This window comes from Arachis hypogaea, chromosome 1 (assembly GCF_003086295.3).
Source record: "Arachis hypogaea cultivar Tifrunner chromosome 1, arahy.Tifrunner.gnm2.J5K5, whole genome shotgun sequence".
Taxonomy (NCBI): Eukaryota; Viridiplantae; Streptophyta; class Magnoliopsida; order Fabales; family Fabaceae; genus Arachis; species Arachis hypogaea.
The window spans coordinates 89,387,632-89,459,720 of NC_092036.1; the positions used below are offsets into that span (position 1 = coordinate 89,387,632).

The 72,089-nt window shown below is 38.4% G+C and overlaps 2 protein-coding genes and 1 non-coding gene across 12 annotated transcripts; 1 reads left to right on the forward strand and 2 right to left on the reverse strand.

Moving 5' to 3' along the window:
- Positions 1-28,595: 28,595 nt before the first annotated feature.
- LOC112695819 (alpha-mannosidase I MNS5) lies at positions 28,596-34,088 on the reverse strand. 10 transcript variants are annotated; one of them, XR_003150529.3, is made up of 16 exons: positions 33,660-34,088; positions 33,311-33,353; positions 33,157-33,222; positions 33,017-33,078; positions 32,788-32,887; positions 32,404-32,586; positions 31,595-31,643; positions 31,331-31,510; positions 30,995-31,115; positions 30,773-30,854; positions 30,598-30,683; positions 30,373-30,473; positions 29,887-30,028; positions 29,622-29,772; positions 28,863-29,198; positions 28,596-28,772 (listed from the first exon to the last, which is right to left on the reverse strand). XR_003150529.3 is itself a non-coding variant. In XM_025748343.3 (16 exons), exons 3-16 carry the CDS (start codon positions 33,326-33,328, stop codon positions 28,983-28,985), a joined length of 1,557 nt encoding a protein of 518 aa, XP_025604128.1. In that variant the 5' UTR covers positions 33,329-33,353; positions 33,528-33,570; positions 33,660-33,791; the 3' UTR covers positions 28,596-28,982. The 10 variants fall into 10 exon arrangements, 6 of the variants coding, with proteins under 6 accessions (XP_025604128.1, XP_025604095.1, XP_025604136.1 ...); XR_003150530.3 differs by having other exon boundaries at positions 28,596-28,767; positions 33,660-33,955; XR_011863909.1 differs by having other exon boundaries at positions 33,157-33,230; positions 33,660-33,819.
- Positions 34,089-35,777: 1,689 nt separating this feature from the next.
- Positions 35,778-36,425, forward strand: LOC112745195 (uncharacterized). Its single transcript, XM_025794857.1, has one exon. It carries the CDS (start codon positions 35,778-35,780, stop codon positions 36,423-36,425), a length of 648 nt encoding a protein of 215 aa, XP_025650642.1.
- A 21,882-nt stretch (positions 36,426-58,307) lies between these two features.
- On the reverse strand, positions 58,308-58,415 carry LOC112716146 (small nucleolar RNA R71). The gene has a single exon (XR_003160190.1). It is a non-coding gene; the product is annotated as a small nucleolar RNA R71 (small nucleolar RNA).
- Between the last annotated feature and the right edge of the window lie 13,674 nt (positions 58,416-72,089).

The following is a 72,089-nucleotide window of genomic DNA, read 5'->3' on the forward strand; positions in this document are numbered from 1 at the left end:
GCTAGCCGTTGCACTCTTTAATGCTCTAACCGTTAGTATTGAGGAGAGAATATTTCCTTTTTTGTTCATCAATATCAAGTGTGCAACAACTGTCCATTAAGATCAGAGGGAAAAATTTTTCTTATTCAATTTACATTATCACTACAAGAAAAAAGCTGAAAACCATTAGAGCTATCGTCCGATTTAACGGCGTCTATTACCAGCGAATTAAGCGTTGGATTTTGCGTCGTATACAAGGCAATCTAGATTTTTTGAAATATTTACCGCTGGATTTTACATTTTGACGCTAAATTTGGCGGTGATGATTGGTGCGAAATATGGATTTGCAGGCACCAACTTTACCGGTGATTTTACCGTCGAATTTTGCCGACGGCAAATCGTTTTAGTGAAATGCTGCATTTGACCAATTTACCATCGGAGTAATCTGACGGTAAATCTGATGGTAACCTTGGTTTAAAATTCAAACACAAACATTTTCTCCCTCACTTGTCCGAGTTCACTCTCTTCTATCTCTCTCTCTCTCTCCTCCGCGAATCTGTCTCTCCTCGTGTGCTATCTCGTCGGTGGAGGTGCTGCCAGCGCCACCGTCACCTGATGCAGCCGCTGGTGCCACCGCCAATGGAGCTGTCAGTCACCGTTGGGAAGGTTGGGAATGTCGTCGCTGTTCTTGGTGGCCACTGCCGTCAGAGTCACCGTTACTACTGGTACCACCACGCCTCCAACATCCTGCAGCCACCAAGAAAGGTAATTTTGGCATAGTTTTTAAATTTCATTAAGATTTTTATGTGAGTTTAGGATTTTTTGTTAAATAATTTATGAAATTATTGATTAAATTAGTGTAATGAAGTTCGTAATTAAGATTTGGTATAGTTTCTGGGCTGTTTTTCAGATATTTTTGTGACTTTAGGATTTTGTTAGGTATTTTACCAAATTATTGATTAAATTGTGATAATAGAGTTAGTGGTTGGGGTTTGATTTGTGGTTTTTAGTTTTTTAGGGATTTTGTGAGTCTACAATTTTGTTTAAAAATTTTATTATCAAATAATTGATTAAAATTGGGTAATAAAGTTTGTAATTAGGATTTCTTATGTTAATTTAACATAAATAAAAATTTTAATTAAGTCATTAATGTAGGTTAATTAGGATGAGATTAAGAGTGTTTGACATTATTGGTGGATGACTTTGCGTAGTTTGTTGACTTAATTAGTTTTATCTTGTGAGATTAATAATTATTTTTTATTAGGATGGTTGTATTTCTCTGAGATTAATTGGATTTCGCTTCTTTCGTATTCTGTGCATCCATGATTCAGGAAGACTTTCTATCTCTAACTATAATCAATTGTTTATGTTTTATGTTGGACTTAGTTTTTCTAGGATAACATTTTAGGACGGAAGTGGGAGAAGGTCGCGTAGAGGTGCCTTCTTCTCAATTTGATATGTTATTAAATTCATGTTTGTTCTAATATATGCTTGCAGCTATTTCTAATGTAAAAATTGTTATATTTATTTGATGAATGTCTCTGAATTAAGGAAAAGTTCAGCCAAAATTTTGTGTGATTTGTTTTGAAACTTGTTTGGTTTGCAGAAGATTCTAATTATAGGGTATGCTCTGTCGAATTTCGTAAAAAATAATAATTTTGTCTTGTTCGTCGAATTTTAGGGTGTGTGATTCAATAAGATTCCAAGTCATCATCGTCTATGGATGTAAGTAGCCTTGATAGGGATAACGGTAGATAGAGGGAGTTAAAACCTGAATTCTTTGAGGGAGTTGGCATATTTGTCGAGCATGTGTTTAGCACCTGCAGATATAAACCTTTGCCATAACGGTTTTAAGGATGGGTATTGGATGTGGATAAAGCACGGAAAAGTTGATGAACAGAGAATTAACATGTCTACATCCAATTTGAATATGTTCAACTATCAGTCAAAGAGGGTTCGAGCAGAAAGAGATCTAAACATGGAAGACATGACTTGGGAGGGTAACCAAGAGAGATATAATGAGATAGTGTTTGATATAACATGTGTTACAGAATTGAAAAAGGCTGAAAAAGACCCTAATCCGGAGGCAATGATATTTTATCATCTATTAGAATATGCTGCGAGACCATTGTTTGAGGGTTGTGTTCATTCGGAGTTGTTTGCATATGTTAGAATGATGACTATTAAGTCGAAATCAAATCATATGCAAGAGTCTTTTGATAAGTGGGCCACCTTTTATAACAAACTAGTACCTGTTGGGACCTCTGGCATCCCCTAAAACCACTACGAAATGAAGAAGCTAGTTTCAAAATTGGATCTAAATTTGTTGAAAATTGATTGTTGTTTAAATAGGTGTATGCTATATTACAAGAGGGATGCACAACTAACTGAATGCATATTCTATAAATCACCGATGTTCCAAGTGAAGAGAGAATAGATTGGTAAACACCAGTTAAAGAGAATTTTGATGAAACAAATGCACTACTTATCTTTGATCTCTAGGCTGAAACGATTGTATACATCGATGATTTTGGTCCTCACATGATCTGGCATAGTTAGGGATAGCAACAGGTCCCCAAGAGGCAGGGACATACCCCCTACCCCTGCCACCCATAATCCATTCCCGTCTCAGCCCCATCCCCGCGACGGGTAATAGGGACCCTATATCCACTGGGGATTGTTGTCTCCGTGGATTTAAAAAAAAACTAAAAAATAAAAAAACATAAAAATTAAAAAAAGAGAGATCAAAGATAATCTGCAAATTATCGTTAAAGCATATTCTTTATAGTCTTCACAGATTTAAACAGCAACAACTAATATTGTCTCAAGTCAATCATCAAACATATTAATAAAAGAACCAAAATATATCTAAATACTAAACTTATTCATCACATTCTAAAATACCTAAATCTTAAGCCTTTCTTTCATCACATAATGGCAATGATAGTAGATTTTAATTTGTTTGAATATGCATAAAAAATTGAAGGTTAAACAATTTCAAACACTCAATCCTAATTTCTTTTCGCTACTGCATTATTATTAAAAAATAAATTGAGGCACATATATGAGGCACAATCACAAGATACTTATATGGAATTCAAAGAAAATCATAGAAATCACAAGATAATTAATGAAAAATGTTTCAAGGTAAATGAAATCTAAGGCTGACTTACCTAAAGGAAGAGCGGCCATGGGTGAAAAACGATATTGCTAGGCGCTGCGATGGAAACTGGACTGCCTCTGTCGAAGACAAAGATGAAGACCGCTACAGGGAACAATGCCTCTGCCGTAGACAAAGATAGCGATGGCGACGACGAAGAATGCTTCTTCTGAAGACGAAGACGGCAACTGCGAAGAACGCTTCTGCCTCTGCCAAAGAAGATGACGATGCTTCAAGCTCCTCGTGGTAACCTTGAGAGTGAGAGGTGGAAGCCGCGAAAGGGGATGAGGCTCATGACAATGCAGACGGCGGTGAGAGTGGAGGAAGGTGGTGAAGAGAAGGAGAGGAACCGAGAAGGACCAAGAAAGAGAGGCCGAGAGGGAGAGAAACTGAGTTCTGTGAGAAGGAGTTTGTAGTGACGGCTGAGAAAATAGAAGGGTAAGGCTTAGGATTTCTCATAAATAATATATATATATATGGGTATTTTTGTTATTTCTTATATGTGGGTATTACATAGGAGCCAACAGGGCAAGGACCTTGCTCCCAATCCCCGCCCCATTTATTTCACGGGTCCCCGTCTCCGTTCTCCGCAGGAAAAAAACCTCTCCCAAATCCATCCTCCGACGGACAAATCCCTACGAATACCCTCCTCGCCTGGAGAAATTGCCATGCCTAGGCATAGTAACAATAAGAGGGATGATGGAATCATGACGCACCCATCGTAAGAAAAATCCTAGAAGCATTTTGATTGGGTGCATCCTACATTTGCGAGCTAGTCGAGAAATGTTAGACTAACTTTGTGTTCTGACGAGTTCGCATCGAATTTCAATTTCGGTAACGTGTGCTGTTGTTGGCCTGTAGTCATGACACCATATAACTTGAGTCTGGAAATGTGCATGAAGGAACTATACATGTTCCTAACTTGCATCATACCTGGTCCCAGCAATCTGAAGGCCAAAATAGATATCTTCTTGTAGCCGTTGGTGTATGAGTTAAATAAGTTGTGGATTGATGATGAAGAAACGTATGATATTTCGATGAAGACAAACTTCTAACTGCGAGCTGTGTTGATGTGGACCATTAACGATTTTTCTGCATACGACATATTCTCAGGTTGGTCCACTCATGGCAAAATGGCAAACCCCATTTGCATGGAGGATACGAAGGCATTTTGGTTGCCGAATGGCGGTAAGAATTTATGGTTTGATTGCCATCAAAGATTCTTCGACTTTGATCATCCTTTTCTACGCAATAGGGACTCGTTCAATAAGAATACAACTAAACACGAAGAGGCACCCTAAATTTAAATGGTAGACAAGTTTGGAATTGCGTCAATAGAATCCCAACTATCGTTAAAAATGGGGCAGGTTTGAGATCTCCAGGATATAGCAGGGAGAATAACTGGACTAAACAGAGTATATTTTGGGAGTTGTCTTGTTGGAGAGACAACTTGGTTCGACATTGTCTTGATAATATCATGCACCCAGTAATGGATGAATAGCGAACAAAGGATAACGATAAGGCACGGTTAGATTTGATGGGCATTTGCAAGCGGCTAGATCTCCGAAATATGATAGGGAGAATAACTGGACTAAACAGAGTATATTTTGGGAGTTGTCTTATTGAAGAGACAACTTGGTTCGACATTGTCTTGATAATATCATTCACCTAGTAATGGACGAAGAGCGAACAAAGGATAATGATAAGGCATAGTTAGACTTAATGGACATTTGCAAGCGGCTAGATCTGGACTTAAGGAGACTTGATAATGGGTAATGGGCTAAACCAAAGGCGGTGTTCACTCTAACAAAGGTTCATAGGCAAAATATTTGTAGGTGATTTAGGGTATTAACGTATTCTGATGGTTACATCTCTAACTTGAGCAGGTGTGCAATGTGTCACAGGGTAGGCTTACTGGGTTGAAGAGCCATGATTGTCATGATTTCATGGAGTATTTGCTTCTAGTCGTGTTCAGAGAACTTCCCACAAATATCTAGAAATCTCTCACATAAATAACTGAGTTCTTTAGGGACTTATGTGCAACCAAACTTAGCATTAATGATCTCACAGTCATGGACAAGAACATTTCCATAATACTTTGTAAGCTAGAGAGAATATTCCCTCCATCCTTTTTTGACGTTATAGAATACTTAGTAGTCCACCTACAGTTTGAAACACTACTATGTGGGCTAGTCCAATTTCGATGAATATACCCATTTGAGAGGATGATTGGCTCATTTGAAGAACAGGGCTCAGATTAAGGGTAGCATTTGCAAAGCATTCCTAGTTAAGGAAACATTGCTCATTCTATTTTCAGCCTCATTTTGAGACAGAGAACAAGGGTTGCAAGGAACGATGAGAGAGGAGAATCATCTTTGGGTGGAACAACATACCCAATCTTTGCTCTAGAAGGAGCGGCAATGGGTGGGTAGTGACTATTAGTTAGAGCAAAAGGAAAAATTGGTGTTGTACATCTGCATGTGCTGCTTAACTGTGACCAAATTTCACCGTATCTCATTTGAGTTTATTAAGTCATTGTAAATATTTTAATCAGTAACATTCTAACTTCTTAATGTAATCAAAACTTCTTTATCCTATTCTATCATATAGGTTATTCCAAGGGGCAAATCCTGATACTTCATTGAACAACTTTTCACGTTGGTTCAGAGAATACGTCAACATGCAGCTATGTGATACAAAAAATTTGAAACTAGTTACACTTAGTCGGGGCCCAATGAATAAGAGAACTAACTACTCAATGTACACTGTTAATGGATATCGGTTCCATACCTTACAGTGGTCGATTAGAAAGAAAACAGATAACACCAGAGTTTGGGTTCGTGAGAATTCAGGTGAGGGATCACTCTGATTGGTTTGGTGTGTTGCACAACATAATTAAATTAAAGTATTTATGTCACACTATGTACAAGGTGTGCGTGTTTAAATGTGAATGGTATGATTTAAATTCGTGACAAGGAACACGAAAGCACAAGGACTACGATATCACTAAAGTTAATATAACTAGAAAATATAAGCAATATGATCCCTTTATTCTACCTCAAAATGCACGACATATGTACTTTTTGCCTTATCCAGGTTCATGCAAGTCTAGTTGGGTGGTTGTGGTTAAACCTAAGCCAAGAGATCGGATCGAGTTTGATGATAGGACAGAGGGTCAGCAACCTTTCTAGATTAATGACCCAACTCCTTCAAAAACGGTGGTTGATATCGGTGAGCCGATTATCCTTAGCTTGGCATCCACAGATGATGATATCATTGACCTTGGATTACATCACGATGCACTACCACAACAGGACGATGATCTTGAAGAAGACGAGGTTAATATGGACGGAGAAGAGGAAGACGAGTTCGATGATCAGAAAACTACCTTGGAAGACGATGATGGTGAACTAGAGAAAGAAGATGAATTTGAATATAGTTAATGTAAATATGGTTCTAAGATATGTGTATTTTTTTGGTATATCAATTAGGAATTTAGTGGGGTCCATTATATAGCATTTTCAAAGAATAAGGAGTGGTAACGTAACATGATGCTTCACGTCATTGCAGTGCAACCCATTACGCAACCCTAATCCTCTTTTTCCTTGCCGGCCGTGTCTCATTCGTGGAAATTTTCTAGTCACGAGGATGCCGCCATTACCGTTCGACGGTGATTGCGCCTTCCCCCGGATCCTACTTTGTGGCACCACCAATCCTATGGAAGAGAATTACGACTCGAGTGTATGAAGGTGTCATGCAACCCTTTTCTCCTTAACTATCTCCGGTAATCACTCTGTTCTAAAATTTTTCATGTCACCAGGAATCCGCAATCACCGTTTGATTTGTGAAATAACCTCTTCCACGCGAACCTATTTTGTGACCCCGCACTTCCCATGAGAGATAAAGTCATCATACGCATCGTTATCGCACCCCACCATAGGTGTTGTCATTGTCGTGGATGCATATTGAGCCATAACGTTCCACCTACATTGAGTCATAGCCTTCCCCCACCATCGGATTAAGGTGAACAGTCCTCAAAGGTCACTGGTAACATGAACAACCACTTTCATTGACAAACAGTTTTTAAAATCCGTAGGAGTAAGGTGTATGTGTCTCCATTGGAGGCGAGTGGACCGCATTTTCTCGATGGATCAATCAATTTGTGAAGAAGTATCGTACGACACTGCATATGATGTGAGTGATCATCCTAATTCCACCGACGTTAATGTCCTGTCCCTAAGTGAATATGATACGCAATGTGTTGACAAGGTAATTTGTTTGTTAGTAGTATATTTGGTTATGTTTATTTGCAACTTTTTTTTTATTTTTGAGTTATTAACAGTGATAGGCTTTGTTGGAAGGATTGTGATTTCATTCATTTAATTAGAATTGGTGTAGATATTCTTTCTTTCAATTATGCTAGAATGATGCTAGATTTTTTACATTTGATGTTGTTTATTATTCCTTTTGTTCAACATGTTGAATTGACACTACAACATTTTTTAGCTATTGCAACATATATTACAAATAACATTCAAAAAGTGTTGTCAAAACTAATTAAAGACAACACTTAATATTTGTTACATAAAAATAAAGTTATTGCAACTCTTTTTTAATAATAGACCATAAATGTTCCTTTTGATCAATTAAAAGTACAAATAAAAAGTATTGCTTTTGTAAATTAAATAAGCAATATTTGTGATATTTATATATTACACTTTATAAGTGTTACTCTTAAATTTTTAATAAACTTCTCATTATAAATGTTGCCAAAAATAAATTAAAATTTTTTTTAAATTTTAACCTTTCCTCCAAATATTTTAACAAAAAATACTTTTTCCTTCTTTTAACTTAACACAAAATACATCTTTATAATTTATATATTATTTACTGATTTGATTCAAATTTTGAGAGTGCAAAACAAAATTGTAAGCCTATTTTCAATTAGAAACCCTAACTCCAACAATTAGAAACGAAAGGGGGGAGTCCAACGGAGAAGGGAGATCGGGAAGGGAGGAGGGACCGTGCTGCGTCTTGCCGCCGCACCACCATCACGGGAGAGAGAGAGGGATCTGGGGAAAGCAGAGGAGAGCGGAGAAGAAGACCCCGCCGGCGCGCTGGGCCTCTCCGCCGCCGTCGCGTCGTTGTCGAATCGTGGAGAGAGAGAGAGAGCGTTCGCAGAGGGAGCCATGGGAGAGAGTGACGAGCGCAAGCCAGGACTGGGAGGGAGAAGGCACCGTTGTGCATCCTCTTGCCGTCGCTGGAGATCTGGTCGTCGCCGCCGATCGTCCTTGAGCCGCGTCGGAAACAGATCTGCAAACGGAAGGGAGCGCGAACCATAGCAACGGACGGAGAAGAAAGAGTGTGCGCGGAGGAGGTGAAGCCGTCGTTGTCACCGTCGTGTGTGGAGTCGCCGCCGCGCCTGGTCTCCGTTGCTCCTGAACTTTGACCGCCGACGTTCCTGCCGCCGTCAAGCCTCGGTTAGCACCGCCGAAGCTCCTGCCACCACTGTCGTTGAGGAAGCTCACCAGAGTTGTTGGAGGTTGCCGCCGCTCTTTCTGGTTCTGTTTTGAGTTGTTGGAGGTTGCCACCACTCTTCCAGAAATTTAACTCTACTTGAGCCGTCTCTGCTATAATCCTCACAGCTCACTGCAATCATGTCTCAGGTTAGGGTTCTCTTCTCCTCCGTAATCTTAGGAAGCTAATTCTATTCTCAGATTAGGGAAATTGAGGAATGTGTTTAGGATGTATATATGTTCTTTGAAAGGGTCAAGTGTATGTGCTTATTGAATATGCTTTTTCGAGTTGCTAGCATATAATGCTATGCTTTGAGGTTCGAGGCCTAAACATGTTCAGAAACAACTGTATGTATATTTTTTCTTTTCTTTCTATTTTCACTTTCATCATCATGATGTGCGTCTTTTCTGAGTTTCTTGTGCTGAATTTTCAGTGTTTTCCCTAGCTTGTGGTTAGTACAGGCAACCGCAGAAGCTTTCAGAGTTGCTGAAGCTTCTGGTGTAGAATCATATCACAAACACTGATTGTGATATAAACACAAGCATGCACACTGCATTATGTGCTAAACTAGGAAGATGATTGCAGCAGGGATTGGTTATGAATTTATCAGACAATTAGACATGATCACATCACATGAATATTATTTCCAAGAATCTAGCATTTGAATGCCATTTTAATTTTATATCACACTGAGAAGAGATTTTCTCTGTTTTGCAGTTTCTCATATTGATGTCCATTTGCACTAATTGTGCACTTCTAGCATGGCAATTCGATGAGGAGGGAAAATGGAAGATTGAGCCGGGACTCGTGGTGATTTTGATAATGGAGCATGCTCTATTGTTGATAAAGTTTGGTTTCTCTCGTTTGGTTCTTTCGGTAATGGACATTATTTCTTCTCATTATTTTAACATTCTACATTTCATTACTTTCCAATTCAAATTGTTTCATGTGACATGGCACACTATGTTGCTCTATGTCACTGTTTTTCATCACAGGAACCAGCTTGGGTTAGAGCAACCTGTGCGAAAAACAGTTCGCAAGCACGAGACATGTATACTAAGAGGCTCTTGAGGACTATTTCTGGAGGAGAAAAGACAAGAGAGCTGAAGAAGATTGAGTAAGTTTTGATTTATTTTTTTGAATCTTAGAAGTCACTTCAATGCTGCAAGGTGGTGAAAAATTGCACAAGCCAGGCTTGTTATTTTTGTTGTATGTTGTTAGGAAGGGATTTTGTTGTTACTGTGATGATAAGAAAATGCTAGGTAAACCTTTTTTTTAGGCGAATATGACGATGATTCACGTTCGCATTCACTCTTCCTCAATCCAAATCAAAATCCACCAGATGCAAACTTCTTTTCTGCTTCTTCCTCTTCTGCTATTAATCTTCTTCCTTCTTCCACTGCCTTCCCTCCATAACATTCATTCATAAATTTGGATACCAATCATTCTTCTTCTTCTTCCTCCTCCTCACAAAGATTATTATCCATTCAACCACCCCCAACCCCAACCCTACCTTCTTGTTATATAAAATAGCATGTCAGTGGCTTATCAATGTTAGACGTATCATATATCTTGTTATGAAATTATCATTAATTTTTATATGTTATCTGCTCGAGTGTAGATGTGGATTGCAAAGGCAGAATATGATGAATCAGGTCCATCAATCGTTCACAGGAAATGCTTCTAATGTTGCAAAGCTTTCAACAAGTTACAATTCACATTTTCATTACATATAATATTATCAGTTGATTGAGGAGCTCTCCTTTTCCTATATTATTACCATTTTTTCCATGTTTCTATATTTTAAAAGCATAAGCTAAGCAAGATATGAAAGATTCTTCATTGAATTCTTTTTTATCCTCATTACCATTTTGTTGTATAATAAAAACTATGTACTATTACTATTCAATTTGGTTAAACCAACCATTTTTTGCAAGAATATTTTTATAGTAGATATACTGCTATATATCTGACATAATTCATAGTATTAAGTGGATGAAATAGAAGCATAAGAAAAAAGCAAAGAACCATGCTTTAAAAGTGTCTTGTTTTTAATGCTTATTGAACAATTTGAATGAATGTTTATGTGTGTGTTTGTTCTTTGTCTGTGTTCAAAAGGAAGAGGATGAAGCATGAATTAAGAAGGCGCTTGTGACACTGTGAACTTCACAGAAGAAAAGATTGGTTTGACGAGAGAACAACTAATACAATGTTCACTGTTTGTTTCCATCCAGCACCAAGGTTTTTCTTTTCCCCTTTATATTTTGTGATTGTGCGACTGTTTTAAAATTCTGATCTTAGGCATAAAGATAGTTTTTGGTGTTATCAGGATCATGAAAGCATCTTTATTGTCTCAATATGAACAAGACTAAGTTGCAAAGGTAGAATTTGATTCACAGAGAGGCGACGGGTGTGATTCTCAAGTGTCAGATCATTAGTGATTTGATTTTCTAATATAACAGTATAACTTTCTCAATAATAAAAACTAAGCTTCATTGATATATGTGCAGGTTACTCGTGGTAGTAGCTTAGGTAATAAGTGGATACGTTGTCTTTTGCCTTCCCTTCTTATATGTTTGTATTGTTCGACCATATGCTTTGGAACTAAGGCTTTCTACTTATGATCCTTGATATAGTAATATACTAACTAAATTCTTTTTAATCTCGAATTCGTAGATGTTGTGCTAGATATTTGCACTGATTTACTAGCATCGCCAGGGAGACAGAAGGGAGAAAAAGAAAGAAGAAACAATAACTCACAATGCTCAGCTGCATGCTACCATCTCAGTGGCTGCAGTGGCTTTTGCCGTGGCAGCCATCACGGCTGCAATGGTTGCTTCATCTGCACCAAGCAAGGATGAGAGGATGGCCAAGATTGACATGGCTATGGCCTCTGCAGCCACATTGGTGGCCACGCAGTCTGTCGAGGCTGCTGAGGCAACGAGGGCTTAGAGAGGTCACCTAGCTTTTGTGGTTAGCTCAGCTGTAAATATCCGCTCTCATGATGATATCACTACTCTTACCACTGCAACTGCAACAGGTAGCACTCCTTGATGACACTGTCAAGAATCAACAAGAGTACAGTTGCATTGTCAATTAGCTCCTCATAGGACAAAATTTGTCGTGTTCATGTTGGCATGGGTAGTGTGAACTAAGAGATAGTAATGATGACCCTGATCTTAATTATTAATGTTTGCAGCTCTAAGAGGAGCAGCTACCTGATAAATATGTATTTGAAATACTAATTAAACCTTTTAATATCTATTTTAATTAGAATGTTATTATTAGTTATTTTGTCTCTTTTATAAATTTTTTCTGTTGTGCGCAAACTTATTTATTAATTAAAATAATTACACATGTATGAACGAAAAAATTTATTGTTTTTTGTATTTTTATTACAAAAGTAACTTTTATTTTTGCCAAAAAGGCAACCCTTCTATTAGTTACATTTTGAATATTAGACAACACTTGTATGGTTGCATATCCAAAAGAAAAGGCAACACTTGTATAGGTTGCATATCCAAAAGAAAAGGCAACACTTGTATAGGTTGCATATCCAAAAAAAAAGGCAATGCTTTTAAAGGTTGCATATTCAAAATTAATAAGCAACACTTCAAAGGATTGCAAATTCAAACTTATAAGCAACGCGTAAAAGAGTTGCATTTTATGGTAAATAGGCAACACGTTTTAGTAGTGGCCAAAATATGAGAGAAAAGACAACACTGCAAAAGTGTTGTTTCAAACACACCTTTAAAGTGTTGTTGTTTTTCAACCAAAGGCAACATTTGGTAAGTGTTGCTCTCAAAAGCGTTGCTTTTGAAACAAAAAACTGTTGCCTTTGATCGCCTTGATCAAAGGCAACGGCTGCATATGCAACGCCGCCCAAAAACGTTGCTTTAGGTCCAAAAGTGTTGCCATAGATCAAAAGCAACCTTTTGTCAGCCTTTAGGCAACACTTTTTAAATGTTGCCTCAACCTGAAAATGTTGTAGTGTGATGTTTGCAACTTTGATGAATTTTTGTTTTATAGATATCAAAATAGATAGTATTGTATTATATGAGTTTAGTTTTGGTTGTTTGTTATTTAATGTTATCAATGGATAAGTGGTTGTTATAAGAGTTTTTATGAGTGTCGAATGATGGATGGTTATATTTTTTGGTGATATGTCCTCGGTTATAAATTTCAAGGGAAAGAATCTGTAGATGTCATTCAATTAGAGGACGATGCTACGGCAGTGAATCATGAGGTGTGAAATATGTTGTATTTTGGTCACAAAATTAGCGAGATATTGGAAATTAATTAGTTGAGTGTTTTTTGTGTTTAATGATATTTTTCTGAATGGATTTGCAGTTGCCTAATCACACTAAAATTCCAGTAGAGAAAATTTCGTGCGTAGGATTAAGATTTGTTTCGTTTTAGCAGGCATAAGAGTTCTATTCTAATTATGCAAAGAAATTTGGGTTCGTGACTAGGATTAGGAATACAAACTTTGACAAGACCAAGAAGGAATCAAAGATACCCATTAACCAATCGATACACTACAGTTGTGAAGGTTATCGAGAGTCTCGAGTGAAGGCAGCAACTCGGGTAAAGAGAATAACAACAGCCAGATGCAAAGCAAGGATGTACGTGATGCTTGATAGGCAGAAGGATAATTGGATGGTGTCCAAATTAGAATTGAAGCATACCCACCCGTGTTCGGCCAAGCAAGCTGTGCATTACACTGAGTACAGGAAACTGACCATTCATGCGAAGTGTGTAATTCAGAACAATGATGAGGTTGGCATATGACCTAACAATACTTATCTAGTACTTGCGAACGAGGTTGGTGGCTCATCGAATTTGGTTTACTCAGAAAAAGACGTGAGGAACTATATTACGAGCAATCTACGGTTTGCTGACGAAAACACAAATGTGAAGGAAATGATTAGCTATTTCATGCAGATGAAAGATATCAACCCAAATTTTTTTTATGTAGTTGACGTGGATGAATCTAACAAGTTTAAGAATGCGCTTTGGATAGATGCAAGATGCAGGGCATCATATGAATATTGTAGAGACGTGGTATCATTTGATACAATATACAGTAGAAACAAATATGTTTGTGTGTCTACCTCTATTAAAATGGTTAATGTTTTCGCACTATCTTGATTTATTAATTTTGGCTGAATTTATTACAGGCATGAACTTCCGTTTGCATATTTCGTTGGTGTCAACCATCATGGAAAGTCCATTCTACTCGGATGTGCTTTGTTGGAAAATGAGAAAATTTGTAGCTTTGAGTGTGTCCTTAAGCAATGGTTGCAGTGCATGGGAACTCCCCCAAAGGCCATCATCATAGACTAGTGTAAATCCATATTTGGTGCTATTAGAAATATCCTTTTAGATACTTACCACCGATGGTGCATATGGCACATAATGAAGAAGATACCGCATAAGCTCAGAGGATATGCTTGGTACAGAGAAATAGATGCTAGAATGCATGGCACTGTTTGAAATGCCCGGTCTGTGGAATCTTTCAAGAAGGATTGGTGTGCATTCATTGTTGAGTTTAACTTAGAGCAAAACAGATAGCTATCAAGTTCGTTCTGTATTGTTCTCTTTTGTTCTTTTTGTATAGTGGGTTTGTTATGCAGGTTCTATGTTAATTATACTTGAATTCGGTTTCGTTGTCATCGGATGATTTATAACCTATTTGGATATTTTTATAGGATATCTCTGTTTGAAAGGTCGATGTCTACTTGGTTCACGAAGCCTGTAGTTGTGTGTTGTGATCTAGCTAATTGTTCATGATGTTGATTATTGCTTTGTTTTCATTTGGTTTTGTAGACCTTTATGACGATCGTTGAATGTGGATTCCAATCTATTTTCAAGGTGAATTTTGGGCTGGTATGAGAAGTACCTAACGGAGTAAGAGTATGCACACCTTTTTCAGTGGTTACTTGCATTGTAAGTGTGGACTGGTTTAGTTCATGCATGAGTATGACAACGTGCTTGGGAACAAGGAGTAGAAGAAGCTGGAGGACGATGTTGCAGACTCTAAAGAAGTTGTTCCCTATTCATCAAGTTCTACAATTGAAAGACAATTTCAGCGTGAGTACACAACCTCTAAGTTTAGGGAAGTACAATAGGAATTCAGGAAAAAAAGGGATTTTTTAGTCCGTGGTGTGACTTAGAATGGTGATTTGTTTTGTGTGACCATGAACAAGCAATACCTACTATATGGTGAGCCTAGGTCCTGGACGAACAGTATCGAGTTTGACCTAACGACACACAAGATTCAGTGCGTGTATAACATGTTTGAATCAAGAGGTATTCTTTGTTGTACTGTCTTGATGAGTTAAGGGCCAAGATGTTTGATTATCATGCAAACTTGGCGCCCAAAAGTGTTCAAATACACAGAACAGCATGGTGACATGGCGTGACCCCGCCCCTGGTTCATCTGATGTTCAAGGTCCTTCAAAGGTCGCAACGAAGGGTCAGCCGAGATTGAATAGGCTTGGATCTGAATTGGATACTTGCATCAAGAAATCTATGCGAAGAAAGAAGAAGAATCCAGCTTTGGTATGTGCTTACTATTTCGTTAGTTTCAAACCACTTGTTAATATAACTTGATGGATAAAGTTGCAACCAAGGTAGTGATTCGTAAAATCGTAAGACGAAACGTAAACATGACTCGTAAATTTTATATAAGTCTCAAATAAACTAAATCAGTTAAATCTGAAATCACACATAATTCACAAATTATAACCAGTCACAATTCTTCACAACTCAAGTTCATACAATAACACTAAATTAAATCCAAATAACAAATAAAACACTCAAATTGTTAGATGATATTCTTAATTCTAAATATATATCCTAATAATATATTAGATTCAGAATCCTAAGCGGCTAAGGCGCTAAGCCCACAACATAAAAATTATTTTATTAATTTAGAACAAAACAAAATAGAGCAAATTAAAAAAAAAACAGAGCATAACATATGATGTTACATGCTAATGGCTATAATATATGCTAGCAAACCAGATAATAACTAAGCAATGAAAATTGAAAAAAATTAATAGAATTCGTTAAATTAAATACAACAAAGCTAACACAAACACCACAAACACAAACACAACAAAGAAAATGAAGATGAGGAGGATAATAGTAAAGCAGTCAGCGACATCCATCAATCCGAAAAGAAGAGGAGAGCTGTAGCAGCATGACCAAACCACCCATGGTGCTTGAGTGATGGTGAAAGGGCAGCAGCGCATCCAAGCTATACTTACGTTGCTTTAGCAATGGCAAAAGAAGAAGAGAGGGTTGAAAGAGGAGAACGAGAGACATATAAAATTGCCACATCAACCACCACCACTAGTACCCCATACTTTGATTTCGGAATTGAGAAGAGAAAGGATTCAGATGCAGAACGGGAGAGAGAGGGGGGAGGGGAACCTAGGGTTCCAATCCTTTTTAAACACAAAGTAAGGATTGAGCTTGGGCTTGGGTTCAGGTTGGGTGCTTACTGGGCTGTGCAAAACTGAAATTATAGACCAATTTTCTTCATGAGACGTGGGTCGTCAGAAAACTCTCGCTTCCAACGAGTCTGCGATTTTCCTCGGCGTTTCTGGGCAGTTGCAACTCCACTAACACAGATAACAGAAGCGCAACGGAAAGATGGAGCAAAAGCGTAGAATCGTGTGTTTTTACGAGTAAAAACGCGATTTTGTCTACCTTGGTTGCAATAGTTATTTAGTCTTTATTTATGTATTTTTTGTTTTTTTTAGAAAAACGTTGAAGAAATCAATCCAACTATAGTGATAGGTTATGCTGTGAGAGCGAATGAATCACAGGAACATGCCGGGTTTTTGTCTTTGTTAAACTCATTTCAACATAATTAGAAGACTTTGGATTATAGATTCGTATGGACATTTTCCTTTCTTTATTTGTCACCTTTTTTATTTATCCTTGATAAAGGACTCAGGTTTTTTGTTTAATAAATATTGTTAAGCTGAGGATATATCATTACATATTGAATTTTTTGATCCACCAATAGGATCATAGTGTTACAAGTTTATTATGTTTGAATTAGCTTCACAAAATAATCATGAATGTTATGTGCTATTAACGTAGAGGACAAAGGCGAGTAAATTTATTTAATTTAGGCTGCATTTCTTTTTGTTACGGTTACTAACCCAAAAAGGTGTGATTTAGGCCTCATAATGAATCAATCAAGTCTTAATTGAAACCTTCCTTCTATGATAGCATAAAAAATTGACGAAAAACATAAGACACATCCATAATTATACACCTTCGAAGAAGACACAACGAAATTAGATACAACCCTTGGAAGACACATCCACGATTACATGAAAACACGAAAGAAATAGTTGCATAAGACACCTCCAGCTAAAGACACATCCAACAAAGGTGCCTCCAAAGAAGTCCTGGGAGGAAGACACTTCCCTCGGAAGACACATCCTTAATTAAACAAAACTCGAAAGACACATCGGTAAAAGACACTTCCATCATGAAACACATCTGTGAAAAGACACATTTGCCAACGTTACAAGACTAACATAGACACATAATGCATAAGACACATCCATATGAGGATGCCTCCAAAGAAGTCATGGGAGGAACACACTTCCCTCAGAAGACACATCCTTAGTTAAATAAAATTCGAAAGACACATCAGTAAAAGACATTTCTATCATAAGACACACTTGTGAAAAGACACACCTGCCAATATTACACGACTAACATAGACAAATAATGCATAAGACACATCCATATGAAGGCGATTCAATCATAAAATAGTTCCGTTTTTTGTCACCTATGAACAATACAAGATTAACAACACATGAATAACATATGTAGAGAAATTTAGGGTCAACATATTGAAACCTCAACATGATTAGTCACTAGTAATAAAAATACTTCAAACGCATAAGGTGTTAAGCTTGTGCATAAAATTATCACAAATCAAGGTGCAAAAGACAAGATTCACATCCACATTAGATGTATTATCGTTGAAATAACCAACAAAAATGTCACCAAAAGAAACAATCTCTTTGTGTACGACAAGAAAAATAAATAGTCCCAACAGAATATAACACATAATGTGATGATATCCCCGTCCTAGGTAAACAAGGAAGTATATAAAGCCTTTAGAGTTTATCTTCTGATGTTTAGTTCTTTATGTTTGTTCCTGGGTTGGTTGTGGTGCACAGGAGAACGAGCACGGCTGTCAAGGGCATTCAAAGAATCTCCAATGGCTGAATTTTTGTGACATAGGATTATATTAAGCATTATTTCCAACCTATTCAACTTGATGGTGTCCTGCATATGAAAGTCAATGTTAAATGATTACATCTAGGTGCAAACAGTGACGTGTGTTTAAAAAAAATTAATAAGATATAGAATTTTGGAAGCTCATATAATCCCAATCGTTTAAATTCCCGCCTTCGGTTCAGTACTCCATGAATTTTATTGCGTACACACCATAATCAAAACTATGTGAATGGAAACAACAGATTATATTAAGAGAACCAGTATGCATCTCAATGTAACTCAACAATTAATACATTGCAAGATTTTGAGGAGAGACTTACCCATTAGGTTGTATTGGAACCGAAGCATATATGCAAGGCACCCTTTTTGAGTGGGCTTATAAATCGGGATAGCTACATGTGCTATGTCTTCAATGAGCCTCGCCTAAAACACATTCAACACAGTTAAATAGAATACAATAACAAAGATTAAATAGAACTTAAGAGTGATGATATGTTGTGGTACCGCATATGCACCTAATCTTCTCCGTGCTATATCATGTGGTTTAGTGTGTATGCTATCTATTACCAACAACCTTTTTTCGGATACATCGAATGCATACACTCATCATTGACGGGTCATACATACAGGAAAAAATCACTTCAACAACATACAATTGTAACTAGGTATATAACGTGCACTTATGAAGACAAACACATATACATTGTGATAGGAAAAGCTATGATGATAGTAACTTATCATATGGCACACAGACTTACCCATTTTCTCTTTGAAGCTACAACCTTGTCAAAATACCTTGTATCGACGCCAAAGTGTTCACCCAATCTAATATACATGATTCATATAGAGGTATCCTTACCAGAATTCCACAGACAAACGCAATAAAAATCATGCATGAACCTTTTTAATCCTAAGTCATTGAATACACAATACATCTATTGTACCACCTACATAACTAGCTTGTAAAGCATAAAAGTCACAAAAATATCATATCAAAACAAAATGGAGTAAGATGATTTTGTGTTACACTCACAATTATTGAGCCAAGCACGTGGTCTCAGCGTCCACAAGTCCTCCCTTGTTAGCACTAGGTGTGGTCTACCCTCATACGACTCCACTATTTGCTGGCAATCAAGAGAAGTGTCCACACCCCACCTTCTGATTCGTCGCTCATCCCGTTCACTGAATTTCCGTCCCTTAAGTAACGGATGAATGGGTCGGAGGGGGGGAGGGGGGACGGTGTTAATGTTATGAAGAGCTGCATCATCCCATGTGAGAATGAAGGGCGCTGTGAACTGGGTGTACGGTAGGAAGAACCTTTTGGAATAATTGTTTAGATCGAATCGTTGCTAATGGATCTTGAGCCATAACGCCGTTCGATATCTGCCCAAATTTTTTTGCACTTCGGATCTCGTTGAGACAAGATGTACAGATTTCTGTTTCAAAAATAACTCCGTGAGGTGGTCAATCTTTATGAATTTAAAGGAGGAGAATACAAAAGCCTTGCAGACTATTACCGAAAACAAGGTTATTTAGTATTCACTTGCTTGTCAAAAAATTCAGTAGAATATTCTTCATCCCCTGCATACTCAACCAATGCTATTGACGGTGTTTTTGGTTCAGGATCATCCGTCTCGGTGAGGTGTTTTGTTGTTCCTAGCAGGTTGGTTATGGCAGTTTTTCCCTCTGTCCTGTGACGCTGAGGTATTTTTCTATGCTAGGTTTTGATGCACAGTCTGTAACCAATGGGCTGGTCATCATCGTCATTCTCTTCGAATGCTATTAAATGAGCATTTGTGCGAACTGACGCACTACTAACTCCCCCTCTTATGTCGGATCCCTGAAACTACAATATTAAATAAGTGGTACACAAAAATCTCAATATGTTTTCACATCACACAAATGTAATTTGGAAACATGCAACTAACAAATTCTTAAAATGCAATAATTTACTTACTTTTGGGTTCTCTATTTAATTTGTCTCATCGGTCGTGCTGGCCTCCCCTTCTGTCATACGAGGTTGAGTTGTCCTCGTCGAATCATATCTTCAGCACAGTCTTTTTGCAATGGACTTGTCGTCATCGGCATCACCTTCCGATGCAATTTCATGTGTATCAGTGTGCATTGATCCTTCTCTAACACCATCTCTGCGATCAGATCCCTGAAATCACAAGGCCAAACTTTTCAGTCGTAACAAGAACATAACCCTTCTAATCACACTAACAACACAACTTCAATGTATACAACTTCTCTTTAATGAATATTAAACATGGTATTAGCAGCAAAGGGTCAAACATAAACTGTACATTTTTCTCGATCTATGTTTAAATATGTAAACAAAAAATCCATTAAATGTTAATTTTAACTCACTTTTGTGCACCCCACAAGTCTTATTGTGTGGTTCACGTCTTCTCTTTCAGGACTTGCGTCCATTGTGTCCTCTCTTGCGACACCTTCCATGACCCCACCATCATTCCCGCCGGGTTCGTTGCAATCCTATTTGTGCCATTAACTGGTCAGAAGACACATACAGCTAATGACACAGCAAGCCCAAAAAAAAATTGAAATACGGATATAATAGAAGACACACCCATTATCGACAACTTAGAGTAATTAATAATTAAATGCACAACCATACATGTTAGGACTTCAAAAAGTCCACGTGCAGTCAAGTACAATAGAAAACGAGCTTCGAATTATAAATAGCTCCTAAGAACACATGAATAAAAACTAGGAATATAAAAAGGGTTCTGCGTGATACAGAAAACTGTTAGCGCTGTGTCGGTCAATACCTTCGGTTGAACAGTTTCTGCCATAACGCTAAGCTCCTCGGTAGTCCATGTAGAAAGCCACGACACATGTTCTTGACAATTCTCGAGTTCATCATGCTTTAGCTTCTGGAAGTACAACATCTGCAGATATTCGATAAATAACTTAGTTATTGGGATGTAGGGGTTAGTCAGATTACAATACATTTTAAATTCATAACGTTACCAGTAAGGCAAACATGCATCCCTTACAGGACTTGTTCTGTTTACGTTTGTACTTCCTAATTGCTTGTTCTAACGATTTGAAAATATGCAACGACCAACTGTATCTCCACGGATCAGATACATCAAGTACTGTATCAATATACCACGGTGAGATGACGTGTTGCACGGTCAGACATAGAAACATCTTCAGCACGAGTAGGATGAGTCTCCTAAATTCCATCCTGTCATCTTCAGTATAATGGCACACTGGTTGACAAAATGCCTCAACTGTATAGTTTTCAAACGGTGAAATCTTCTTTTTATTTAGACATGGGCAGCATTTCTGCCATCGAATGGTGGAAAGTCGTCAACAACAACGTGGATGGGTATACAATAGTGTAAAATGAGCTGTGGCATAGGTAGAATAAAGGAAAAACCACGGAGACCGAAATCATTTTAACCAACTAAATGTTATGTAACAGATAAAGGTATACTCACCACCGGGCGGGATTCCAAAAGCACACTGGAAAAGCTCGGGCCCAATGTGGATGTTCCCATTATCTAGCTTTAGGGTGCTTGTTTCAGTGTCGTAGGCCTTGGCCAACCTCACCATTATATCTTTTTTCACATGCCACTTCGAGACAAGTTTCAGGAAACCAAAACCAATTGCTTCTATCTCATCAAGCTTTGATTGAGCTTGGTTGGTTTTCAGGTCTTTGAACAAATCCGCAATGTAACATGGTGAGCACCTAGTCTCTAATAATTTCTGTCAATATAGAACGCCATAATTAGAAGCAAATAATTGTTTAGGAACTACAAGAAAAGCACAAATTTGTGAATGACGAATCACTGGCTTTCCCATGTGTTCAAGGTGGTTTTTGTGAAAAGAGTACAAATTAAATCCAAGTATGAACTTTTCTTGTATTACCCAAATTCAACTAAGTCAGAGGTATAAAAAATTGGAAGAAATAAAGTCAATATATATGAACCTCTGTAAGTGCAACGGATAACAAAGAGCACTGAAAATAACCAAATAAATTCAGATTGGGATAATCGAACGTGTAAGACCAACCATGTGACAATACATACGATATTAACTATGGAAAGAAGACACAGCCATTTTAACATAATTAAGAACTCATTTCATACAGTGTCCTGCAAAATTATAAACAAAATAACAAATAAGACATAAAAATTAGGACCAAGTTTCAGCTTTTGTGTTTTCAATATCAACATGGACACACGTTTAACCATAACAAAGAATAGAGTAATTTAACCAAAGACACACATTAAAATAATTAAGGATATTGATTAATGGAATATTTTTTGTACAAACAAAAATTTATAATGCCACCTATTCAAAATGAGTGACATAGTCCAATAACAAGAGAGTTTTCTTAGTGATTGCCACCTATTCAATATAGTTGATATGGCACAATAGAAAGTAACCATATATCATAAGCTCATCTCACAATAACTTAATATCAATTTTTATAATAATAATAATAGTAAAAATAAATAAAGAAAGAAAGATGATACTCCACACATAATATTTTCACATATATAACTGAAACCTACAAATAATTAAGTATCTGAAAGATCACAGCTTTACACATTGTCTTTATTTAATCTTTTGATAGAGAAAATTAAAAATAGTAGAAGAAAAGAAAAGAATATGATAATACATCGTAGGCAAAACCTTTTAGAAACATTTTTTGAAAGCTAAATTTGATCACAAGACAAGTTAAATTGAATTTAACTCTAATTTTGAGCGCATCAATTAATTAACAAGATTTACCATCTATGTTGTAATAATTTATTCTTTAGGTTTCATTAAACGTTACTCTAAGTAGTAATTGAACACACAGGTCATAAATCAATACTTTTTCTAAACCACTTAATTAACCTATATGTATAGTAATATAATCAATCTGAGTATGAAAAAATCTTTTCAGAACATTTCATAAAAGCTAAATTTGACTACAAGACACAACAATTTTAAATTGATTTTACATCTTCACACTGGTCGCTCGTTAGGCCGTAAAGCAATCAATTATTTAAAAATCTCGATATAAATCTCAGTGTAACTTTGAAAAAAATTGAGCACATTAATTATTTCACAGGATTCTATCATCTACGTTGTAACTATTTATTTTTTCAATTAGACTTCGTTAACAAGTACTCTAAGTAGTAATTGAATATACAGATCTTAAACCTATACTTTTCCTAAACCAAAACACAACCCATAAAAAACAAATTAAAATAATCCACCTAATTATTTTTTGCTTACTCAACAATTAACTATGCATATTTAATTTAAAGAACTAGCAACATTGCAAAATATATTTTTGAAGACACATCCAAGGTAATATTCAGTTACTGCGAGCACTTCTAACTTTTAACTCATCATTACAAGACATGGCTCCTAGTCTACAAGAATCAGCACCGGATATTTTCGTTTCCAAAAGCGAATTATATGTTGACTCATTTCAAAATCATCTACAATAAGACAAATTATACGTTGACTAAATATAAAAAGACACAGGATATATTCAATTTTTTTTTCCTAAAAAAACACAAATAGAAGAATCATCGTGTATTTATCTATCTCAGACCAGTAAAAATCCATGTTCATAAGAAATGTTTATAACCACTAACCATGTATGGCAGCGCGACTAGGTGGCGAGGTTGTAAGCAGCGATGGCTCGTTATCCACGAGCAGAAAAGGGGCCGTGCTTGCTACTTATATGTCCGCGCTGGGATGGGTCTTCAACTGCTCCGTGCAATGTGGCAGAGAATGATGAGGAATATAATGGATGTAGGACTGACGGTGACATGCCGCAGAACCGGTGGCGCAGGGGTGGGTCTCCAATAGTGGTGTGGGTTGTTATGTCAATGCGTCTTCATGGGTCTTCGTGGTGCAGTTGTGACTTCGAAGCGCCCTGTTTGGATCGACGACCGGCATTCCAGCGGCGCTGACCTTGGTTGACGGCGGCATTGACCTCGTGCAGGAGGGTTTGAACGGCACCGAAGGGGAAGAGGTTGGGGGAAAGAAGCTGCACGGTAATCTTGTGTAAATTAGGTTTACATTGGTAGATTGAATACATTAGTATTTATCTTAGGTAAATGGGAATGTGGCTTTTTGAAGATATTGGATTTTTTGGTCTAGCCCATTGAAAATTGGCAAGAGTTGGCAGAATCTGTGTTGGTAACGTAGCGGGATTGTATTTTTTTAATCAAACTTTGAGTTGAATGTAATGTAATTAACATTGTTTCAGATATATCAATTACCATCATTCCGTAATTTTACGTTGTATGCTTGATATTTCACTTCATGTTTAAAGCATTGTTTTAATTATACTTGTTATCAGGCTACGATAAAAATGGACGAAATATGACTATTGTTAAAAAAATAACAATAAACTTTCGTCGACATTACCGCCGGAATTTACCGATGGTATTTTTTCTTTTAAAATCTCTAAAAACTTTCTGTCGGCATTTCCGTCAGATTAATCCGACAGTGAAATGGCGCGGATACTTTTATCATGTCGCCAACGTTACCGTAGGATTAATCCAACGGTAACTTCCAACAGATTGTGTTATATATTTCGCTAAATCCGACGGAACTTAGAGTCGGACTCTAAAAATCTGCCGGTAAGTATTTTCCAACAAAGTTTATACCGTCACATTTATTTTGCCGTTAAATCCAACGATAAATGTGTTACCATCGAATTTATTTAGATAATCTGCTGGTAAATTTGACGATATTTGGTAACTTTCTTGTAATGTGTGTAGCTGCTCCTTGTGATTAGAATCTGATTTGGAGAGCTTTTTTTGGTATGTTGATAGTGTAAAATCTTTCTAATCATAGTTTAATATCATCTTTAATGATATTCCCATTAATGTGTTAATATAGCACAATTTCAGTTTCCTTGATTATTCTTGATTGATTCTTACAATGCTCATAATAATAATGGCTAATTACAATAAGAAATAGTTAATTATGTTTGTCATCATAAAGTACCAAATCAAATTTTAACTTAACATATAAAAAAAATAGCATCAAAACTTTTTAAACTTGACAAAGGAAATTTTTTAATTTTGACAAAAAAATTTTAGTCATGACACATAAAATTTCTGAACCAATTAAAAGTTATTAGATACAAAAATAGCAATGAATTCTTTTAATCGTGACTCATAAATTTTTTTTAACCAATTAGAAGTTATTAGAAAAATTCTTAATTTACGGTCCTTTGAAAACTTCTTATGTCATCACCAAAAAATCATGTGTTACTTTTAACTAAATGATGTGTTCTTTTATTATTGAACTTCTGTTTTTATTTTTCTTTTGCTCTTTTTCTTGTTTTTATTCATTTTAAGAGAATGAAATAAAAAGAATTATGAAAATGTGAAATAAGAAGGAGAAGATGAAGAAGATGATGACGATAATAAAGAAGAGAAAGATGAGAGTTTTGAATTAGGCAAAATTTATTAGAAAAATAATACTAAAACTTTTTAAATTTGACACAAGAAATTTCTTAATCATAGCATAGAAAATTTTTTAACCGTGGTACAGAAAAATTTATTAACTATGACGCATGGAATTTTTTAATCAATTAGAAGTCATAAGGGAATTTTTTAACTTATTTTCTTTTGAAGATTTTTTGTGTCATTTATAAAATTTTTTTATGTCATTTATATTTAATATGTATTATTTATTATTAAATTAATTGTGTAATATTAAATTAGATAATGATAATGATGATGGTAGTGATAATGATAATAAAGAAGGAGAAAGAAAAAAAAAGAAATCAAATCAAAAAAGAAAGAAGAAAAAAAAGAAAATGGTAAAAAAAGAGAAAATGGTGGTGGTCACAATGATAATGAAAGATGAAAAAAGAAAAGAAAAAAAAAGTACTAATATATTAAAAATTAAAGCACGCGTTTATAAATTTAATTTGATTGTACTTAGTTAAAAATAATTTACTTGTCTACCATTTTTAAAAATTCTTACTACATGATTGAATAAAAGATAAATGACTTTATTAGTTTATTTATTAGAAGATTTTGTTATATGGATTACCTGCAACACTATCTTGTTTCATTCTATTTTAAAAAATTCAACATCATTTTTTTTACATAAACCACTTAAAAAGTTCAACTAATATATTAATGCATTTACTTAATATATTTCTTATTTCAATATACATTACATTATACAATATTTTCTTCATTGCACATATTGTTATACTAAGTATAAAAGGACTATAACTATAGAAACGAAAGTTGAAACTATAGAGTTTATAAAGAAGAAAAAAACAATTAACTATGATAATGTTTTTTTAACAATTATTTTGTAACTACACTATAATTCTTTTTTTTTTTTTTTTCCAGTAACTTAATTAACTATGTATTCTTTTGTTCCAACTTAGATAATAATGAGAAATAAAAAAAGTCCCATGAATAGCATATACTATTACACTCGTATAAGGAGGAGGGGATTGTATAAATTGGACCCAACATACATGGAAGTTTAAGTTCATCACTCAGATTTTCTTTTCTTAATTTAAATTTTCACAATATAAATTGAGTTGATAGATAAATATATTATAAGAAAAATATTAAATGACTATTGAAATTTATTATTTTTTGTCATAAGTTAGTCATTAATATTTAAAAATATAGGATAAAGTATCTTGGATTATTAAATTAAAAAATAGACTAAAAAAATTAAATTAATGACTAAATAATAATAAATTCTGTTAATTACTTAGTATTTTTTATATTATAAAATTGAAAAATTTAGGAAATCAATTACAGCATAAGTCAACTAATTCAATTCTTTTTAATTTTTTATTTTAAAATTTGAAAAATTAGAATAATAAATTTTTTTTTCTGTTTTTATAACCAACTTATTTTTTAACTAATTGATTAGAATTGGCTTCACTTCAAGTTGATTTTCTAGTGGAATCAGATAAAAATATGTTATAACAATGAGATTACATTAATGTCTGAAATGTGTTGTTAAAAACAAAAAATTCCTTTTCACAAAACACAGGTACACAACTTGGCAACTTGCTCCACCATAGGCAAAGATTCCTTCACCAAAAACCGACATGCCTGATTTAACTTTGGGAAAACGAAATTCTATAGAATAAAAGATAATTTGATAACCAATTTGAGTTGACTAATTAAGTACATGAGTTTAAGGGTAGAAAATTTGAATCCTATTTTGTACGTGTACTAATTTATTAGTGGCAATAAATTTTTAAATAGAACTTAACAGGAACGATCATAGAGAGACGACTAGTGATTTTGGCCTCCAAATTTTTAAAATTATATTTATATATAAGATATGTATTTAAAAAAAATATTATATAATTTAGTATATATATATATATATATATATATATATATATATATAATTTTTTACTATGTAATGAGTTTGTTTTTTTGTGACTTCTATGTAATGAGTTTATGTTTCAATTGTTTAGTTCATTAATATTTTTATTTAACCAATTTAATATCATATACTCAAGTCTTCGTACTTTTTTAAATTAGTTTTATATACTTATCTCGCTCTATATATTAAAAAAATTGTTTGTTTTTTTAATATTAACATATTTAACATTTATATTTTTATATAAAATATTAATAATGAACTACAGTTATATTTTTGTAATTACATCGTGTATCTTAGATGTTCTTTTCGTGTTAAAAACACTCATTTTTCTTCTAAATTTACGTTGTTAGAAAAAAATTTACCTTTTTCATCATAACTTATTTCAACTATCATTTTATTTTAATATTTGTATCTTGTATTTTATAAGGGTGTTGTTCCTTTTAAATAATTGATAGTTTATTATTTATTTTCAAATTTTTTAAAATTTGTAAAAAAAACTAATTTTAATTAATAAAATATGTGATTAACTTCTTTACTACACATACTATAAATTACTAGAATTTTGTAATTTTAAAATGTACTATTAATGTTGTTGTGTCTCTTTTGTGTAACTGTCATATCAAAAATAAAATTACAGAAAAGAATTTATAAGATTTTTCTTTATATATTTATAAATCTTTTAAAAAACTAAATAACTACATATTATGCCTAAATTTCTTTTATGTAATGAAAAAATACAATAAAAAATAATAACTAAAAAAATCATTTAAAATTTGGTTCTACCATATTAAAACTTTTGAATTAGTTCGTGGAACTTGGTTTGCTACATCAAAAAATATCGCAAGAAACCATAAAAAAAAAGACAGCTTGATCATTGATAAATTTTAAATGAGTTAAAGAAATTAAGGTAAGACTTATATTCAAGTTGCATTTGGTTGATACAGAATGACACTACATAATTAATGACAAATAGTAACGAATTTTGATCCGCGACAGATTAATCCTCAATCTACAAGATTAAAAAAAACCGTAAAAAACTAAAAAAAATTACAAATATGAAAATTGAGAAGACCACAAAAGATTTTGATGTGTCAACTCTTGTTTATATCTTATTTTCTATAAAAAGTGTCAATGTATATTTACTCATTTATATAATGTATGATTTATTTATTTTTTATTTTTTCTTTATAAAATTGTAAAAGTAAAAAGTACTGAAAATTTAAATTAAAAATTGAAAATAAAAACCAACGAAGATGCTAAACCCTATCTACTATCTAGGTATCACTTTTGGTCAATGATAAATATACATCAAATCATTCAAATCCACGGACAAATCCTAAAAAAGATGAGAAATAGGTAGAAAGAATGTTATATTCACTTTCTGTATACTCATTCTCATAATCCAACTTCTCCCAGTGATGTTTTTATTTTCTCTCCTCCTTATCATGGTTGCTGAACTGATCTAAGGAAAAGGAATACAACTATTCAATGCATCATATAATCCGAATAAAAAGCTATTATATGCTAAAAGAATAATCAAATGTGTACCTACCAAATAACTCTCACTCCTGTGACATAAACTGGTGCTCATTAGTTGTTTCAGTGGTTTGTATACTGATTCTGACTTACATTTTCTGTACCTAAAACAAATCAACTAAACAAGGTACCATGATTAAAAGATCCATAATCCACAATAACCAGCCATGCTACAAGATCTTCGTGTACATGTCGTGGAATCGACTCCACAATCTTCGTCAGTCAAACATCTATAATCACTACGCGCATCAGGGATGTGGCATGCACTCTCAATGTGTTGGCCTGATTTCAATGTGATGGCAGGGCAAACTTGCAAAGACATTGAACTGATTCGACTCGCTGCTGGTTGTCTCTGCACAAGGTAATATACTCATGTTTTCAAGTTCAAGGGTTTTTATTTTTTATAAAGTAAATACCTACATATCCCCAAAAATAAAAATCTAGCCTCCTAACTTCTTTGAAAAGAAAAATATTTAAGGCAGCATATATTATCGATATAAATATAATCTCATGTTACTACCGATGAACTAGGGTTTAACATAATGACTGCAAGATCAGTTCCCCTATCAATCAGTAAATTTACCATACCAATTTGAAACTATTTATTGTCATTGAGGATTTGGTACGAGTGATATTGAAATCATGCTGCGAACAAAGGTGGAGCAATTTCCCACTTCCCAATTTTCCATTAAGTTTTAGTTGCCAAAATTGTAGTTACACATATATCAATAGATAAAAGAAAAATTGAAGGAGAAAAAAAAAAAAAGAAATATACCTTCATGAAAGTCCAATTAGTAGGAATATAAGTTTCTGGAAGCTTCTCATGCCATGCGTTTAGTACAGGAAGGGGATGCCCTTCGGTGGTAAATACATAGTTAGTCTCATGTACAAACGAATCATCAAATAGGAGATATAAATATTTGCACCTGCAGAAAACAGGAACTATTACTCAGAAAATATAAAGTCCAGCACTTAGTTGGGTAAGGAATTTGTTATTAAAAAATCTGCATGATAGAAGAGGGAAGGCAAGAAGATCTCACGTTTCAGCAAGAAAAAAACTATGTTGATGATCTTCCAACTGCATAGTTGTCACATCCTTGACGCTTGCAAAACCACCTTCTACTTTGGTGTATAGATTAAGGGAATTAACTATTGTTTCACCCACTTCAATATACCATGGATCTGAAATTAACAAAGGTTGATGTGAAGAAGTGATATGGCCACATGCCCACATCATTACTGATTGGATATAATTCTCTCTATTTAAATTATGTGAGTAGATTGAAAACATAAACACATTGTTAGGAAAAGATATATTTGGCCATGTATATATAGTGGGAACTGGGAAGAATGGGGAAGCCCAAAAGAAGGAAACTCCAACCAAGTAAACAGCAATTAAGAGACTCTATTTATCATCTATAGTCTTTACAAAAGTGGTAAGAGAGTGATGTTTTAGAAGAAGTCAAATATAATGTCATGAATTCACAATATCAACAAATTAAAAAAAGATTGAAAAACCTTCCAACCTTTAGTTGCTTGATATAAATAGAATGTTGACTCGGCGAGTTCAGGACGTAACGGATAATATTTTTCAGTAGGGTGAATCATCCGGTGGTCCAGCAAATACCTTGACATGGATTTATAGTTCAATATTTTTTTTTTATAATAAAATAAATAAGTCTTAATGACAAATAGACAACTATACTTAATGAGACTCATGTTATAATCAAACCAGCAAAATCAGAAAGTACCGCTCAGGTAGCACACCAAATCTCTTCCACACATGGAAGAACTCACGGTGAGATGAATTGGCGGCTGTGATATCCCCAATAAGAACCTGGTTCCAGAAGTGCCAGATAAGTCAGAGAGATATCAAATAATATCTTTAAGAGGTAGTACAATTAGGATTCCTCCCCAGTTACTTGCCTGTAGACCAGGCCAAAATGCTTGAAGACTTGTAAGCTGCCAGTAAGTTGCTTTTCCTGTTCTCATATCAGCTTCATGATACCTGTATCACATCAACTAAGTCAGGTTACAATTGTTAATCAGATACACCCACAAATACCCTTTTATTTTTAAAAGATAAACCTACTATCAGAAGAGATTTTATAAGATAAAAGCAAAATGTTTCTGGGGTTAGAGTTATACCAAGGACCATGTCTGAAATATTTCTGCACAGCAACATAAGCAGAATTAAACATTCTCCAAAAGTCCTCCTTCCCGAATAGGATATGAGCTTTAAGTAGATACTCATAAAAGGAATCAACCCCTAGAAAATAATTCAGGAAAAAAATCCAACACAAGAAATATATAGGTCAGTTCATCAGCATTTGTGGGTTAGGATGAAAGTATCATAGGATATCAAACAGCATTACTATAAACAGCAGCAGCATCTTCATATTAAAATCAACGGACAATGCAATTGCTAAGTTAGAAAAGACAGACTGAAAGATGAAAAGATTATTACAATTCAAAAGAACGTACCTGCTCCAATACCTGATGAAAATTCAATCCATTCCCCAGTTTCCACATCTAATGTGGTTCCAAATAAACGTAATGAACTCTGCATGCTCCATAGCTTACGAAGGGCTCGCAAAGCTGCAGATTCATACCTAGGGTCACCGGTCACTTTTGATAAAGCACCCATTTCAAGAATCAGTGAACCTGCCAAAAGAGGGAAAATTATAAGCAATCAAACATATCATTTTACTAGACCGTATTTTTAATATGCTAAGCTAGAACTCTCACCACATCCTGAAGTGCTTGTTTCTGTAGTCTCATTCTCCATTACTCCATACTGTGCACAGAATATTTTGCATTGGTGTGGAGTTACATATCTTTCTAAAAAAGGGGAAAACAAAATAAAGAAAATAGCAATAGACTATAATTTATAAAAATCGTATGCCTCAAAAATTGAAGTAACATGGTTCGAATGCAAAACTTGGATCTATACAGTACAGCACTCATTAATGCTATGCATATATGATAGTATATCTCCACATTACTATTCATATGAATGCAAATAGCGTAGCATTTTAACTATATCACATCAGTCATATCCAAACTTATGATCTAGCACAGAATTGTTTCCTTATGGAAACGAGGAAGTCAGGAGATCTGAAAAAACTTGGAAAGCCTGAAAGGATGATGTCAAAAACATGATTGGTACTGACTCAGCCTGAAAGTCAGGTGTTCTAGGTCAAGTGTTAGACTATTACATTTAGTTCACACCTAGCCCAATACTACTCTTAACATCATAGAATTCCAAAACTATATGGAGTCAGCTATATGGGTCAAACAATGTTTTAATGTCCTAATACTTTATCAGAAGCAGTTCTTACTTCTTACTAAACAAGCAATGATCAAATTCCATGGAGGATTTAATTTAATTACTAACATTTTTTTTATTCAGTATTGACGATGCAATGAGAACTTCTGACAGTTAGGATATGGAAGATCATTAGAACCTATCTTCAGACATTCAAAATTTTTAAATGTTTTACAACCAAGTGAAATGAAAATAAAAATTTATAGACATTGAGTGTTATATAGGGTACCTTTAAGTTAATCCACGCATATGGCAATCCAGTGGGCGTATCGAATGCCGGTAGAAAGCGTTTCCCTAAATCTTCAGCCAGAAATAGGAGCTGATTATTGTAAGTCCCTTGAAACAACTTCTTTGAAGAATCAGATGCAAGTAAATGAGCAGAGACAAGTCCTCCTAGAACTCTTATGTTGCACTGAATGATCACAATTGAGTTATTAGGAAATAATATGCTTCAATCTTCCATGCTTTAAGATGAATGTTATTTTTTAATTGTCACTCAGAAATCAGAAGTAAATTAAAGCCATCAGCCTACCAGCTTTTCAAATTTTGGGCAGTTAGATGCATGTTACATGAAGCTACATATTCAATACTTTCAAACAAATCCAGCATTTACCTCAAAAAGATTTATGCGTGCGTCAACGTCAAATTTTAGATTTTCGGAAAGCCAGAGCACTGCCTTCTCAAATTCAGTATTGTTTCCCATAATAACAAGGCTAAAGGAGAAAGGACAATTTTTATGAGTTCTGAGTTCAACTAGATACACAACAAGACACGGCCATCAAAAACACACCAAATCCAATAAAAACAGAACCGAGCAAACTAATAATTCATGCAGTGCCTACCTTGACAGCGATTCGATAAGTGTAAGGGCAGATCCATTGTAGTCTTGAGGTAAATGTTCAAGCTGCGACAGTAAACAGTTATTTCTGCAGTTGTTCTCTGATTAATTCTACTCCATATTCTTATGTAAACGTCGATTTACCTTCAAATTTCCTAGCTCACTTAAGGAGTCAGTGTACGTTTTGGAGAGTGGCTTTAGCTCATCATGCTGCAAAACTAGAACAATCATGACATCGCACAGCCGGGTCTATCCCTGAATTTTAACGACTAACAACTATGGAATCACATTAACTCACCGGAAATGCATAAGTCATATAGTTGTCATAGGCATGGTAAAACCTACCAAGAAAAAAGAGTACCAACAGATAACAAAATACTGACGAGCATTATTTACTAGTTTTTTCACCAAAATAAATTGCATAAGGACTTAAAAAAAATGCTATAGAACCCAATATAATTGACAATTCCTATGAAAATCTATACATACATATTGCTTAATGTAAATATTCCTACCCTTGAAAATTCCAAACCTTGTCATAAATTTGAGCTATTCGAGCTAGAAATTGCAACAAAGCGGAATCAATCATTTTAAAAAATGAATAAAATATAAATAATTTGGGGGGAATTCAAATAATTCATACATACATGGTGCGAACTTTCTCTCTCATGCGCATTTTCTTGGAAGCCCAAGTGGATTGTTGTGAGTGGGAGATGCAGAAAGTGGAGAGTAGAAGGAGGAGGAGGAAGAGGCATGGGGAGTGATCGCGGTGAAACATGGGAATGGAAATGTGACCAGGTTTTGGATGCACGGAAGGTGTTTGATTATTTGCTTTGTTTGGTTTTGTGTTGCGCGGACTTGGTTTGAAAGAGGGGTGAAGAAATGGATTAAGATGAAGCGATTAAAGGGGAATGCCGAACCATGCCTGAAACTTTTTTGTTTCGAGACTTGAATTGAATTTTCACCATTCATAATCACTGTCTTACGAAAAGGATTTACTGCGTATTCAATCTAAGGATTTACATGACACGGCGTGGATCAATTTTTTTTATATAGTAAACAATTGTGTGATATGCGATGATATTTTCGTATCCGTGAGTTTACAATGCTATGGAACATGTTTTAATTTTTCGAAAGGCACCGACGTTTTGTGGGATTTTTTTAAAAATAAATTATGACGAAAATGCACGTTATCTTTTATCTCGTTTACAATATGTCTCATTTATACTGTAAATGAAATAGGCCACATAAATTGACGTGTATACTTCGTTTACAGTGTAAATAAGATACGTACAATTTTATTTCGCTTACACAGTAAACAAGATACGTTACGACAAATTTTCAACACCGACAAAAGGATGTGCAACCCTTTGTATTCTCCATAAATATTTCACTACTTCTTGTCTATCTTTTTCTTCCAAAAATAAACCAAAATGTTTAGTAGTAATGGATATTTGGTTGTAAGTGTGTATCCCAATTGCCATATGAAAAATAGTGATAATGGGGTGATATTTGAGTGTAAGAATCTCATTCTATTGCGTACTTGGCGAGTAAGTTTTTTGTCAGAGTTGAAGAGTCTGATATTGAGTAGCGCCGGTGGTAGCGGGAGAAAAGAGATCAGAAGGGTGGGGTATAGATTGCTAATACCGATGGAAAACAGAGTTTTTCGATTTCGCCTGTTTTGGCTCCATGGTGACGAGCATGTGCGCCTGATGTTTGACATCCATGGGAGAATTATGGCAGAACAAGTGATGGAGCTTTCTACAGAAGTTGGTGATGTGGGTGGCGATGGATTTGGGTAGTCGGACTTCGTGCAGGATGACCCACCTCTCGCACAAACACCGTTACACGTTGCTCGTCCAGTGGAAGACATGGAAATTGATGGTATGAGGACTCAGACGAGGAGTATGTTGCGGATAGCAATGAGAGCGGTTCTTCAGAAGATGAGGAGGAGTATGTACCGAAGACCCTGATCGAGCCATCATATTGGTTTCTTCTACCTTCCTTGAACCCAATTCCGCCCTTATCATCTGTATCCAGTCATATCATACATTGGATCTGGACGAGATGCAAGAGAAAAATCCGTTTTCCAATACCGGTGAAGATGATTACAACTTAGACGTTGGTATGGAATTTCGAGTTGGCCACAGATTCAAAAGCCGAGATGCAGTATTGCAGGGAGTGAAGAATTACAGCATTCGTAGAAGTGCGGAGTACTGAGTTGTGGAGTCGGATCGATTAAAGTGCCATGTGCATTGCCAACAATCTGAAGCAAGTTGCCCTTGGCGTCTCTGTGTTGCTCTCCAACAAAATCTCGGATATTGGTAAGTTCAAGTTTAACTGTGTTCTATATTCTCAGTTATCATTGTTATTCTTGTTGTACATCTCAACCATGGTTGTTCTATTTCTTTAAAAAGGTGTGTAGGGTTAGAGGAGCACATACGTGTTTAACACCCACCATGTCTCATGAGTCATGACCACTAACAGCTGGACAGAAGTTTTATCTGCCGTCTCATCCTCCCGTTGATACAATCCTCGCTATTCGTCAGCATCTCTGTCCTACAAGGTGCAGTTAGAAAAAGCTATCATTTCAAACCCTCGTACCTAAAGGCCTTGATGGCGAAGCAAAAGGCAATTGCGCATATATACGTTAATTGGGAGGAGTCATACAATAAGGTGCTGAGGTTGCTGCAAGCACTGCAGAGTTGTTGTCCTGGAACGCTATATGAGATTAGTGTTGTACCTATTATGAGGGACACCTTATAATGCATGATTACAGCATGTTTGATAAGGTATTTTGGACCTTCCCTACCTGTGTGGAGGCTTTCAAACATTGCAAGCCATTTGTCTCCGTTGATGGCACGCATCTGTTTGGGAAATATGGTGGTGTCTTGCTTATTGCAGTGGCACAAGACGGTAACAGCAACATCCTTACTCTAGCCTTTCCAATTGTTGGGTCTGAGACCATGGAGTCTTGGTCTTTCTTCCTAATCAATTTGAGGCAACAAGTGACCCCACAGGAAGGCATGTTGATTGTTTCTGATAGATCCCAAACGATCAAGGCTGCACTGAGAACTGACGATAGTGGGTGGCAGTCTCCTAGAGCATTTCATGCTTATTGTATTTGGCACATCGTGACAAACTTTATGTCTCGTTTCAAGTATGCCGAGGAAAAGCGGTATCTCATAAATACAGCTTATAGTCCAAGTAAGGTTGGGTACGAGTGGTACATGGATGCATTGAGGGGTTTGTCACAAGAGATGGTGGACTGGGCTAGTAGGTTTAACAAAGAGATCTGGCTACAACAATGCGACGGAGGTAACTGGTTTGGGCACATGACGACGAACCTCTCCGAGTGCATGAATGTTATGCTTAATAGTACACGCTATTTACCGATTTCAGCCATCGTGTGATGTACCTATGAGAGGCTACAACAATTATTTTTCAGGAAGGGACGGGAGGCACATGCACAGCTAGTGGCGGGCAATCAATTTTCCAATAGCTAATGGCAGCTATTGAGAAGAACAGAGAGGGAATCTTGAAGATGCGCGTTACTTACTACGACAGACGGGCTTCAGTGTTCCTGGTTGAGGAGTTAAAGCCTTTCGAGGGTTGGTCACAAGGGTCATGCCGTGTTCGCTTGACAGCAGACACGTGTGACTGTGGCCTTTTTCAGTCACTACATTTTTCATGTCAGTATGCGCTAGCATCCTATGCCACCGCGAGTGTCGAATGGGGTCCATACGCCCATCCGGTGTACATGCAGCAGGTTGTGTTCAAAGTGTATAAGGCAGAGTTTCCCTTGATCCCAGATGAGAAGCTTTGACCGAAGTGGTACGGGACACGGATTAGTCCTAGTCCTGCCATGCGCAGGAAGTCTACTGGCCGACCTGTTTCCACCAGGTTTCGTAATGATATGGACGAGGGCGAGCGCCAAGCTAAAATGTGTGGTCCTTGTAGGCAAATTGGTTATACCCGAAAAGTGTGCCCAAACCAGCCGACGGATGAGGCTTAGTTTACAGTCTTTACTTTGTTTGTGTTTTTTGAGGTTTGGTGTTTGTGTAGTTCATATGTTTGTATGGTTTAGTTTATTGTGCAATTTGTAATATTTTAAATAACCAAATGTTGTACTCGAACTTCATGGCCTTTAAGTTATCCATCTTTGCGGCATTTATGTTGTACAGGAATTGCAAATGTTAAACTTCAACACATAACGAGGTTGGCATAAAACTTCCAAAAATAGTGCTGAATAATTTAAGCCCAAACTAAATAGAGTGGATATAAAAAAAACCATAAATGTTAAACTAAATTGCAACATAAATAGTGTATCAAAATACAGCAATAGTAATATACAGAATTACAGCATACAACAGTAATAATGATATCATCAATGGTGATCACCCGGGTAATGCAGTCGAGATCCGATGCCACATGGTAGAGGTTGTGCCTGTCGCTGAGATCTACTAGGTCGTAGGTTCTAAGGATGTTGTGGATGATGAGAGGGATCTTGTGGCTGATGAGGTGGCTGTAAAGGTACCAGACGATGTGGGATGACATAGCTGTCGGAGTAGGTCACTGGCTAATACTGAGGCTAGTAAGGTGGAGGAACCGGTGGTGCATGCATCGACTAGGATGCCATCATCAGTAGGCTGTAGTCCACCGAAGGCGGTGTCGCATACTAAGCACTAGGTTGGACATGTGTGCCGTATAACGTGCTAGAACTCAAAGAAATGTATGGAATCCAAACAGTGGTAGACATAGGGATAGACGACTGCTGCTGTGGCTGTCCCATGCTCTGCTCCCTACCTGTACAGAACTGCTTCGTGATGCGTTGCATGGTGGCTTGGTTGGTGGTACGGATGTGGGATGCCTCCTAACGACTGCTAGATTCTCTGAGGTCATGCCAACTATAACGACCCAACTCCCAGTATGCCATGGTTATACAAGAAGTCAAGTGTTACCAACTTGTTCTTCCTAATTATTAACTATTATTTAATATATGAGCATGTTCCTTGTTAGAACGTTGCCAATTTATGAGTAATTTTTTTTACTTAACTTATATCATTGCGAGCGATGGAGTAAAATAAATAAGCATACATTGAGAGAAATAATAAGGAAGCATAAAGAAACATAGAACACAACTGATAATATACATCGTGTACACTATAACAAAACATACAGCGTTTACAAAAGATCAAATCAGTTTACATCCTCATCGAACCTACATAGCTAATATATACATGACACTCCCAGGGCCTGGCCCATACAAAAAGCCGCTAAACTGGCGCTTAGGCTAGCCTAACCACTCTATAGCTCCTAGCTCTCGGGTGTACTAACACAATTGAGAGATGATGCCAGGACATCTAGGCTAGTTTTATTGACCTTTTCTTTACTGTTTTAGGGTAGTTTCATGCATTTTCTTAGTGAATAAGGCATGTTTTGGATGAAATTACACTTACACCTTGATTTAAGCAACTTTTGTGAACTTTGCATAATTTCATGAGTATTTTGCTAGAATTGCTCGATAAATTGATGATGCATAATCTCATGACTTTGGCTAGAGCTTTGATGCACTTTAATTGCTTGATTTCAGGGCAAAGGAAGCAAGGAAGAACCACGTTAGTATTCACGTTAACCTAGTTAACGTGAACACTAACGTGGAATGGTAAAAAGCTTGCAACGTTAATGAGAAAAGTGATCACCAATAACGCCTGCGAAGCCATCCAAAGCTCACATTACTTGCCACGTTAATTAAGTTAACGTGGTAATTAACGTAGAAGAAAAAGGGAACTCCAACGTTAAGAGAAAATGTGAACACCAATAACGTTTTCCTCCAACGTTAGTGGTAAAAGTGAACATCACTAATGTTGGAGAACTTGGCAATGATCCACGTTAAGAGTCACGTTAACTTAGTTAACGTGAACTCTAACGTGGAAGAGGAAAACAAAAGCCAACGTTAGTGACACTCACTTTTGTCACTAACGTTGGACCAACTAGCATTGCCTACGTTAACTTTCACGTTAAGACCATTAACGTGAAAGTTAACGTGGAGTTGAGATCAAAGAGCCAACGTTAGTGACACTCACTTTTGTCACTAACGTTGGAAGATGGCATCACTACTATGTTAAGAGCCACGTTAACTTAGTTAACATGAGCTCTAACGTAGAGAATTTGGGCATTTGGAGTGTTAGTGACAAAGGTGAGTGTCACTAACGCTCTCGAAGGTGAAACACACCTACGTTAAGAGTCACGTTAGCTACACTAACGTGAACTCTAACGTAGGAACAAAAGGCATCAAGCAACGTTAATGGGAAAAGTGATTCCCACTAACGTTCGCGAAGGGGTACAAGCCAACGTTATTGGGAAAAGTGAGTTCCAATAACGTTGGCCAAAATTTGAGAAAGCAACGTTAGTGGTCACGTTAAGACCACTAACGTTGGATTTAACGTGGATACATGAGGGTGGAACGTTTGTGGAAAAAGTGAATGCCACTAACGTTCTCGAATCCACAATGGCACTCAACGTTAAATCTTGCTAAATACCCAAGCCTAATTCATAATTCTCTGCAAGTTGGGCCCACTAAAGCTGAGAACTGCTTCAACTCAAGATCCAGAGCCCACATCCAAGACTTGAAGAACTCACTAGAAGATCAAGAGGAGTAGTATATATAGGAGTAGTTTTGAACTATAGGAAAGCTTGGCACTTTTGGGAACTACTCTCTATAGATTTACTTCTCTGCACTTTTAGCATGGATTCTTCTTTTCTGCCATTTTTCATTTCTAGAGCTATGAACAACTAAACCCCTTTCATTGGGTTAGGGAGCTCTGTTGTAATTTGATGGATCAATTATAGTTTTCATTCTTCTTCTTTCTTTTCTCTTGATCTTTCTAGAAAGCTTTCGATCTTAATTCAATTGGTTAGTTGTCTTGGAAAAGAAACTCTCCATAATTGGATCTCCTTTGAGCCTTGGAAAAGGGATGAGGAGATCATGCTAGAAATGCTTTCTCATGTTGGACCAAATTGGGGTCTGCGCGGATATAGTGACATGTAATCCTCCCAACACTTTGATTTGGAAATACATGTGGTATAATCAGTGACCACACTTTATCTCTTCTCATGAGCAATTAAATCAAGGAATTGGGCAATTGTTCAAGCTTAGAGAGATTGGATTGCCAAGGAATTGGGATCCAATCACTTAAGATTGCCAAGGAGATCAATGAATGCATTGATTGAGGAAGAGATGAAAATGAACTTGATCCGGAAAGTGCAACATCTCCTGAACCCAATGATTTTCCCATTTCTGATCTTACCTATTCTCTTTACTTTCTGCCATTTAATTTCATGCTCATTACCCCAAATCCCCATTTAAGATTCTGCACTTTAATTTCTGTTATTTACTTTCGAGTCATTTAAATTTCTGCATCTCAATCTAAATTCAGTTTAGCTCAACTAGTATATTCTTCTAACTAAAGTTGCTTGACCAATCAATCCTTGTGGGATTCGACCTCACTCTATTGTGAGTTTTACTTGACGACAATTTGGTATACTTTTCGAAGGGAAATTCGTTGAGAGACAAGTTTTCATGCATCAAGTTTATGGCGCCGTTGCCGGGGATTGACCTTGAATCAACAATGATTAAGTTTGAAGAACACTAGATTGAGCATTTTTCTTTTCGTTTATTTGATTCAGTCAATTTTCTTTTAGTTTGTTTTAATTTCTTCCTCACCCCCTGCACCCTTTTTACTTTTTCGTTCTTTCTTTCTTTGTTAATTATAATTCTGCTCACTAACCCACTAACTGTTTGATAATTTGTATCACTCACACTAACAATTACTGACAAGGAGAAGAGAAGGAGTTTCAACATCCTTTGATTCAGAACCTGAAAGGACCCTTTGGCGACTAAGAAGGGAAGCAAGAGGAAAAAGAATTATTGGTGCTGAGGAAGAAGAGGAAGAGTATTTTGAACCCAACATGGAAGAGAATATGGAGAACAATCATGAAGAAAAAGCTCACAACCATGGTAGAGAAGGCCATGCAAACCGTGCTGGGCAAGAAAGGAGAGTTCTAGGCTCCTATATCAATCCTAATCTAGGAAACTGTGGAAGCAGCATTCAGAAGCCCACCATACATGCCAACAATTACGAACTAAAACCCCAGCTCATCACTCTTGTTCAGAATAATTGCTCATTTGGAGGAGGTGCTCAAGAAGATCCCAATCAACATTTAACCACCTTCCTGAGGATTTGTGACACTGTGAAGTCCAATGGAGTCCATCCAAATGTCTATAGGTTGCTCTTGTTCCCTTTTTCACTCAGGGACAAGGCATCCAAATGGCTTGAATCCTTCCGAAAGGAAAGCTTAACAAATTGGGAGGATGTGGTGAACAAATTTTTGGCAAGATTTTACCCTCCTCAAAGGATCAATAGGCTGAGGGCTGAGGTGCAAACTTTCAGGCAACAAGATGGTGAGACTCTTTATGAAGCATGGGAGAGATTCAAAGATCTAACAAGAAGATGCCCACCAGAGATGTTTAATGAATGGGTTCAACTTCACATCTTCTATGAAGGTCTTTCCTATGAGTCAAAGAAGGCTGTGGATCATTCATCAGGAGGCTCTCTAAACAAGAAGAAAACCATTGAAGAAGCCATAGATGTCATTGAAACAGTTGCTGAAAATGACTACTTCTATGCCTCCGAAAGAAGTAACACCAAAGGAGTAATGGAGCTGAACCACATGGATGCATTGTTAGCTCAAAATAAGATGATCACCAAGCAGCTAGCAGATCTTACCAAAAAGGTGGAGGAGAACCAAGTTGCAGCAGCCATCACCTCATCATCAGCTCAAGAAGGAGTAAACATAGGAGAAGAAGGTGACTAGGAGCAAGCCCACTATGTTGGAAACTCACCTAGACAAGTCCATGATCCATACTCCAAAACCTATAACTCTGGATAGAGAAATCACCACAACTTTGGATGGGGAAACTGTTCCGTGGGTTACCTAAACCTGTAGGTCGATCTCGGATGAGATCTTCTGTGTTGGTCGGAGCCAACGTGTCCGGCAGGTGCACGGCGGCCGGAGCTGGTGTGTCCGACTTGTTGGACTTGGTGGTGGTGCTAATCCTTCGTCCCCGGAGGGTGGGGGGTACCTACAAGGGACTCCGATGCTTAAGTTAGCAAGGGTATTAAGCAGGTATTGAGTAGAATCAGAGTATGAGTTATACCTGGGTGCTCCAGTGTATTTATAATGGTGAAATGTGGCCTCTTGTGGATAAGATACGTTAGTTATCTTATCTTATCTTTATCTTATCTTTAAGTGAGGTCATCTTTAAGGGAACCGCCTTTATCTCTATGGGCTTGGGCTGCCCTTGGATTTGGGACGTGTTCCTCTATTTGGGCCCTTTGTTAGGGCTTTTCTGTGTCTTGGCCGAGCTCTTTGAGAAGAGGTCGGGTTATCCTGATCTGAAGAGGTCGGTCGCTTTCTCTGTAGAACATCCCGGGTCGGAAAACTCGACCCAGGGTATGAACAGTGCCCCTGCTTGAGCTCGGTCTTCTTTTTTTGAGGCCGAGTCTTTTACTTCGGTCCTTCTTTGGTGAAGCCGAAATCAAGCATTTTGTCGATTCCTTTGTATCAGCTTTTGAATGTAGAATGTTTACTCTAAAAGACGCGCGCTTTTATACCGGCGCTTTTTTGGGAACGTGCGAGAGTTTAATGCTTTTAATTTTGAGCATTAATTGCCCCGTTTCCCTTAGGCTCTTTTACTTTGGATTTTGAAAACCTGAAAACGGTTTCTCTTCTTTTGCTCTTTCTTAACTTCTTTTCTCAGTTCTCTCCATTCTATGCTTTTGTACTTTTTGTTTTTATTTCGTTGTGGCGTCATTTGGTGTTCTCTGGCACTTGGGATTTTGCACTGGTTCCTGCGACATTTACTTTTGTTCGCATTTTTCGTGGTGAGGCATTTCCAGATTTCGTCTTCCCTCTTTGAAGCTTGCTGCTCTTTTCCAGGTTGGTACTAGCTTTTCTTGCTTTTTCCGTAGCTTCGTTTTTAACTTTGGTGAGTGTTCTGGTTTTGCATGTTTGAAATTTTGGATCTTTTTTGCGATCTTTTACTTGTTGCTTGTGATGTGCTTCCTTCTTGTGATTTTTTCTTGGAATTTCTGTTGAGGCTTTCTAAGATTTTACTGTTGCTTTCTGGTTGCTTTTGGTACTGGTAGAAGATCCGTATCTGTTTCTTACTTTTGGAGATTGCTTCCTGTCTGATCTTTTTCAAAAAGGTTGCATTTTTAATGGTCCCATGCTTTGTTGCTTTGGGAATGTTTTTGTTTGGTAGGCTTTGTAATCATTTGCTGTGTTTTTCTTTGATGAAAAAGCGCTTTGTTGTTTTGAATCCTTTTTGAGAAATGCTGGGATGCGATCTGTAGGGTATTTCTGGAAACCTTGCTTTGTTGTTGCCTCCAAAGGATGCCCCAGGGCTTTGGTTTGAGTCCTCGAGTTTTCCTTTTCGTGCTTTTCATTGCCTCAGAAGTATTGACCGAGTTGTTTTCCCCTTTGTCCGAGATGTTTGTAGTAACCTCATTTTCTTTTCTTACTTGTAGGATTAGTTGGCCTCATGTCTTCTCGCAATAACATTGTAGAGATGTCTTCCAGAATTCCCGAGGGGATGTCCGATTGGCTGGACTCCCTTGTTTTGTTGTGTGTTTCTGTTGTGGATGCTGAATTTTGCACAGAGCTGAGGAAGCGTCATAGGATTTGTGGGAACAATGCTCGCGAGGGGGATTACGAGCTTGTTGCTCCTGATTCTGATGAGAGGGTTTGCTTTCCGACTTCCATCGAGAGGGAGTGTCTTTTCTTCTATGCCTATGAATACTTTTTCAGCCAATTGAATGTTACTTTTCCTTTTACTGCTTTTGAAACCGACCTGTTGTGGTCGTGTAATATTGCTCCATCCCAACTTCCCCAAAATTCCTGGGGTTTTATTAAAATTTTCCAACTTCTCTGTTGTGAACTAGATGTAACACCTTCTCAGACTCTTTTTCTTTACTTGTTTGTTTCCGCCAAGCCTGGCGGTTCTTCAAAAAAGAAAGCTTCTTGGGTTTCTTTCCGGTCCGCCCAGGGCCATAAAGTGTTTGCGATGTATGACGAGTCCTTTAAGGACTTCAAGAACTACTTCTTTAAAGTTCGAGCAGTCGAGGGGGCCCGCCCCTTTTTTCTTGATGAAAATGACGAGCCTGCTTTTCCTCTAGAGTGGCAAAAGAATGTAAGAGTGCCATGTTACACATGGGAAATGCTTAGTGAGGTTGAGCGGGCCTTTGTAGTTGTTTTTGAAGATTTATGGGGGAAGCCTCCCCATCTGGATACGAAGAGATTTTTGAGTGATCCATCTTTGGTTCGGGCTACTTTGGGTACTGTCTGCTTTTATTTTTATACTTGCTTTCTGTTCCGAGCTTTTTTCTTCTTCTATGTTTGTAATTTGTCCTTTGTGGTTGATTTTGTGTTCATCAGAGATGTCAAAGAATAATGACTCTATGAAGGCCTTCAAGAAGGCGAAGAAGGCAACTGCGGCTTTAAACATTTTGGCCAAGGCGGCCGGAGAGGGATCTTCCCAGGTTCCAGTTAAACCTCCTGTACCTAGTTCTCCCGGGCCGAGGAAAGCAATTCCTATTCCTCGGGTTCGCTTGGTCGATCCTCCGCAATCTTCTGCTGCAGCTCCTGGTGCCCCTCCTTGTAAGAAGCAAAAGTCATCCGAGCCCTTTAACCTGGATGCCCTAGATTTTGATGCTATCGAGTTTGTCGACCAGCAAATTGCCCCCTATGGTGGGCTTTCTATGGACGATGTTTCTCTTCTTCAGCATCTGGATTTTATCACTAAAAGTAGTGTGAAGATGGCTCATATGGGTGCCGCTATATTCCGAACAATTCAGGGGATTCTGATTCATGCCACAAAATCCTTTATGGAAGAGGCCAAGTCGGAATTTGATCGAATCAAGGGTTTGAAGGAGGAGTTGGAGGTGAAGTTAGCGAAGGTGGAGAAGGAGCTGGAGAGTGAGAAGGCCAGCTCTATTGCCCTTGCTGCTTCTTTGAAGCTGGCCGAAGACATGGCGTTGAAACATAAGGATAGCTATGTCTCGACTTATAGGGAATTGATGCATCTTCGGGAGGATTTGGAAATAGCTCGGGTTAATTATGGTGAGCTTCAAGGTCACCTTGTGGGTAGCGTAACTGCTGCCTCCGAGAACCTGATGGAACAGTTCCGGGTTGTTGCTCCTGATGCCGACTTGACTCTCATCAGCCTGGACAATGTCGTGAGGGATGGTAAGATTGTCCCTGATGACCAGGATGATGATGAGGCTGATCCTCCCCCCTGCCTTCTCTTAAGGTGTCGACCTCCTCTGTTGCTTCCGTTACATCTGATCTGGATTGCCAGATTATAAACCGGGATGATGGAACCGTGGATGCCGTGCCCCTTCAGACTCGTCCTCCTTCCCCTTGTCCTGACGCTGCCAAGAAGGTTTCAGATGTTTGCTGATCTCTTTCTGGATGTATAGTTGGCTCAGCTTGTGGGCTTTTAAAACTTTTCATTGACATTTCCTAGTTGCTTTGTTTAGCAACTTTTTATTTTGAAAAACAAAAAGTAGCTCGCTTTCCCTTCACGGTAGGTTTTGGTGGCCTTCCGGGCCTTATAACTTTTGTAGAGGTAGCTTTTTTGACTTGGTATCTTTTCAGTTTTCTACTGATGTTTGAAATCTTGCATTTCGACCTCTTCAGATTGCTTTGTTTTATTGTTTGTAGCTTGGATCCTTTGAGGTTTGTGACTTATGGGTCCAACTTGTTTCTTGGTGGTTCTTTTGCGCTGGTCCCTCTTTAAGTTATTTCTGTAATCCTATTTTTTGGACCTTTGTCAGGTCTCTTCCAGGGATTACTTTGATAACTTTTTAGTGGCAGGAGTCCGATTTGGTTATGTCGGTCTCCTTTTAAGTTATTTCTGTAATCCTCTTTTTTGGACCTTTGTCAGGTCTCTTCCAGGGATTACTTTGATAACTTTTTAATGGTAGGAGTCCGACTTGGTTATATCGGTCTCCTTTAAGTTATTTCTGTAATCCTCTTTTTTGGACCTTTGTCAGGTCTCTTCCAGGGATTACTTTGATAACTTTTTTAATGGTAGGAGTCCGACTTGGTTATATCAGTCTCCTTTAAGTTATTTGTGTAATCCTCTTTTTTAGACCTTTGTCAGGTCTCTTCCAGGGATTACTTTGATAGCTTTTTAATGGTAGGAGTCCGACTTGGTTATATCGGTCTCCTTTAAGTTATTTTTCGTAGTCCTCTTTCTTGGATCTTTTGTCAGATCTCTTTCAGGGACTACTTGTATAACTTTTCGTTTTGGGCAGACTTTATTATGTCGGGCCCTTTTAAGTTAAAGTAATTCTCTTTAATAGGGTTGGCCAGACCTCTTTCCAGGGTTTACTTATAACTTGGATTGACTTGGTCTGACTTCCGCACATCGGCCAGTCTTTACGTTATTATTTTAGCTATCCATAAGACCTCGTCAGGTTCTTTTTTTGGATTGCTTGCGATAACTTCTTACATTATTCTGTGTTCATCTTTGCCGATTTGTAGAAAATGGTTGGCATCTTTAGATCGTCCTTTGGGTGAATCGCGTTTTCACCTTTATCGGACGATTATCTTTATCGTGGTCGGGCAGTGAATTTGTTTTTCACTTTCTGCCGACCTGTTACTTTATAATCGGACGATGAATACTTCAGATTAATGCGTCTTGGACTCTTGCAGAATATCTAAAATATATTTTATTTAAAGGAAAATGCGAATATATACATGTGGGATTTTTCTGGTCTAGGTCTCGACCTGGTGCCTCATTAAAAAACCTTTTCAGGAAAAAGAGTGCATCCATTTAGTGAGACCTTTTACCTTTTCTAACTGTAGTACCTTCGTAGGTTGCAGGCGTGCCATGATCGGGGAAGCTTTCGTCAATCAAGCTCGGACAGTCTGTAGTAGCCCTTCCCAAGTACTTCTATGACTCGATAGGGTCCTTTCCAGTTCGCTGCCAGCTTCCCTTCTCCGGGTCGAGTTGTTCCAATGTCATTCCGGATTAGGATGAGATCATTCTCTACAAAACTTCTCGGCACTACCTTTTGATTATATTTGGAAGCCATTCGGTGTTTTAGAGCCTCTTCCCTGATTTGAGCTCTTTCTTGGATTTCGGGTAACAAGTCGAGCTCTTCTCTCTGAAGTTGGGAGTTTACTCGTTCATTGTAGTGGACTACTCGGGGAGATCCTTCCTCAATTTCTATTGGAATCATTGCCTCCGCTCCGTATGCTAGTCGGAATGGCGATTCGTTTGTAGTAGAATGGGGGGTTGTTCGATACGCCCATAGGACTTGTGGAAGTTCCTCGGCCCAAGCTCCCTTTGCTTCTTGTAGCCTCCGCTTTAGTCCGGCCAGTATGACTTTGTTGGCCGCTTCGGCTTGTCCATTGGCTTGGGGATGTTCAACGGAGGTGAACTGGTGTTTTATGTTCAAGTCGGCCGCCAGTTTTCTGAAGCCTGCATCTGTAAATTGGGTACCGTTGTCCGTGGTGATGGAGTATGGTATTCCGAACCTCGTAATAATGTTCCTATATAGGAATCTTCGGCTTCTTTGAGCAGTGGCGTTGGCTAGGGGTTCTGCCTCGATCCATTTTGTGAAATAGTCTACTCCTACTGTGAGGAATTTTACTTGTCCCGATCCTTGTGGGAAGGGTCCGAGAAGGTCGAGTCCCCATTTCGCAAATGGCCAAGGTGAGGTCACGCTGATGAGCTTTTCTGGTGGGGCATTGTGAAAGTTGGCATGCTTCTGGCATGGTGGGCATGTCCTCACAAATTTTGTAGCCTCCTTTTGTAGAGTTGGCCAATAGAATCCCGCTCGGAGTATCTTTTTGGTGAGAGCTTGCGCTCCGAGATGATTAGCACAAATGCCGCTGTGTACTTCCTCCAAGACTTCCTTTGTGTTAGAAGTCGGTACGCATTTTAGTAAAGGTGTTGATATCCCTCTTTTGTATAGTGTGTTGTTTATGATAGTGTAGTACTGTGCCTCCCTTTTCAGCCTCTTTGCCTCCTTTTCATCTGTAGGGAGTGCTTCTGTTTTGAGGTAATTTATTATGGGGGTCATCCATCCTTGATCTGACCTATTATGGCTAGGACTTTTTCTTCTTCCGTTATTGACGGGTTCTGTAGTATCTCCTGGATGAGGCTTCTGTTGTTGCCCCCTGGTTTGGTGCTGGCTAATTTTGAAAGGGTGTCAGCTCGGGCATTTTGCTCACGAGGTATGTGGTAAATTCTATATTCCCCGAGTTGTCCGAGCTGTTCTTTGGTGTTATCCAAATATTTTTTCATGGTCGGATCTTTGGCTTGGTAGCTTCCTGTTATTTGTGAGGTTATGACTTGTGAGTCACTGTAGATGTTGAGTTTTCGAGCTCCAACCTCCCTAGCCAGCTTCAAACCAGCTAATAGTGCTTCGTATTCTGCCTGGTTGTTTGAGGCCGGGAATTCGAATTTAAGGGAGAGCTCAAGTTGAGTTCCTTGGTTGCTTTCGATTATCACACCCGCACCGCTTCCTGTTTTATTCGAGGATCCATCTACATATATGTTCCACTCTATGGGGATTTCTGGGGTGTCTGTGAATTTTGCGATGAAGTCGGCCAGGTGTTGTGATTTGATGGCTGTCCGCGCCTCGTATTAGAGGTCGAACTCAGACAACTCGATTGCCCATTGTAAGATTCTTCCTGCTAGATCTGTTTTTTGTAATATCCCTTTTATGGGTTGGTTGGTCCGAACTTTAATGGTATGCGCTTGGAAATATGGGCGAAGCCGCCGTGATGTGAGGATCAGAGCGTAGGCAAACTTTTCTATTTTCTGGTAGTTCAGCTCAGATCCCTGTAGCGCTTTGCTAATGAAGTAGACGGGTTTTTGCCCATGTTCGTCTTCTCTGACTAGTGCTGAGGCTATTGCCCAGCTCTCTACTGCGAGATATAATATGAGCGGTTCTCCTTCTTGTGGCCGAGATAGGATAGGTGGCCGTCCTAAGAACTCTTTGAAGTCTCGGAAGGCTTGCTCACATTCCGTTGTCCATTCGAACTGTTTTCCCTTTCTTAAAGTAGCATAGAAGGGAAGAGATCTTATTGCGGCTCCTGCTAAGAATCGGGATAGAGCGGCCAGCCTCCCGTTGAGTTGTTGTACTTCTTTGACACAAGTTGGGCTCTTCATGTTAAGTATGGCTTGACACTTGTCTGGATTTATTTCAATCCCCCTTTGTGTGAGCATGAAGCGTAAGAATTTGCCTGCTTCTACTGCGAAGGTGCATTTTGTGGGATTGAGCCGCATGTCGTGTTTCCTGATAGTGTAAAACACTTGAGCCAGGTCGGATAATAATGTATCTTCGCTTTGTGTCTTTATCAACATGTCGTCTACATAAACTTCCATGGTTTTCTCGATGTGATCTGAGAAAACTTTATTCATTAGCCTTTGATAAGTAGCTCCTGCGTTCTTGAGACCGAAAGGCATCACGATGTAACAGTAGTTTGCTTTTGGCGTTAGAAACGAGGTCTTTTCTTGATCTGACGGATACATGGGGATTTGGTTGCACCCTGAATACGCGTCCATGAACGAGAGATACTTATATCCTGATGAAGCATCTACTAGAGCATCGATGCTTGGGAGTGGGTAAGGGTCTTTTGGGCAGGCTTTGTTGAGGTCAGTGTAGTCGGTGCCACTTCCCATTTGACTTTTTCACCAAGATGACGTTTGCTAGCCATAGTGGGTATTTGACTTCCCTTATAAACCCAGCCTCTAATAGCACCTGTACTTGTTCTTCCACAGCTTGAGCTCGTTCTGGTCCGAGTTTTCTTCGTCTTTGTTGTACCGGCCGGGATCCCGGGTAGACTGCCAATTTGTAGCTCATTAGTTCGCGATCAATGCCTGGCATGTCGGCAGCTTTCCATGCAAAGAGATCAACATTATCTCGTAGGAACCGTATTAGTGATTCCTTTGTGTCTCCTTTCAGGATCGTGCCAATATTAGTTGTTTTATCCGAGGTGTCTCCGATCTGGACTCTTTCTACTTCTCCTTCGGGTCGTGGTCGGAATTCTTCTCGCCTCTGAACTCCACCGAGCTCGATTGTGTGGAACTCTCCTCCTTCACCTCGGAGGTTTAGGCTTTCGTTATAACAGTGACGTGCCATCTTTTGATATGCCTTTATTGTAGCTATCCCTTCCGCAGTTGGGAATTTCATACATAGATGTGGAGTTGAAACTATTGCGCCGAGTTGATTTAACGTTGTCCGACCTATTAAGGCATTGTAGGTTGAGCTTACGTCAACCACGATGTAGTCTATCTTGAGTGTTCTGGATTGGTTCCCCTTTCCGAAGGTTGTATGCAGCGATACGTATCCCAGCGGTTGAACTGGGGCATCTTCTAGTCCGAACAGGCTGTTCGGGTACGCTCTTAGCTCTTTTCCTTCGACGTGGTACACCTCTTTGAGGTGTCGCTTGCGAGATGATTTGGAGATTCCTCCTCCAGCAAATCCGCCGTGTATTACGTGAACGTGTCTTTCCGGTGTGCGAGGTGATCGTTCAGATCGTCCAGCATCCTCATCCCTTCTTCTTTTTCTTGGTTTGTCATCCCGATTAGCCAAAAACCGATCTAGTTTTCCTTCTCTTACTAGTTTTTCTATGACGTTTTTCAAGTCGCAGCATTCATTGGTGGAATACCCTCGAAGTCGGTGATATTCACAGTATTCATTCCGATTTCCTCCTCCTCTTTTGCCTTTAAGTGGCCGAGCTGGAGGGATTTTCTCTGTATGGCAGACTTCTTTGTAAACATCTACCAAGGATACCCTAAGAGGAGTATAGTTATGATATTTTTTGATTTTCTCTCCGGAGCGATCCTCCTTTTTCTTGGATTCTTTATCTCGGTAGGCAGAACCGAGCCTTGAGGCTTCGCTAAGTCGAGAATTTTCTTCCATGTTGATGTATTTCTGTGCCCGTTCTTGTACTTCATCTAAGGATGTCGGGTATCTCTTTGATATAGATTGGCTGAATGGTCCTTCTCGTAGGCCATTTATGAGACCCATAATGGCAGCTTCTGTTGGAAGACTTTGTATGTCTATGCATGTTTTGTTGAATCTTTCCATGTATTTGCGAAGGCTCTCCCGATCTCCTTGCTTGATCCCTAGTAGGCTAGGTGCGTGTTTGGCTTTGTCCTTTTTTATGGAGAATCGGGCCAGGAACTTCTTGGCCAGGTCGTCGAAACTCGAGATGGATTTTGGAGGTAGGTTGTCGAACCATTTAATGGCTGTCTTTGTGAGAGTTGTTGGGAAGGCTTTGCAGCGAACTGCATCTGAGGCATCAGTGAGGTACATTCTACTTCTGAAGTTGCTGAGATGATGGTTGGGGTCCGAGGTGCCGTCATATAGAGTCATATCTGGAAGCTTAAAATCTTTTGGAATTTTGGTCTTCATAATTTCTCTGGTGAATGGATCTTGATCTTTCTGAGAGCTATCCTCTGTGGATGGTCGAGTAGCTTTAGTTTTAAGATCAGCTTCGAGTTTTATAAGCTTATCTTCTAATTCTTGGCGCCGCCTTATCTCCCGGCGTAGATCTTCTTCTTTTTCACGTCGATGTTGGGCTTCTTTCTCAAGTTGCTCCAATCGATTTTGAAGTGCTTCTATTACTCTTGGATTTGATGAATTTTTGTCTCCGTTGGTTTCTGGAGTATTTTTGAGTATTGTGTCTGCGTTTTTATGCGGCGTTCTGTCTTCCAAACCTGAATCGTGGTCGTTGTCATGGTCATCCGCCATGTTAATGGGATGACTTCCAGGTTCCCCGGCAACGGTGCCAATGCTCCGTGGGTTACCTGAAACTGTAGGTTGATCTCGGATGAGATCTTCTGTGTTGGTCGGAGCCGACGTGTCCGGCAGGTGCACGGCGGCCGGAGCTGGTGTGTCCGACTTGTTGGACTTGGTGGTGGTGCTGATCCTTCGTCCCCGGAGGGTGGGGGTACCTGCAAGGGACTTTGATGCTTAAGTTAGCAAGGGTATTAAGCAGGTATTGAGTAGAATCAGAGTATGAGTTATACCTGGGTGCTCCAGTGTATTTATAATGGTGAAATGTGGCCTCTTGTGGATAAGATAAGTTAGTTATCTTATCTTATCTTTATCTTATCTTTAAGGGAACCGCCTTTATCTCTATGGGCTTGGGCTGCCTTGGATTTGGGACGTGTTCCTCTATTTGCGCCCTTTGTTTGGGCTTTCCTGTGTCTTGGCCGAGCTCTTTGAGAAGAGGTCGGGTTATCCTGACCTGAAGAGGTCGGTCGCTTTCTCTGTAGAACATCCCGGGTCGGACAACTCGACCCAGGGTATGAACAGAAACCAACAAGACCAAGGGCAAGATCAGAGACGCCACAACCTCAACTCCAACAACAATGCAACTCATCAAAACACCTTACAGAGATATTACCAACATCCATCTAACCAACCTTCTCAACCACCTAATCTCAACCCATCATCAATAACCGAAGAGAGATTATCAAAGATTGAGGCTCTACTTGAAAATCTATGCAAGGAAATTCAAGATAGTAAAGCTTTCCGGGAAGAAGTGCAATCCAACATGCAGAATCAAGATGCTGCCATCAAGAAACTAGAAACACAGATTGAATTCTTATTCAAGCAAGCCTCTGGACACAACAATTGCAGCAATATTAACTCAATACCAAAGGAGGAATGTCAAGCCATCACCCTCAGAAGTGGAAAGGAACTGAAGGAGACCCACAAGAAACCACCAGAGAAGAAATTAGATGAAGAAAACAAGGGACATGAGGAAGCTCAAACCTCAACCCCTAAGTCACATCAAGAAGGAGAAGCGCTCAGACCATGTCTCTCAAAGGCTCCATACCCCTAACAACTGCGATTAAAGAAGAGGGGAGAGGATAACCAATTCTCAAGATTCTTGGAAATCTTCAAGAAACTACAAATAAACATACCCTTTGCTGATGCAATAGAGCAAATGCCATTATATACCAAGTTCTTGAAGGAATTGATGACCAAAAAGAGAAGCTGGAAGAACAATGAGACTGTAGTACTCACGGAAGAATGCAGCGCCATCATTCAACATAAATTGCCCCAGAAATTGAAGAATCCTGGGAGTTTTCAAATCCCTTGTATCATTGGGGAAATCACTGTGGAAAAGGCTTTATGTGATCTAGGAGCCAGCATAAATCTAATGTCTCTAGCAATGATGAAAAAATGAAGATTGAGGAACCTAAACCAACAAGAATGGCCCTGCAACTAGCAGACAGATCATTCAAATTTCCCCATAGGATAGTAGAAGATTTGTTGGTGAAGGTGGGAGACTTCATCTTTCCAGCAGATTTCGTGGTATTAGACATGGAGGAAGGAGCTAAGACTTCCATCATCCTGGGAAGGCCATTTTTAGCCACTGCCGGAGCCATTATTGATGTCCAAAAGGGTGAACTTGTCCTTAGATTACACGAGGAGAAAATGACATTCAATGTATTTAAGGCCATGAGTTACCTACACAACTCATTGGGAGAATGTATGAGGTTGGACTTCGTAGAAGCCTTGGTACAAGAAACTCTTGAAGAAGAACTTGAAGCATCAACAGAAGAAGAATTAGCAGCAAGCGAAGAAACTGCAGCCGATGAAATGCATGTTCAAGGCATGCTAGAAGAAAAGGAGGAAAGAAAAGAAGTGCCCAAATTGGAGCTTAAAGCACTGCCAACCACTCTCAAGTATGCGTACTTGGGAGAAAGTAAAAGTTATCCAGTGATCATAAATTCAGCCTTCAGCCAAGAACAAGAGGAAGAGTTGCTTCAAGTCTTACAAAAGCATAAGGATGCCATTGGATGGACACTTGCTGACTTGAAAGGAATCAGTTCAGCCATATGCATGCATAAGATACTCTTGGAAGAATGTGCCAAACCTTCCATTCAGCCCCAAAGAAGGTTAAATCCAGCAATGAAGGAAGTAGTGCAGAAAGAAGTTATGAAGTTGTGGCAGGGAGGAGTAATCTATCTAATTTCAAATAGCCAATGGGTCAGTCCAGTTCAAGTGGTTCCCAAGAAAGGAGGAATCACTGTGGTGCCCAACGAAAGGAATGAGCTAATCCCTACAAGAACCATCACAGGCTGGAGAATGTGTATTGACTACAGGAAGCTCAATGAAGCCACAAGAAAAGATCATTTCCCACTTCCCTTCATGGATCAAATGTTGGAAAGACTTGCGGGACATGCATATTATTGTTTTCTAGATGGTTATTCATGATATAACCAAATAGTGGTTGATCCAAGAGACCAAGAGAAAACATCATTCACCTGCCCATATGGAGTGTTCACCTACAGGTGCATGCCATTTGGGCAATGTAATGCGCCTGCAACTTTTCAACGCTGCATGCTCTCCATTTTTTCAGATATGATAGAGAAGTTCATTGAAGTTTTCATGGATGACTTCTCAGTATTTGGAGATTCCTTTCCTAATTGCCTAAACCATCTTGCGGTGGTATTGAAAAGATGTCAAGAAACCAATTTAGTCTTGAACTGGGAAAAATGTCATTTCATGGTGACAGAGGGAATAGTTCTTGGTCATAAGGTTTCTAATCAAGGCATTGAGGTAGACAGAGCTAAGGTGGAGCTAATTGAAAAGTTACCTCCAACAAGTGATGTCAAGGTGATTAGGAGCTTTTTGGGACATGCTGGCTTCTACAGAAGGTTTATTAAAGATTTTTCAAAGATAGCTGATGAGCGAATAATTTATACGCTTTTTGGCATTGTTTTTAGTATGTTTTTACTATGTTTTAGTTAGATTTTATTATATTTTTATTAGTTTTTATTTAAAATTCACTTTTCTGGATTTTACTATGCGTTTGTGTGTTTTTCTGTGATTTCAGGTATTTTCTGGCTGAAATTGAGGGACCTGAGCAAAAATCTGATTCAGAGGCTGAAAAAGGACTGCAGATGCTGTTGGATTCTGACCTCCCTGCATTCGAAGTAGATTTTCTGGAGCTACAGAAGCCCAATTGGCGCGCTCTCAATTGTGTTAGAAAGTAGACATCCTGGGCTTTCCAGCAATATATAATAGTCCATACTTTGCCCGTGATTTGATGGCCCGAACCGGCGTTCCAAATCAGCTCAAGACTGCCTGGCGTTAAACGCCGGAACTGGCACAGAAGTGGGAGTTAAACGCCCAAACTGGCACAAAAGCTGACATTTAACTCCAAGAAAAGTCTCTACACATGAAAGCTTCAATGCTCAGCCCAAGCACACACCAAGTGGGCTCGGAAGTGGATTTTTATGTCATTTACTTATTTTTGTAAACACTAAGCTACTAGTTCTCTATAAATAGGACCTTTTTGCTATTGTATTTTCATCTTTGTATCTAGAAATCTTTGGATCAATTTAGATCTTAGGATCATCTTTGGACGTCTAGTTCTTAGATCATGGGGCTGGCCTCACGGCCATGCCTAGACCTTGTTCTTATGTATTTTCAACGGTGGAGTTTCTACATACCATAGATTAAGGTTTGGAGCTCTGCTGTACCTCGAGTATTAATGCAATTACTATTGTTCTTCTATTCAATTCAGCTTATTCTTGTTCTAAGATATCACTTGTTCCTCAACTTGATGAATGTGATGATCCGTGACACTCATCATCATTCTCACCTATGAACGTGTGCCTGACAACCACCTTCATTCTACCTTAGATTGAGTGGATATCTCTTGGATTCTTTAATCAGAATCTTCGTCGTATAAGCTAGAATTGATGGCGAAATTCTTGAGAATCCGGAAGGTCTAAACCTTGTCTGTTGTATTCTGAGTAGGATTCAAGGATTGAATGACTGTGACGAGCTTCAAACTCGCGATTGTGGGGCGTTTATGACAGACGCAAAAGAATCACTAGATTCTATTCCGACATGATCAAGAACCGACAGATGAATAGCCGTGCTATGACAGAGCGCATTGAACATTTTCACTGAGAGGACGGGACTGTAGCCATTGACAACGGTGATGCCCAACATACAGCTTGCCATGGAAAGGAGTAAGAAGGATTGGATGAAGACAATAAGAAAGCAGAGAGACGGAAGGGACAATGCATCTCCATACGCTTATCTGAAATTCTCACCAATGAATTACATAAGTATCTCTATCTTTATTTTATGTTTTATTTATCTTTTAATTATCAATCCTCTATAACCATTTGAATTCGCCTGACTGAGATTTACAAGATGACCATAGCTTGCTTCATACCAACAATCTCCACGGGATCGACCCTTACTCGCGTAAGGTTTATTACTTGGACGACCCAGTGCACTTGCTGGTTAGTTGTGCGAAGTTGTGATAAAGAGTTGAGATTGCAATTGAGCGTACCATGTTGATGGCACCATTGATGATCACAATTTCGTGCACCAAGTTTTTGGCACCGTTGCCGGGGATTGTTCGAGTTTGGACAACTGACGGTTCATCTTGTTGCTTAGATTAGGTATTTTTCTTCAGAGTTCTTAAGAATGAATTCTAGAGTTTCAAGGTGATGTTCTTATCATCACCAAAGCTGATTGATTTTCATCAATTTAGCTCTTGAATGTAATGTCCTGCTGAAGCTTGGCTAGCCATGTCTAATCTTTTTAGACTGAAGCTTTTGACTAACATTGCATGATTCCTGGAATTCTCATTAAGAATTTTGATATCCTTATTTTCTTCTCCATATAATTTTCGAAAAAGTACAAAAAAAATTATAAAATCTTAAAATCAAAATTAATTTTATGTTTCTTGTTTGAGTCTAGTGTCTAATTTTAAGTTTGGTGTCAATTGCATGTTTCTTCTCGCATTTTTCGAATTCATTCATGTGTCTTCATTAATCTTCAAGTTATTCTTGATGATTTACTTGCTCTGATCTTTAAATTCTCTTGTCTTGAGTGTTTTGTTGTTTCTCATATGCATTCTCAATTTGTTAGTGTCAGTAGTGTACAAACTTCTAAGTTTGGTGTCTTGCATGCATTGTTTATTTGATTTTAGTTGCATTTAGATTATTCCTCATCATTAAAAATTCAAAAAATTTTTAATTTGTGTCTTTTCAAGTCAATAATACAGAGAATTGAAGATTCAGAACATGTAGCAGAGGAATTACACAGAAAAAGCTGGGCGTTCAAAACGCCCAGTGAAGAAGGAAAACTGGCGTTTAAACGCCAGCCAGGGCACCTGGCTGGGCGTTTAACGCCCAAAAGGGTAGCATTTTGGGCGTTAAACGCCAGAATGGATACCATTCTGGGCGTTTAATGCCAGGATGGCACAAGAGGGAAGATTTTGTTTTTAATTCAAATTTTTTTTCAAGTTTCCATAATTTTTCAAAATCAAATCTTTTTCAAATCATATCTTTTCAATCATATATTTTCAAAATCAATTTCTTTCATTTTTCAAAATAGTTTTCAATCATATCTTTTTGATTTCTAATTTCAAAATCTTTTTCAAAAATCACTTTATTTCTTTTCCAACTTTAATTTTTGAAAATTCTTCCCCTCTTTTCACATCCTTCTATTTATGGACTAACACTCCTCCTTAATGCACAATTCGAACTCTATCCCTCTTGATAAGTTCGAATTCTTCTACCTCCTCCTTCTATTCTTATTTTCCTCTGACACTTCAAGAAATCTCTATACTGTGACATAGAGGATTCCATATTTTCTTGTTCTCTTCTCTTTCACATGAGCAGGAGCAAAGATAAAAGCATTCTTGTTGAGGCTGACCCTGAACCTGAAAGGACCTTGAAGCGAAAGCTAAGAGAAGCTAAAGCACTACTCTCCGTAGAGGACCTAACAGAAATCTTCAAACAAGAAGAAGACATGGCAGCCGAAAACAACAACACTGCCAACAATGCAAGGAAGGTGCTGGGTGACTTTACTGCACCTACTCCCGACTTCTATGGGAGAAGCATCTCTATCCCTGCCATTGGAGCAAACAACTTTGAGCTTAAGCCTCAATTAGTTTCTCTAATGCAACAGAATTGCAAGTTCCATGGACTTCCATTGGAAGATCCTCATCAGTTTTTAGCTGAATTCTTGCAAATCTATGACACTGTCAAGACCAATGGGGTTGACCCTGAGGTCTACAGACTTATGCTATTCCCTTTTGCTGTAAGAGACAGAGCTAGGATATGGTTGGACTCACAACCTAAAGAAAGCCTGAACTCTTGGGAAAAGCTAGTCAATGCCTTCTTGGCAAAGTTCTTTCCACCTCAAAAATTGAGTAAGCTTAGAGTGGAAGTCCAAACCTTCAGACAGAAGGAAGGTGAATCCCTCTATGAAGCTTGGGAAAGATACAAACAATTGATCAAAAAGTGTCCTTCTGACATGCTTTCTGAATGGAGCATCGTAAGTATCTTCTATGATGGTCTGTCTGAACTGTCCAAGATGTCATTGGATAGCTCTGCTTGAGGATCTCTTCATCTGAAGAAGACGTCTGCAGAAGCTCAAGAACTCATTGAAATGGTTACAAATAACCAATTCATGTACACTTCTGAAAGGAATCCTGTGAACAATGGGATGAATCAGAAGAAAGGAGTTCTTGAGATTGATACTCTGAATGCCATATTGGCTCAGAACAAGATATTGACTCAGCAAGTCAATATGATTTCTCAAAGTCTGTCTGGAATGCAAGCTGCACCAGGCAGTGTTAAGGACGCTTCATCTGAAGAAGAAGCTTATAATCCTGAGAACCCATCAATGGAAGAGGTGAATTACATGGGAGAACCCTATGGTAACACCTATAATCCTTCATGGAGAAATCATCCAAATCTCTCATGGAAGGATCAACAGAGACCTCAACAAGGTTTCAACAACAATAATGGTGGAAGAAACAGGTTTAGCAATGGCAAGCCTTTTCCATCATCTTCTCAGTAACAGACAGAGAATTCTAAGCAGAGCCACTCTGACTTAGCAACCATGGTCTCTAATCTAATCAAAACCACTCAAAGTTTCATGATTGAAACAAGGTCCTCCATTAGAAACTTGAAGGCACAAGTGGGTCAGTTGAGTAAGAAAGTTACTGAACTCCCTCCTAGTACTCTTCCAAGAAATACAGAAGAGAATCCAAAAGGAGAGTGTAAGGCCATCAACATGGCCGAAATTGGAGAGGAGGAAGAAGCAGTGATCGCCACTGAGGAAGACCTCAATGGACGCCCACTGTCCTCCAATGAGTTCCCTAATGAGGAACCATGGGAATCTGAGGCTCACACTGAGACCATAGAGATTCCATTGGATTTACTTCTGCCATTCATGAGCTCCAATGAGTATTCTTCCTCTGAAGAGGATGAAGATGTTACTAAAGAGCAAATTGCTAAGTACCTTGGAGCAATCATGAAGCTAAATGACAAGTTATTTGGTAATGAGACTTGGGAGGATGAACCCCCTTTGCTTACTAAAGAACTGGATGACTTGACTAGGCAGAGATCACCTCAAAAGAGACAGGATCCTGGGAAGTTCTCGATACCTTGTACCATAGGCACCATGACCTTCGAGAAGGCTCTGTGTGACCTAGGGTCAAGCATAAACCTCATGCCTCTCTCTGTAATGGAGAAGCTAGGGATCTTTGAGGCACAAACTGCAAGAATATCACTAGAGATGGCAGACAATTCAAGAAAACAAGCTTATGGACTTGTAGAGGATGTTCTGGTAAAGATTGAAGACCATTACATCCCTACTGATTTTATAGTCCTAGAGACTGGAAAGTGCATGGATGAATCCATCATCCTTGGCAGACCCTTCCTAGCCACAGCAAAGGCTGTGATTGATGTTGACAGAGGATAATTGATCATTCAAGTGAATGAAGAATCCTTTGTATTTAAGGCTCAAGGATATCCCTCTGTAACCATAGAGAGGAAGCATGAAGAGCTTTCCTCAAAACAGAGTCAAACAGAGCCCCCACAGTCAAACTCTAAGTTTGGTGTTGGGAGGCCACAACCAAATTCTAAGTTTGGTGTTGAACCCCCACATTCAAACTCCAAGTTTAGTGTTGGGAGGTTCCAACATTGCTCTGAACATCTGTGAAGCTCCATGAGAGCCCACTGTCAAGCTACTGACATTAAAGAAGCGCTTGTTGGGAGGCAACCCAATGTTATATTTATCTATTTTCCTTTTGTTATTTTATGTTTTCTATAGGTTGATGATCATGTGAAGTCACAAAATCAATTAAAAAAGCAAAAATAAAATGAAAAATAGAAAGAAAAACAGCACACCCTGGAGAAAAAGCTTGCTGGCGTTTAAACGCCAGTAAGGGCAGCAAATGGGCGTTTAACGCCTAGTCTGGCACCATTATGGGCGTTTAACGCCAGAAAGGGGCACCAGACTGGCGTTTAATGCCAGGAAAGGGCAAGAAGCTGGCGTTAAACGCTAGAAAGGGGCAGCAGCTCGGCGTTTAACGCCAGGATTGGCAGAAAGGGCATTTTTGCACGCCACTTGGTGCAGGGATGAGATATCCTTGACACCTCAAGATCTGTGGACCCCACAGGATCCCCACCTACCCCACCACTCTCTCTCTTCTTCACCCATTCACCCATCACCTCAATACCTCTTCCCCAAAAATCCCTCACCTATTAAATCCCACTATCATCTTCACTCCCTCATTTTCACACAACCTAAACACTACTTCTCCCCCTTGGCCAAAACACAAAGCCCCCCTCCATCTCCTCCATTTTCTTCTTCTTCTACTCTTTTCTTTCCTCTTTTGCTCGAGGACGAGCAAACCTTCTAAGTTTGGTGTGGTAAAAGCGTTGCTTTTTGTTTTTCCATAACCATTTATGGCACCTAAGGCCGGAGAAACCTCTAGAAAGAGGAAAGGGAAGGCAAAAGCTTCCACCTCCGAGTCATGGGAGATGGAGAGATTCATCTCAAGGGTGCATCAAGACCACTTCTATGAAGTTGTGGCCAAGAAGAAGGTGATCCCCGATGTCCCTTTTCAAACTCAAAAAAGGTCAACTTTAATCGAAGGTTGGACCAAGTCCTCATGGATATCTGTGTGGAAGGAGCTCAATGCAAACAGGAGATCCCACTCACAGACATGAGCATGAGGAAATTCCTCATCATAAAATCCCTGAGATTCCTCAAGGGATGCACTTTCCTCCACAAAACTATTGGGAGCAAATCAACACCTTCCTAGGAGAATTGAGTTCCAATATGGGACAACTAAGGGTGGAGCACCAAGAACATTCCATCCTCCTCCATGAAATTAGAGAAGACCAAAGAGTCATGAGAGAGGAGCAACAAAGGCAAGGAAGAGACATTGAGGAGCTCAAGTACTCCATAAGATCTTCAAAAGGAAGAATAAGCCGCCATCATTAAGGTGGACCCGTTCTTTAATCTCCTTGTTCTTTATTTTTCTGTTTTTCGAATTTTTATGCTTATGTTTATCTATGTTTGTGTCTTATTACATGATCATTAGTGTCTTAGTGTCTATGCCTTAAAGTTATGAATGTCCTATGAATCCATCACCTTTCTTAAATGAAAAATGTTTTTATTACAAAAGAACAAGAAGTACATGATTTCGAATTCATCTTTAAAACTAGCTTAATTATTTTGATGTGGTGATAATACTTTTTGTTTTCTGAATGTATGCTTGAACAGTGCATATGTCTTTTGAATTTGTTGTTCATGAATGTTAAAATTGTTGGCTCTTGAAAGAATGATGAAATAGGAAAAATGTTACTAAGGATCTGAAAAATCATAAAAATGATTCTTGAAGCAAGAAAAACAGTGAATTCAAAAAAAAAGAGAGAGAGAGAGAGCAAGCAGAAAAAGCCAATAGCCCTTTAAAAGGCAAGGGTAAAAATAAAAAGGATCCAAGGCTTTGAGCATCAGTGGATAGGAGGGCCTACAGGAATAACATCCTGGCCTAAGCGGCTAAACCAAGCTGTCCCTAACCATGTGCTTGTGGCGTGAAGGTGTCAAGTGAAAACTTGAGACTGAGCGGTTAAAGTCGTGATCCAAAGCAAAAAGAGCGTGCTTAAGAACCCTGGACACCTCTAATTGGGGACTCTAGCAAAGCTGAGTCACAATCTGAAAAGGTTCACCCAGTTATGTGTCTGTGGCATGTATGTATCCGGTGGTAATACTGGAAAACAGAGTGCCTTGGGCCACGGCCAAGACTCATAAAGTAGCTGTGTTCAAGAATCAACATACTTAACTAGGAGAATCAATAACACTATCTGAATTCTGAGTTCCTATGGATGCCAATCATTCTGAACCTCAAAGGATAAAGTGAGATGCCAAAACTGTTCAGAGGCAAAAAGTTACTAGTCCCGCTCATCTAATTGGAGCTAAGTTTCATTGATATTTTGGAGTCTATAGTATATTCTCTTCTTTTTATCCTATTTGATTTTCAGTTGCTTGGGGACAACCAACAATTTAAGTTTGGTGTTGTGATGAGCGGATAATTTATACACTTTTTGGCATTGTTTTTAGTATGTTTTAGCTAGTTTTTATTATATTTTTATTAGTTTTTATTTAAAATTCACTTTTCTGGACTTTACTATGAGTTTGTGTGTTTTTCTATGATTTCAGGTATTTTCTGGCTGAAATTGAGGGACCTGAGCAAAAATCTGATTCAGAGGCTGAAAAAGGACTGCAGATGCTGTTGGATTCTGACCTCCCTGCATTCGAAGTGGATTTTCTGGAGTTACAGAAGCCCAATTGGCGCGCTTTTAATGCGTTGGAAAGTAGACATCCTGGGCTTTCCAGCAATATATAATAGTTCATACTTTGCCCGAGATTTGATGGCCCAAACTGGCGTTCCAAATCAGCTCAAGACTGCCCGGCGTTAAATGCCGAAACTGGCACAGAAGTGGGAGTTAAACGCCCAAACTGGCACAAAAGCTGGCGTTTAACTCCAAGAAAAGTCTCTACACATGAAAGCTTCAATGCTCAGTCCAAGCACACAACAAGTGGGCCCGGAATTGGATTTTTATGTCATTTACTCATTTTTGTAAACCCTAAGCTACTAGTTCTCTATAAATAGGACCTTTTTGCTATTGTATTTTCATCTTTGTATCTAGAAATCTTTGGATCAATTTAGATCTTAGGATCATCTTTGGACGTCTAGTTCTTAGATCATGGGGCTGGCCTCACGGCCATGCCTAGACCTTGTTCTTATGTATTTTCAACGGTGGAGTTTTTACAAACCATAGATTAAGGTGTGGAGCTCTGCTGTACCTCGAGTATTATTGCAATTACTATTGTTCTTCTATTCAATTCAGCTTATTCTTGTTCTAAGATATCACTTGTTCTCAACTTGATGAATGTGATGATCCGTGACACTCATCATCATTCTCACCTATGAACGTGTGCCTGACAACTACCTCCATTCTACCTTAGATTGAATGGATATCTCTTGGATTCCTTAATCAGAATCTTCATGGTATAAGCTAGAATTGATGGCGGCATTCTTGAGAATCTGGAAGGTCTAAACCTTGTCTGTGGTATTCTGAGTAGGATTCAAGGATTGAATGACTGTGACGAGCTTCATACTCGCGATTGTGGGGCGTTAGTGACAGACGCAAAAGAATCCCTGGATTCTATTCCGACATGATCGAGAACCGACAGATGAATAGCCATGCTGTGATAGAGCGCGTTGAACATTTTCACTGAGAGGACGGGACTGTTGCCATTGACAACGGTGATTCCCAACATACAGCTTGCCATGGAAAGGAGTAAGAAGGATTGGATGAAGACAGTAGGAAAGTAGAGAGACGGAAGGGACAAAGCATCTCCATACGCTTATCTGAAATTCTCACCAATGAATTACATAAGTATCTCTATCTTTGTTTTATGTTTTATTTATCTTTTAATTATCAATCCTCCATTACCATTTGAATCCGCCTGACTGAGATTTACAAGATGACCATAGCTTGCTGCATACCAACAATCTCCGTGGGATCGACCCTTACTCGTGTAAGGTTTATTACTTGGACGACCCAGTGCACTTGCTGGTTAGTTATGCGAAGTTGTGATAAAGAGTTGAGATTGCAATTGAGCGTACCATGTTGATGGCGCCATTGATGATCACAATTTCGTGCACCAATAGCCAAGCCCTTAAGCAATCTCTTAATGTCTGATACAGCATTCATTTTTTATGAGAAATGCATGCTAGCATTTGAAAACTTGAAAAAGAGGCTATCCTCAGCTCCTATCATCACCCCACCTGATTGGAATTTACCATTCGAACTGATGTGTGATGCATCTGATTTCACAGTTGGGGCAGTGCTAGGACAGAGAAAAGAAAATTTGGTGTATGTCATATACTATGCCAGCAAGGTCCTTAATGATACTCAAAGGAATTATACCACTACCGAAAAGGAGTTGTTGGCAATAGTTTTTGCATTTGACAAATTCAGATCATATCTTATTGGCTCCAAAGTTATTGTTTTCACTGATCACACAGCATTCAAATATCTATTTGCCAAACAAGAGTCAAAACCAAGACTAATCAGATGGATCTTATTGTTGCAGGAGTTCAACATTGAAATTAGAGACAAAAAGGGCGTGGAGAACAAAGTGGCAGGCCATCTATCCAGAATCCCTTGTGAAAAGGATGATGCCCATGATACAAGTGTAAATGAATTCTTCCTAGATGAGCAGCTAATGATGATTCATAAAGCACCATGGTTTGTGGATATTGCCAATTTTAAAGCAGCCGGTGACTTACCCCCTGGAATCAACAAATATCAAAGAAGGAAACTCATCAATGATGCCAAGTATTTCATTTGGGGTGAACCCTATCTCTTTAAGAAATGCTCAGATGGAATCCTTAGGAGGTGCATCTCAGAAGTAGAAGGACGAAGGGTCCTGTGGAGTTGTCATAGTGCTAGTTATGGAGGTCACTTTGGAGGAGAAAGAACTGCCGCATAGGTGCTGCAATGTGGGTTCTTCTGGCCCACTATCTTCAAAGATGCTAAGGAATTAGTGAGAAGCTACAACGAATGGCAAAGGGCTGGCAACCTGCCCAAGAGAAATGAGATGCCGCAGCAATACATTCTAGATCTTGAACTGTTTGATGTATGGGGAATCGATTTCGTGGGACCATTCCCACCTTCATATTCAAACAAGTTTATCTTGGTGGCAGTAGACTATGAATCTAAGTGGGTGGAGGCAGTGGCGCCCCCAACTAATGACAATAAGGTAGTCATAAACTTCCTTCAAAAGAATATCTTCACCAGGTTTGGAGTCCCACGAGCCCTCATCAGTGACGGAGGGAGCCATTTCTGCAATAGACCATTGGAAGCCCTACTCCTGCGATATGGGGTGAAGCATAAGGTTGCCACACCTTATCATCCCCAAATAAGTGGGCAAACAGAGATATCTAACCGAGAGTTAAAAAGGATTCTGGAAAAGACTGTGGGGATATCAAGAAAGGACTGTGCGAAGAAGCTAGATGATGCTCTTTGGGCATACAGGACAGCCTTCAAAACACCAATTGGAATGTCCCCATATCAACTGGTGTATGGTAAGGCTTGTCACTTGCCATTAGAGTTGGAGCACAAGGCCTCTTGAGCCCTTAAAACACTGAACCTAGATAGCACTGCTGCTGGTGAAAAAAGGGTCCTACAGCTTCAAGAATTGGAAGAATTTAGATCTCAAGCCTATGAAAATACCAAGATCTATAAGGAAAAAGCAAAAAGGAGACATGATCTCAATTTGGTACCCAGAAGTTTCGAAGAAGGGCAACATGTGCTTCTCTACAACTCTAAGCTGAAACTCTTTCCTGGAAAACTCAAATCAAGTTGGTCGGGACCCTTTCTAGTCACAAAAGTCTCACCTTATGGACACATAGAAATAATGGAAGAAGGCTCAAAGAGAAGGTTCACTGTGAATGGACAAAGACTCAAACACTACTTGGGCAGCATGGGGGAGGCCCCCAAACAGAAGTACAACCTCAACTAAGGAAAGAATCGTCGAGCTAGCGACGCTAAAAAAGCGCTTTATTGGGAGGCAACCCAACCTGAGGTAATTCTCTTTTCATAAGTCCTTCAATAAAATTTTTTTTTCAAGTTGGATTCTCTATAGTGTGAGGAACTAAGTTTGGTGTTACACACCAAAAACAATTCAAGGGTGAATATAGGGCTCTAAGTTTGGTGTTCCACCAAAACTCCAGCTGAAGAGTGCATTGCAACCTTTAGTGATAAAGCATTCCTCTAGCAATTAGAGAACTTACTTGACAGAGGCTTAACCTCTAAGATATAGATTATTTTTTAGCTCATAGTTGTTTCTTAATAAAAAGCACACAAGTTTCTTACATGCATCCAATTTGTCAAGTAAGCAAAGAACTAAGTTTGGTGTTCACACACCAAGTTAAGTTCTGAAGCTCACAAGCACACATGCATGCTAACCCTCTTCCAAGTGCTTGGAGAACAAGCAACTTTCAAAAGTATTGCAGGAATTCAATCAATCTCAGGGAATGAGCATACCCCATCATCCAAGGAAACAGACAGGGATGCAATTATTAGGACGAGAATACCAAGGAAGATATCATGAGGTTGTTTCAACCCATCTCGAACTGCAAAACTCTAAGTGAAAAATGATTGAATAGAACCTGCATCTTTTACTTGTTCCTCTTTATTCACAATTTAAACGTGCTAGCTTAATGTCTTGAGTGTTCACTTTCATCTTTCTTACTTGTATGCTTGTCTCCTTAAGTTAATTAAAAAGAAAATATTATGAAAAGAACAAGAGTGGAGTTATTTTATGACGTGCATTCTGAATGTTTGTGGTAGGATGATTAGTAAGCTAAGTTGGTTCACCAAGTAAGGAAAGAAAGCAACTATCTATCCTGAGTCCTATGTTTGAGACACATCCTTTGAGACTAACTAAACAATAATATCCCAATAAGAAAAGAGAAAAAGCAATAAAAGTGAAAAAAGAAAGAAACATAATAAGAAAAGAAACAATGCTAGGCACCAAGGGTTTCAAAATTGAGGCATATGTCTGTGGTGTTTATGTACAAGGGATATACTTGGATGAATATGCTCTTAGGGGTGCCTTATCACTTGGTAACTTGGATTAACTAATCCGGAATTATCAGCTGAAAGTCCACTATTAAGAGTAACCTTTGCTACAGAACACTTAGTAACCCAAAGAGGTGCTGGACACCAAGGTCTCAAGAAAGGAAAAATAACAAACCATGTGCCTGTGGTATGTATGTCTTAACACCTAGCACCTTAAACCAACTGGTTTGGGAGTGTTGGCTGAAAGCTTATCAGGAAGAGTCGCCCTCTTACAAAGCACTTAGCAAAAAGGAAAAATAAACTTTGAAAAAGAAGGAAGGATCAATAAGAAAGAAGTCTCAAAGGATGCAATCAAGAAAGTGACTAAGGATTTGATAAAGGCTTGAAACCTAAAGGGAAAGAACCTAAGTTGCTATGCATGAAACCCCATAAACCAGGAATGCTACTTCTATTCTATCTTCTTGTTCTTTCATTTCATTCTTCTTATGCTTCAGTACTTGCCTAGGGACAAGCAATCTTTAAGTTTGGTGTTGTGATGCCAGGGCATCTAGGCCAGTTTCACTGACCTTTTCTTTACTGTTTTAGGGTAGTTTCATGCATTTTCTTAGTGAATAAGGCAAGTTTTGGATAAATTACACTTACACCTTGATTTAAGCAACATTTGTGAACTTTGCATAATTTCATGAGTATTTTGCTAGAATTGCATGATAAATTGATGATGCATAATCTCATGACTTTGGCTAGAGCTTTGATGCACTTTAATTGCTTGATTTCAGGGTAAAGGAAGCAAGGAAATACCACGTTAGTATTCATGTTAACCTAGTTAACGTGAACACTAACATGGAATGGTAAAAAGCTTGCAACGTTAATGAGAAAAGTGATCACCAATAACGCCTGTGAAGCCATCCAAAGCTCACGTTACTTGCCACGTTAATTAAGTTAACGTGGTAATTAACGTAGAAGAAAAAGGGAACTCCAACGTTAAGAGAAAACGTGAACACCAATAACGTTTTCCTCTAACGTTAGTGGTAAAAGTGAACATCACTAACGTTGGAGAACTTGGCAATGATCCACGTTAAGAGTCACGTTAACTTAGTTAACGTGAACTCTAACGTGGAAGAGGAAAACAAAAGCCAACGTTAGTGACACTCACTTTTGTCACTAACGTTGGACCAACTAGCATTGCCTACGTTAACTTTCACGTTAAGACCATTAACGTGAAAGTTAACATGGAGTTGAGATCATAGAGCCAACGTTAGTGACACTCACTTTTGTCACTAACGTTGGAAGATGGCATCACTACTACGTTAAGAGCCACGTTAACTTAGTTAACGTGAGCTCTAACGTAGAGAATTTGGGCATTTGGAGCGTTAGTGACAAAGGTGAGTGTCACTAACGCTCTCGAAGGTGAAACACACCTACGTTAAGAGTCACGTTAGCTACACTAACGTGAACTCTAACGTAGGAACAAAAGGCATCAAGCAACGTTAATGGGAAAAGTGATTCCCACTAACGTTCGCGAAGGGGTACAAGCCAACGTTATTGGAAAAAGTGAGTCCTAATAACGTTGGCCAAAATTTGAGAAAGCAACATTAGTGGTCACGTTAAGACCACTAACGTTGGATTTAACGTGGATACATGAGGGTGGAACGTTAGTGGAAAAAGTGATTGCCACTAACATTCTCGAACCCACAATGGCACTCAATGTTAAATCTTGCTAAATACCCAAGCCTAATTCATAATTCTCTGCAAGTTGGGCCCACTAAAGCTGAGAACTGCTTCAACTCAAGATCCAGAGCCCACATCCAAGACTTGAAGAACTCACTAGAAGATCAAGAGGAGTAGTATATATAGGAGTGGTTTTGAACTATAGGAAAGCTTGGCACTTTTGGGAACTACTCTTTATAGATTTACTTCTCTGCACTTTTAGCATGGATTCTTCTTTTCTGCCATTTTTCATTTCTAGAGCTATGAACAACTAAACCCCTTTCATTGGGTTAGGGAGCTCTGTTGTAATTTGATGGATCAATTATAGTTTTCATTCTTCTTCTTTCTTTTCTCTTGATCTTACTAGAAAGCTTTCGATCTTAATTCAATTGGTTAGTTGTCTTGGAAAAGAAACTCTCCATAATTGGATCTCCTTTGAGCCTTGGAAAAGGGATGAGGAGATCATGCTAGAAATGCTTTCTCATGTTGGACCAAATAGGGGTCTGGGCGGATATATTGACATGTAATCCTCCCAAAACTTTGATTTGGAAATACATGTGGTATAATCAGTGACCACACTTCATCTCTTCTCATGAGCAATTAAATCAAGGAATTGGGCAATTGTTCAAGCTTAGAGAGATTGGATTGCCAAGAAATTGGGATCCAATCACTTAAGATTTCCAAGGAGATATGCATTGATTGAGGAAGAGATGAGAATGAACTTAATCTGGAGAGTGCAACATCTCCTGAACCCAATGATTTCCCCATTTCTAATCTTACCCATTCTCTTTACTTTCTGCCATTTAATTTCATGCTCATTACCCCAAATTCCCATTTAAGATTCTGCACTTTAATTTCTGTTATTTACTTTCCAGTCATTTAAATTTCTGCATCTCAATCTAAATTCTATTTAGCTCAACTAGTATATTCTTCTAACTAAAGTTGCTTGACCAATCAATCCTTGTGGGATTCGACCTCACTCTATTGTGAGTTTTACTTGACGAGAATTCAGTATACTTGCCGAAGAGAAATTTGTTGAGAGATAAGTTTTCATGCATCAATAGACTAACCAAAAGTCAATATCAGACTAGAGTGTCATCAAAAGAATGCCCCTACTGCCGACAGTCTATATCTACATATGACCGTTTGGTAAATCGTCACGAGGCTCATCGATCTCCTTATCCTGCTATATCTCTATCTCTGAGTCCTCCTCGTCGTCGTCGTCAGCAGCTACAACTATACCCTCAGAACCACCAGAAGCACTATTGTCACTATGTACAAAACCATTCATGAGCAGAGGTCTATTTGCATATATAGGAGCTACCCCATCGTCCGGTAGTGTCGGCTCATCATGCTGTGAAAAATCAGGAATCGGCTCAAGGGAAAAGTTCCACTCTGGTAGAATCGCAGGTACATACTCTCCAGCTATCTTGGGCTCGTCAGGAATGATAGGCTCAGGTGTCACCTCATTCCAGGGTTGAGTTGGTATAGGGTGTCTGGGACCATCGGGAAAAGGATGTCCAGGTGCGTCAGGGGTAACCAGGATAAGGGAAAATCATAAGGAGCATCGGGGTCAAAAAGTGGACTAGACAGAGGATGCTGAAAAGCGTGATTCTATAACACATATCGTCTAATACGAGGCTCCAATCCCATAATGAAGTAATTGTGATGTACTGGATCCTTGTAGATGTAAGGGTCCTCGAACTCATAGAATATGACGCCGGTCTCCATCTGGAGGGGAGGAAGGGAGAGAAGGGGATAAGAACTGGAGAGTTCTTAGTAGGGTCGGGGTGATTAGTTACGTTCATTAATTCGGTGTTGATTAGTAGACGAATTATAGAATACAATAAAGCAGTAAACATAAGATAAAGATAGATAGAGAAAATAGAGAAAATAGAAAGCAGAATGCAACAAACAAACGTAGAGAAATAGATCACACACAAAAAGGAATGCAACAGAGAATGATGCGCAGGCAAGAATGATGCATGTCTAGCCCTAGTACAGGCCATGAGCTCATGTGTCGGTTGGCTGCCCGCAATCCCGACATTTATCCGGTCATGAGTAGTCCACGATTTTTTAGATACCATTTTCGGTTCCTAATTAAATGCACATATAATAATAACTGCTCATTTGAGACAGCCTCTGCTTTCTGCAGAAAAATATATATATACTTGCTCTGCTCTGCTCTGAGGAAACAGAAAATGGCTGTAGGTAACTTAGTTTCCCTACAGAAGCTCTGGATTGCCTCAAGCAACTAATATACATACAAATATCTCTTTATTATATTACTCTTCTCTTTTTATCTCTTTACTCTATTCTGGTTACACTTTTCTCTGTATCTCTTTACTCTGCTCACTTTACTCTATTCTCTGTATCTCTTTACTCTGCTCTGGTTAGGCTAGCCTGAGCGCCAGTTTAGCGGTGATGAGCGGATATTTTATACGCTTTTTGGGGGTAATTTCATATAGATTTTAGTATGTTTTAATTAGTTTTTAATAGAATTTTATTAGTTTTTAAGCAAAAATCATGTTTCTGGACTTTACTATGAGTTGTGTAATTTTTCTGAGATTTCAGGTAATTTCTGGCTGAAATTGAGGGAGCTGAGCAAAAATCTGAGTTAGGCTGAAAAAGGACTGCTGATGTTGTTGGATCCTGACCTCCCTGCACTCGGAATGGATTTTTTGGAGCTACAGGAGTCCAATTGGCGCGCTCTCAACGACGTTGGAAAGTAGACATCCAGGGCTTTCCAGAAATATATAATAGTCCATACTTTGCGCGAAGATAGACGACGTAACTTGGCGTTGAACGCCAAGTACATGCTGCTGTCTGGAGTTAAACGCCAGAAACACGTCATGATCCGGAGTTGAACGCCCAAAACACGTTATAACTTGGAGTTCAACTCCAAGAAAGGCCTCAGCTCGTGGATAGCTTTAGTCTCAGCCCCAGCACACACCAAGTGGGCCCCAGAAGTGGATTTCTGCACCAATTATCTCAGTTTACTCATATTCTGTAAATCTAGGCTACTAGTTTACTATTTAAACAACTTTTAGAGAATTATTTTGTACCTCATGACATTTTCAGATCTGAATTACATACTTTTTGATGGCATGAGTCTCTAAACTCCATTGTTGGGGGTGAGGAGCTCTGCAGCGTCTCGATGATTTAATACAATTCCTTTGTTTTCCATTCAAACACGCTTGTTCTTATCTAAGATGTTCATTCGCGCTTAATTATGGAGAAGGTGATGATCCGTGACACTCATCACCTTCCTCAATCCATGAACGTGTGCCTGACAACCACCTCTGTTCTACATCAGATTGAATGAGTATCTCTT

Excerpts from the sequence above, each read along its gene's own strand:
- LOC112695819 (XM_025748310.3), bottom strand. The coding sequence starts at position 33,790 with ATGTTTCACCGCGATCACTCCCCATGCCTCTTCCTCCTCCTCCTTCTA. Across the intron at positions 33,354-33,659 it reads AGAGAGAAAGTTCGCACCAT|GTTTTACCATGCCTATGACA; the intron begins GTATGTATGAAT and ends TTTTCTTGGTAG. Across the intron at positions 31,644-32,403 it reads ATGCGTGGATTAACTTAAAG|TATGGAGTAATGGAGAATGA; the intron begins GTACCCTATATA and ends TTCTGTGCACAG.
- LOC112745195 (XM_025794857.1), top strand. The coding sequence starts at position 35,778 with ATGCATGATTACAGCATGTTTGATAAGGTATTTTGGACCTTCCCTACC.